The following is a 72,089-nucleotide window of genomic DNA, read 5'->3' as shown; positions in this document are numbered from 1 at the left end:
CTGGCGGGTTACGTCTTTAGATTTACTTAAACGCTTAGTTACTAAAAGAAATGCACCTGGGAAGGGTATATTAGTTTCGGTGCAGCCGAAGTTAACGTTTTTTCTTGTTTTTTTTTCGGATAAGCCAATCGTGGAGGATTTACGAGTATATTTTTTCGAGGCGGTGGTGTTGAGAACGCTATAGCAATATTTTGTTTTTAACTTAACTTTTATATTTATACTGTCGAAATGTATTTTAATATTTAAATAAGTTAAAGCTCTATTTATATGTTGGTCGTCCGGTGGTCCGGTCGGTATCCTAAAAAATAGGGCATCACATGTGATGACTCCTTATTATAGTAAAGAAACTATGACCTAAACTATAAGTGAATAAAATTTGGCTGCATTCCTTTGACGATTTCGTCGCATAATGAGTGTTGAATTCTTATATTTGACAAGTTCCATGACACTTATGTAGCCATTAGTCACATAACATTTGAAATCACCTCCTATGAAGCTCTTCTCACATCCTCACAGAACGCATTCCAGCGGCTTTGTCAGCCTCTTTGCTTTTGGCGGCTGCAATCATGCCACATTTAGTCCAATTCATCGCAAAGATATATACATATGTACATATGTACGTATATTCCTGTATTTATCGTGAATGGATTGCAATAAATTTTGGTATCTTATTAACTTCTACTGAAGGTTATGTAAATCACTCAGTTCTATTAATATATTTAAACGATTTCTTAAATGAGAATTCAGTTTGTGGGTGAGACAGTAGTATTCTTATGCCCATCTACAATACCGGAAATCTTGTAGTACATGATATCTTAATATCACCGGATTTCAACTCATCTGGTCCTTGTGATCATTTATATACAAATATGTAATATCCCTATATCTTAATATATTGATTAGTTTTAGGTAATACAAATAACAAAACAAAAGTATTGTCCTCTGTAGCAACATGTATAAAAACTAAAAAAAACATGATTTTAAAGCAGTTCAAACTAAAATGTGAAATATAATTATTATATACTGGACCTAGAGCACCTCTATCTATGTATGTATGTATATCAGCATTTTGCACAGCTGAACAGCGGGCGTGTCGAAGTCAACTGGAAAAAACTGCCGGGAAATATCGAACTGTCTTTGGTGATAGAGGAGTCACACTATGTGATTGTGCCGAACTTTGGAAGATATCTTGCCACCAGGCGGCAAATTGAAAATATTTATGTTGTTTTTATGAGTTTATTAAATGCATGAATACGATCTGCCACATATGACTGTACCCATTTATTGCGCTGTTTGCACTTGCTGCAATATGCTTTTATGCGCTCCGTGTTTGCCTTGTAATTTTTGCTTTGTTTCTGTTCCACTGTTTTTAAAATGCGCATTTCTCACAACGTTGACGGCCATTTTTTATGAGTTTATTAAATATATGTGACGGCATTTCTCAATTTTTGCCTTTACGTATATGTGACCTTAATGAAATTCACTAGTCGGGTATAGTTTCAGCATCATCAACGTGCTGTTAAAGCCGATACGTTTGTAATAATATCCTGATTAGAAAACGATGCAAAAACAGCTAAAGTTATTATATTAACGCGAGTGGTCGAATAGTTTTAGAGAAATTTCAAAATTAAAAAACAAAGCTATTTCAAAGATTTTTCGCTCCCTGACCCATTTTGTAATAGAGTGAGAAACAAATGCTCAACTCGCGAAGAAGTTCCTCGAATGTAGTAAACAACGTTTACAGATCTTTAGAAAAAGGTTCTTTAAATAATTTATTTATTTTATTTATTTATTTACAACAGTTCACACAGCAAGGCTTTCAGTCATCGTTTTAATACTAAGTTTTGTTGCTTAAATTCGTAGTACTAGTAAATAATTATGATATTTTAACTATGATATCTTAAACTACGCTAAATTAGGTTAAGGATGTTATTATTTTTAAGGAAATTGTAAATATACATAATGTTGTCATGACTGGGTGTAGATAGTGCCTCCATTGTGGAATTGTTACCAGAGTACTCAGTCTGCCTTGTGTTCGGACATTGCGAAATTAGGTGTTTAACTGTATTTGGGCCATTGCATAACGGGCAGCAAGATGGGTCGCTCCTTGTTAGAAGATGAGAGTGGCTAAATATAGTGTGGCCAAGCCTTAGGCGTATGTACGGCTTCAGGATGTTGCTTGCCGTGTTTGCAGGGTAAGTTGGAGTGATTCTCCTTGGGTTTATTCCAATGTAGTGATGGTTTTGCGATACCCAGTCCGAGAATTCCAGATTTTTTCTTCTTATCTTAATATGCCTGTACAAATCGCCCTTGCTTAAAAAGTCGAGCATTAGGGTAGGGGATCTGCTAACTTCTTTTGCGACAGTATCAGCTCTTTCGTTTCCTGAGATTCCCACATGGCCTGGGATCCACATAAGCTTGATTTTATTTCCAGCCGCAATGAGGGAGCTTCTGATTAATGAAATTATCTTGTGGGAATTTGCAGGTGATTGAATTGCTGCAATGCATGATTTACTGTCACTGCAAATCAAATATTTTCCTTTATTTTTTTTAGCATGCTCAACAGCAAGTTCAATAGCTAAGGCTTCGGCGGTGAATATTGTACACATCGGATCAAGGAGCCATTGGCATATTACGTCTCCATCTTTATCGACAACGGCCAACGAGGTGTGGTCTGATGTCTTAGATCCATCCGTAAAGATAAAACGCCAATTCGATGTACTATAGTGATCGCGAATGTATGCAAACTTTGCTTGGTAGACTGCGTTAGGTGTACTTTGTTTAGGCAAGTTTAGTAAGGCATTCTCAAAAGATACTGGACTAATGGACCAAGGAGGAAATATCTCAGAGCTCTTTTTGCTTCCGTAAAAAGATGTGAAATTGTCACTGACGTATTCAAGAGATCTGGATACTGTCGATGGTATTCTTAGTGGTCTTTTACGTGAATTTGTTCTCGTGAAGGTATTTGCTAATGCCATGTTTGTTCCGTCAAGTTTTTTCGCAAGAATGCGATATGTTGCATCGGCCACTCTACTAGAGATGCTCGGCAAGCCAGATTCAGCAAGTAAAAATTTCGTTGGTGAAGTAGGGAATGCTCTAAGGCTCCGACGGATTGCTGCATGATAAGGCACAGAGACTTTACGCATTTGGGATGTTGCGCAGTGTCCGTAGATAGGTAAGGCGTAGTCGATTTTGGATAGCATTAGTGCTCTGACAACATTGATGAGAATGGCAGGGTGTATACACTAGTCGGCATAATTATTTTGACGAACAACAAATGGTTTAAGTTTTTATGTAACTCAATGATTTTTTTTCTGTATTACATAGTGCTAATACAAACTTAAAAATAATGAATTCAACATTTTGTCATATGAACTTTAAAAAATATAAGCTAAAGTAATTTTCATGTTGTGGCATAAGTATTTTGACAAGTACCTTTTTATGTGAATAACAAAGTTTAAACTTAAAAAAACTAAAGGCAAAAAAATGAATTTAGTAAAATATATAATTTTCTTTAGTTTCAATAACTTTTTTCCAGGCGTCCCGGTACTGAATCGATTAAATTTTGGATGATCTCTGGAGATATCTGTCCCAAAGGGAATTGACCTCAGAAATTGTCTCCTCTCTGGTTTTATTCAACGATACTGTTCTTTTACGTTTCATAAGAGACCAGACGTTTTCAATTATATTTAAATCTGGACTTTGAGGTGGCCAGTCCAAAGTGGTAACACCAACATCCTTCAAAAATGTTGTAATCATCTAGGCTTTGTGGCATGGGGCGTTATCCTGTTGCAGAATGAAGGATTGACCAATAAGCCTGTCTCCAGAAGTAAATGCATTATCTTCTAGAACCCGTAAATATTGCCCTTACGCTACACATCCCCAGAACATCACAGAGCCTCCACCATGGTTTACTTTTTGGCAAACGGGCCGCCTTTTCTGCCTTTGTTCCATTGGTAATCTTACAAAAAAATTTATTTTTTGATGAATTATACTCAAAGGAGCTTTCATCTGTCCATAGAACGCTCCTCCAGAACTCCTTTGGCTTATGGACATATTCCTTTGCGAAAGCCAGTCTTTTGAGCTTGTTTGCTTTTGTTATATATGGTACTTCCTTGACTTTTAAGTCTTAAAATCACATTTTTTTAATCGTCGACGGACTGTGCGCTCGCTAATTGGTGTTTTAGCTGTCAAATTAAATTGATCTGCTGCGGATTGGAGCTTTAGAAAAACATTTTTTTTTAAATTCCCCTACAAGGACTCGGTCTTCACTGAGATCTGTTTTGCGCTTAGCACCTTCTTAAATTACTCATGTTATTATGCTTTTTAAACTTTTTAATTTGGTAGTGCACAGTTTGACGCGACACTTTAAACTCATTGGCAATTTCTTTGACTGCTATTCCAGCGTTAAACTTTGCTACCATTGAGGATCTGGTAACCAAACTTAGCTCAGCCGTTTTACCCATGTTATTTAACCCATTTACAACCATTGTACTCGCTTGTGTACAGAAAATCAGTCAAGTTTAGGCATGTGGCGTAACTCAATGCTAAGTATTTGCACACAAATTTTTGATCATAGCGTAGTTTTTATTCCCTAGAAACAAAAAAATACATTCGCTTCACGCGAATTCATAACGTAGCACTTTTGTGGCGTCAACTTCTGTGCGGTTTTTTCATATTGTGTGATTTTGTGTCTTTAGTCATTATTTTGCTGTTAATGAGCTATTATCTGTGAATTGTTAGTTTTAAAATTGTGTGTTGTGTGAGATAAGACTAAAGAGATCAATTTTACAAAAAAAACCCACTTGAAAAACCTATTCTTATTTGAGGTATGTGCCTTTTAAAAGTTGTGTACCCGCTTGGGTACAATGGCAAAATGTGTAGGTGAAATAAAAAATTGTATCTTTTGGTTAGGATGGCTATTTCCACTTCGTGTTTTTATGGAAAGAGATATAAACAACTTCCACAGGCTTTAGCTGACATTGCGGATGATGATGAGGCAGATGTCGTCGATATCGTTAAGATTCTTCCTGATGTCGATGTCAATACTGACGAAGAGGAAGGTGATGAAGATAACATAAATGAAATAAACTTGCCTGGCGACGTTGCTGGATGCGTTGAAGTATAACAGCATAAACTTTGACAGCGAAGATGAAATACCGCTTGCCCAGCTACAAAGAATGGGTGCTGAAATACGTTCTGTAAGCCCTATTTGGAACAACGAAGCATGCAACTTGACAATGGATTCGACTACTATATATGTATATAGAAAATAAGATGAAAATGAAAATGGATTTGGATGGTAGAAGTCCCGTTGAGGTATTTGAGACACTGTTTGATAAAGCTGTAGGAGCAACGAGAGAAAATAGAACTAAAAAATGTCCTTTGAATCCAAAAAAATATTTCCAAAAACAAGCAAGAGGATATTTCAAGATCAAATACGAATAAAATATTGTCTGCCATAAACGAATCAGGTGGATTTGCGAGCTATGTGGTAATGCTTTGTGCGTGAAACGCGACTGTTTTAAAATAGCCCACTCATAAATATTTTATACACTTTTGACCATTGTACTCGTGTGGGTACAGCAAAATTTTCGTATATGTAAGAAAAAAAAAAAAAATTTTTTTGTTCATCTCTGCGATGGTATAAATCAATAAAAAACTGAAAATTTTAAATAAACTTATTTTTCGACTCCTTGGTTGTAAATGGGTTAATAATTTTTAATAACTTTCTATTTTAGTAACAACGTTTAATATTGCTCAAAGTTAAACACAGAAGTTCTTTAATTCTCGCGTGCTTAAAATGTGAAAATTTTTCCATAAAGATACTGTCAAAATATATACCACGCAAAACACATGTCTGCAGCATTCTTATCAGCAGAAAGAGAATGCAAAAGGTAAACGAAATAAAATTTGGCATGCACATAGCTAAAAATAGATTCTTTTCTTTGCGCCTCATTTTCGCACCGTTATTTGACGATTTCAAGCAATGCTAAGTTCAATAGTCAAAAAGAGTTTCGTCAAAATAATTGTGCCGACTAGTGTATAGCTATGTTTACAAGTGAGATACTTAATAATATTTAGTCTATGTACAAGAGAATTTTTTCTCTTAACGGTTGTACGTATCACCCAAAACTAGATCGAAATAGAGTTTATGTTTACAGGTGTGACAATATAAAGAGAACAAGTAAGGAAGAACTACATTCGAATGCAACGAACATTTTATACTATTTCAACTTGCAGGAATCAAAGCCGGGGAAATGAAAGGGAGAAACTTCAACCAGAGGATCGAAATCCAAGCAATTTTATACATCCATATACTATAAATATATAACTCACACACTGAGCAACATATTCGGCATAAGGTTGGTTAAAACAAGAAAAAACGTTAACTTCGGCTGCACCGATGCTAATATACCCTTCACAGATTACATTGGTGCCTTAGAAAATAATTTATACAAAATTTCGTAAACATGTCTTGTTAAATGCAAAAGTTTTCCATACCAGCATTTGATTCCGATCATTCAGTTTGTATGGCAGCTATATGTTATAGTAAGCCGATCTGAACAATTTCTTCAGATATTATATTATTTTTACAAACAATAACTCATACCAAATTTCGTGAAGATACGTTGTCAAATGTGAAAGTTTTCCATACAAGGACTTGATTCCGATCGTTCAGTTTGTATGGTAGCTATATGCTATAGTTAACCGATCTGACCAATTTCTTCGATGATTACATTGTTGCCTTAAAAAATAATCTATACCAAATTTGGTGAAGATACATTGTCAAATGTGAAAGTTTTCCGTACAAGAACTTGATTCCGATCGTTCAGTTTATATGGCAGCTATATGTTATAGTGGTCCGATATCGGCCGTTCCGACAAATGAGCAGCTTCTTGAAGAGAAAATGACGTAGGCAAAATTTCAAAAGGATATCTTAAAAACTGAGGGACTAGTTCGTATATATACAGACAGACGGACGGACAGACAGACGGACATGGCTAAATCGACTCAGCTCAACATACTGATCATTTATAGATATACTTTTTACAAACTTCGTGACAAACTTAATATACCCTGTTCAGGGTATAAAAACAAAAATCATTATATCTAGTATACACTCTGTCAATTAAGTACCGGGAATTCTTCATTTTCCTCTCTCATTACCCGCTTATATGGAAGACAGGTAATTTTTTACCTAGGTAGGTACAACTGTTTTTAATTTTGCCAAAAATTAGCGCGATCTGTCAACCAGTGTGTTTACAGCAGCTGTTTATGTCAGTCGACATACTATGCAATATAAGATCACCCCGATTCAACCAATTTTTTCTACACAGAGTGACTATTGTCAGGAAAGTATTCTCTGTGATTTTCAATTACATATCTTATACAGTGACCAATATTTTCGATGAAAGATACTGGGGACCACATATTCGGCTAGAATAGTTTTGGTTGGATTTGGGCAATTTTTGGTCATAAGGTGGTATACTTTAAAGGAATTATTATTGCAAAGTTTTATCCCAATAGTGAAAGAATCAAATGGAATTTAAAATTGTGCTATATGAGAAGTAGGTGTACTTGTAGTTCGACTTAGCCCATTTTGTCTCTGCCGAACTTACTTACTGATTTTTTCCGTTGTTTGTAGTTTTTCACAGTAAAGTTATATGGAGAGTGAGCGGAGATAACTTCTGTAGTGTCGGTAGGATATTTATGCTGGCTTAGAAGATACGTACTTTAAGCTTATTAGAGCTCGGGGCCACGCCGACTTTTTCAAAAGTTGTCTGCCCATAGGTGTTGCTATTCCGATCCCCTGTGGCAAATTACAGTTATACATACATATATCTAAATTTAGTGCTCTTTATAGGTTTTCGGTTAATGGTGTTTTGTGACGACGCCTGTCTACGAACTCGTAAATTTTTTGTACTAAGGGGTCCGTATACCTTGTTTCATTAATATATCTCAATTTTTACTCAAGTTACAGCTTGAACGGACGGACGGACAGACAAATAGTCACCCGGATTTCAGCTTTTCTCATCATTCTGATCATTTGTATATACATATGTACATATATAACCCTATATCTATCTCGCTTAGATGTATGGTCCATCGAATAATGAGAAAATATCAGCGCAACTTAAAAGCGCTAAATGAAGATAGCAAAGCTTCACGTTGAAACCGGTAAGCAGGTAAGTTTCCAGAAAAGAAATCGCTCTCTGAATGAAGTGATGGTAATTCTGCCGAAAAACCGCAAACAAACGCAGAAAAGTACAACAGCAACAATGCACTTCAGGGATGTGGCCAGGGACATCCTGTAGTGACTGTCATTGTTTGGAACTTCTCCTCACCCCAGCATCCGACTATCCTAAATATCGAGAAGCTGGAAAATTGTCAAAATGGAGTTTCTACCAAAACCGGAAGAACACACGATAGCACAATAGCTTTCAGACCTATACGCTTCACCTCCTTAATGCTTAGGATTCCGGAAAGTCTAATGAATATACGACGATTTATTTCATAAGCATTATCAATTGTCGATCCAGAGTTCACATATGAAATACAGATCATCGATCTAGATGGAGGATTATCGTGAGAGCCTTTTTGGCTATTTCACAGGATAATTTTAAAAATATAAACTATAGAAAAAGCAAAACCAAAAACCGATTTTTTAAAGGTTTCATACTGGTATAGCCCCTTAATGTAAGTGAAAAGTCACTACATTACATAAAGTATACAATGCCGGCCTTTAAAAGGGCCGGTAAAAGGGGCCTACAACAATATAGAAATAAAAACGATTATTTATTCTCCGGCATAGGCGACATGCTTTGCAGATGGACATGATCTATGCTTATGAACAGAATGGTTCCTGCAACAAATGACTTCGTGACATGAACAAGCTGGGTAAGCAGAGGCACTCCTCATTGAGGTGTTCTTTACCGCTCTTCTGGGTGGTGGCGCTGGATTTAAAACAATTTCAACTCAATGGAGGAGAAACATACGCAGACGACATAGTGTTGATGGTATCAGGGATATATCCTTCCACAATCAGTGAGGTTATAGAAAGAGCTCTACGAACTGATGATTTTCACTGGTAAAACAAAACACTGCAATTCAATTGAACCGAATTGGAAAACGAATAAAGAAGCGTATAAGGCCTACTACACTTGCAAAAGAATACTTAGCAGGAAGGAAATACATATAGTCATGTAAATGTATACAACCATCTCTACACCAATTTTAACTTATGGAGCACTGGGTTGTTGGCCGGCAATATAGAAACAATATAAATGCAGGAAAATAAATGGAATACAAAGTAGTAGTAGTAGCGGGGGTATCAAGTCATGACCGAATTTCTTAAAAACTTTGGAAAATATACATCTTATGTGAAGTACATTTAACGTTTAATAGATTTTGAAAAATCTTCAGTATGACTGTTGCAGTAAGTTGAAAAGTGTAGCGTTTTTTCCAAAAATTAATAGACCTATTTCATTTATCATTTCATTAAAAGATCGTACACATTGAATGAAACTGTTTAAAGTTTACTGGAAACTCCAAGAATTAGCCCGATTAGGATCACGAAAAAATTATTTCCCAATTTCATTAATATATCTCAAGTATTGACCGATATGGACGTTATTAAGTGAGAGGTCCATGTATTCAGTATCTGGGATCTCAAAACTTTTTACTCGAACGATATTTCTGAGATAACATACCTTGAACGCACTAATTTTGCAAAGATTTATTCCGATATCTTGATTGGTCCATGATATATGTATCACATTTAGTGGATACTGGTCGTAGTTCCTGAGAAATAAATTTTTTTTAAACATTGTTTAATTTCTATAATGAGCCCTATGAGGAACTTCTGTACCATATCGGATGTAGAATTTAAGTAAATTATCACACCTTTAATAGTTTTCAACATAACCTTTTTGTGAGTTGTTAGCGTCATTATCATCAGATTTCGCCCAATTTTACAGCGTACGAATACTATAAAACATGTTATTAGCAGTTAGGATCAAAATAAATGTGATGTGAAAATTACATCCTAAAGTGTCACTCAACGCTTTGTTGGCAATAGTGAAATTGAATTGAACCGATCATATTTTATGGGCAAACCCCAAAACCCGGTCAATAGGCCAACTGCTGCAGTGAAAATGAAAAAGGAAGCAAGGGTAACGCGTTAGCCAAAACATGGTGGATGTCAGAGAGGAAGCCAACAAAAGCAATTTCTGTCAAAAAACACGCTCGATATTCTAAAATAAAATAAATGCATTATCTCGAATTACAAATGTCAAAGCCTTTCAAAGCCATATTAAATTGCGTGCGCCACGCATGTTAACCCCATGCAGCGCCACAGACAGTCCGCATAAGCACTCTACACATGGACAGCGTTGTTGCAGCTAGAGTTGTCATTTTGGTGGTCCCATTTGTTTTTGCTATGTTTGAAGGCGACTGTTGTTGCTGTTTGTTATGGGATCATTGCTTTTGGTGCGTGTGCGTGTCACATTCATTAAACATCGCGAATGTAATGAAAAGAAAGTGTCATGCACATAAACAAAAGTTATGAAAAAGGATAGTAAAAGCGCCGAAAGAAAAGCTAAACAAACTACAAGCACCAACCAAACGCATAAAATGTATTTCATGTGACATGCAGACGCGTGCAGTAAATTTACTGCATTAGTCGCATTTGTCTGTTCGCTATCAAGAAAGAAGCCGTTCGCCTATCAATGCATTGTCAGTCGTGGCGCAATGACAGACATGCAATATTAAATGGGAAGCAATTTTCGTTCCTCACACTATATGAATGGGATATAAGATTGCGTATTACTTACGAGTATTAAACAATTCGTACAGGCTCTTAATCATGAGTCCGAAGCTTTCAAATATTTAAAGATTTTTTTTCAAAGTTTTCAGAGGCGAAATTAAAAGCTGGAATCTTTGCAGGAATCTCTCAAATAAAAAAATATATATTGTGGTGTTTTCCCGAAGTTAGTAACGTGGAGAAAAATGCTAGGAACAATTTAGCTGATAATTATGACGAGCTGATCACTGACACCATTATCAAGTGAAGAATGCTTTTAAATAAATACATGTCACATTCTCATTTAGATAAATTTAAAGATAATAAGAGAGCTTATTCGAGAGGTCAAGGAGAACAGTCACTTCTTTGTGTAAGCAAGTAAAGAAGTAAAAATTTGCAAACCTATCAAATCTGAAAAGGTGCAACCAAATTTGGTTTATGGACACCTCTAAGAAAGGCTCTCCAAGTATAAGCTCTTAATTGTAACGGGATGGTCATCCGCCTAACGGTTTGCTATATTTTCTTATTATCAGACAGAACAATTTGTACCTTGCTTCCAACAACTTGAACAAAATATTTCGTTTTGTGGATTTGGCATCCACTTAAATGATATTAGCTTAAAGTTTAAAAAAATATATATATTTATATTTGGAGTTTTATAAGGCCATAGGAAAAAATTACACTAGTTTACAGTATTGAACTTTTTGTCTGTTGCCGCGAATTCTGCGATTGATATTGTTCGCTTATTACTTGTTTTTGTCAAATCTACCCTCAAAAATTTTTGAGCAGCTCGAGTTACTTTGTTTCTGATTTTTATCATTTAAGCATACACTAGATAGAAAAAGTCTCCGCTCATGGTGCAGAAAATATACTTTCGCGAAATAATACCAGCCGAAATCATACCCAAAACAAACATTTGACTAACATGACTTGTCGACAGGTATATTAATCGAAAACAGGCGTATTTTACTGTGTTAAGATTAGTTTCTCAAGTTTTTGCGTCATGAGTAGTTCAAGAAGACGTTGTTTAAATACACCAGATAATTGCTACATATGCGGAGAATATGTGTTTAAAAATTGTAGAAAAATTATATCAGAGTTGGTAAAAAATACTTATTTTGAGTATTTTGGGGTGCTCTTGGATAAAAATAAGAATTCTTGGGCTCCAAATTGTGTTTGTAAATCTTGTGTGGAATATTTAAGATTATGGAAAAGTGTTAAAAGAAGTGCCTTTAAATTTGGAATCATCTCGTAGACTGTTATTTTTGTAGTGTGAACATAAACGGTTTAAACAATAAAAATCGAGCTAAATGGCAGTACCCAAGTACTAGTTGTGTTCAACGTCCAGTGCAGTGTTCACCTAACTTTTCAGAGCCTAAAAATATATCTGGATAATTAGAGCAAGACATTGAAAGACCAGGCACATCAGAAAATGATGCTGATTTTGAAGGTATGTCTAATGAGCCAAAACGCTTTTCTTGAAATGAGTTGAATGATCTTGTAAGAGATTTAAATCTTTCTAAACAAGCTTTCAGAATTGTTAGCATCAAGACTGAAAGAAAAAACTTGCTATCCTTGGATACTAAAATAAGTTTTTATCGTGAAAGAGATGCAGAATTACGGCGTTATTTTTCCGCCGAATTTTTTTCCTTTTGTTCAGATATCAAAAACTTGTTGATAGAAATGGGCTTGAAGCGATACGAACCAAACGACTGGCGTTTATTCATTGACAGCTCAAAACGTAGCCTTAAATGTATTCTATTACAAAATGGAAATAAATACGCTGGGGTACCTATTGCTCACAGTAAAAATTTAAAGGAGGAATATTGTAACATTTCGCTGGTCTTGAACAAAATAAAATACAATGACCATGAGTGGCAAATTTGTGTCGATTTAAAAATGGTCAACATTCTTCTAGGTCAACAAAGTGGTTATACCAAGTTTCCCTGTTTTATATGTCTTTGGGACAGTAGAGCTAAACAAGAGCATTGGGTGAGAAAAAACTGGCCCTTGAGAGAGAAAATGGAGCCTGGAAAGCACAATATAGTCAACAACAACTTACGAAAGATACTCAATTTAGAAATTCTATGACTGAGTCAGAACTAAAGGCTTGGACAGCATTCGTATCTGTGATGCAAAATTTTCTGTAGAACTTCTGCTACAATTAAAAAATATGGGATGCAATATGAGTATAAAACTCCACTTCCTCCATAGCCACCTAGAGAGGTTTCCGGAAAATTTAGGAGATATGAGCGAAGAGCACGGAGAGCGTATGCATCAAGACTTACGCGAGCGCTATCAGGGTTTCTGGGATGCAAATATGATGTCTGACTATTGTTGGTCTCTGATACGTCAGTTTCCAAAGTCTACACATCGGAGAAGAGCTTTAAAACGAAGTTTTTTAGAACTTAATGATTAAATATGTTTCTTAATAAAATTTTTTTTAATAAATACATACATGTTTTTTTCTGTGTAATACCTACATAGCTGAAACTCTGAAACTAGAGCTGATAAAAATATTTAAATTATATTTTTGGAAATAGCATATTTATATGTAGTCAGCAACAGCTAAAATTTCTTCGGCAACAATTGTACTGTAAACTAGTGTTATTATACATAAATCGGTAGACTCCCAATTTTGTATACAATTTGAAGATGATGTGAGAAGAAAGAAAATATTGTAGAGTTTCTTGCATTGTTGGAGGACAGCGACGACATCAAGTGTTAATTAATTAACAGCCATTTAAGAATTGCTTCTACAAGTTAAGCCTTCTCAAAAGAACGAAAGGAAATGGTAAGTTACTTATTATCTCTTTATCGAATAGTACTAGCAGTTCGCAAAGTGGCACCATTTCATACCAGACCACTCTGCTTTCTAGAACGTAAAATAATGAGAAGGACGAGGACGGCTAACAGAGCTGAAAACGCGATATCTGTTTCCACTCTCCTTAAAAAATAACCCACATAATTCCGTTCTTCTGTATTCTACTAACGTGCTAAAATCACTTTGTGATGAAGATACCCTCCACATGAAAAAATAATTCCTTAGAAGAACTTGATTCGGATCGTTCAGTTTGTATGACTGCTATATGCTATGAACAATTTTTTCTGAGTTAACACTATTTTCTTAAATAATAACCAAATTTCATGAAGATGTCTCGCCAAATAAAGAAGTTTTCCATATATGTACTTGATTGTTCAGTTTCCATGGCAACTATATGTGGTCGACAAATGAGCAGTTTCTTGATGAGAAATGGTGTAAAATTGCAAATCGATATCTCAAAAACTGAGTACTAGATCATATGTACACAGACAGACAGATGCACGGACATGGCTAAATCGACTCATTTCATCATGCTGGTGATTTATGCTTACATTTTATAGGAGCCAACGTTGCCTTCTGGCTGTTCCAAACATCGTGAAAAACATGATATACCCTGTTCAGGGTATAAAGATAGTGGTGCAATTAGTAAGCTTTATTATTTTTATTCTGCTCAATATAAGTTTATATAACTTCTTTCCTCGCTATCATCGTGGCCGTCGTCATATTTATACGTTACATCGAATACATGGTTTCATCAATGGCTTCGATCATTTTGAGCGTGTCATTACTTTCGATGATATCACTGTCACCTTGTCGCGTGCTTTGAAGTTAATGATGACGATGACGTGTGATATGTGTGTGCTACAGAAGTTGAACCCTGTGTTTTGTTTGTCTGCTGTTTTGTAACACCAACAGGTGGTCTATACTGCCGACGCTATGGATCACCAATGTCATGGTGTGACTCATCGCTGGTGGTATTGTCTTCATTCCCACCATGAGTACCTTTAGATTACTGAACCACCATTCTGAAATGTAATTTTTCGTAGAGCAGCCAAGCTGTTAATCGGTTCATTGTCGTTGTGATGACACTTTCCAGTACCGGGTTGCCATTCCCATGCTTCTTTCTTTATTGTCATTACCCAGACCAGAGAAATCGAGCGATATGATATAGGCGCGATCACCTGAGGCTTGTTCGCATAGCGTGAATGAAGTGGTGCTGGAAAGAAAGAAAAATTTAAAATATGTACAAAAGCGTCTAGTTGTTGCATATATGTTTTGGTATGTCTCTATTTTTATTCTTACTTTAAAAGTACTGATAAATTATTTATTTCCATTTTAAACGATTGTTCGTTTTAGTCAGATATCTAGTTACTTATTATACACTAATTGTTTGGAACTTACAGTGCTTCTACATTAACTAAAACCTACCTCATGGATCGGATATGGATATTATTCGAAACTCTTATCTTTGTTTATACATAAAGTTAGCCCATGATCTCGTGGTTTTGTTTGGCAGAACTGAAAGTCGCAGAAATCAATTGTATAAGAAGTGGGTTATTTGTGAAATAAGATTTTTCAGTAAATTTTACGTATGTTGCTAATCTTTATTCAAAGCTGTTTAATAAACATGCCGGTGTCGCCTTTTCAATTTTTACTATCATCGCTGTTGTTGGCGCCGTCGAATCGTTGCCAAATTGTAAATTTGTCAGATTATGATAATAGTGATGATATTCCTCGCTTGTGGCATTAAATGTTACTAAAAGTGTTGAATGCCTCCATGTCATCCATATTGTTATCGTCAGCGTTTACGAGTATGCCACTATGGAAGCGTTCGCAATCAATGTTAAATATTAGCTGAAGCATTGGTCTACGACTAGAAAAGGGAACATACACACGTACATAAGTATATTAAATACTCTTTAACAACAACATAAACTAAATAGAATTAACTTCCGTCTGGTAGAGATCCTTCACTTAGGTCCAGACAGCTTGACAGTAACATCTTGTCGAACAATACCATACATTTAATGACTTGCAGCATGGCATAAAGAACTGCACATGACCTCCTGAGTTGTTTGCGTGAAGTGCAGTGCGACTTGGTGCAGTGGTTTTCTTCTACTTTTACAAAGACCTTCAATTTATTATTATAAGGCATGGTGTTTCTCTACTACTCGAAATTTCTATGTGCATATATATATATTTGGAAATTTACAAGTTTTTGCTATGGAAAAACATTAAAAAACGCAAAATCTTAAGTCAGTCTTTTTATATTGAACATGTGATGTTTTTAGTGAAAGAATTTATCTTTACTTATTGCAACTTTAACAAGTTTGTAATTTATGTTCAAAGGGAAATGTACTAAATCTACATTGTACAGAAAGAGAAGAATCAAGTTTAATAAATAGTATATACATAATATTTAAATTACTTTGGAATAATATTTGTGGACAAAATTTTAATGAAAATTGAATGAAAACAGGGATATACACGGCCTCTCGCAAAAGAAATAGAACTTTTTAAATATAACTGTTTCTGGTGGCGCCACCTATTGGTGGGTATATGAAATTAAAAGTTTGATCTCTTGTTGACATTTCGTAAAAATTTTAAGACAATTGGATAACTATAATCGATGTTATCGATCAAAAAGTGACAGCAGCGTCATCGATCGTAAAATGCATTTTGAACAAGGAGCAAATATTAAATTTAGTTTTAAACTTGGGAAACATTTCAAATGATGAAAAAAGTTTATGGTGATCAGTGCCTATCCCGTAGTAATGTGCATGAGTGGTTTAAGCGATTCCAAGAAGGTCGTGAGGACCTCTGTGCCGATCAGAAGTCAGGCCGGCCAAAATCAGTGATTACCCAAAACAATATTGAAAAAGTGGGTATCCGAGGGTACTATTGTACATCGAGAGTTTGTCGCACCTAGCTTAACGATTAATGCTGTGTTTTACCTTGGTGTTATGAAGCGTCTTTTGTCACGCATTCGTCGTGCTCGCATTCGTCGTGCGCCGTGTCATCGGTCGACGCTTGTCACTGAATTTTTGACAAAAAACTCCATATTAACCATTAATCACTCACCCTACTCACCTGATCTGGCACCCTGTGATTTTTACCTCTTTGGAAAACTTCATTTGCCCATGAAAGGACACTGGTTTCAGGACATTTCAGCTATCCAAAAGGCGACGACCGATATTCTCAAGAGCATTCCGAAAAATGACCTTAAACACAAGCACAAGAAAACTACTTTGAATAAAAACATATAACTTTTGAAAAATATTAATTTTTTGTTGTTTTTTTAACAGTCTTTTCTTTTATTACAGGAGCAAAGGAGATCTCTTCACTCAGCCTTGCACAAAATTTGATCAATTATTTGCCAGAAGTTAAAATGCATTTTTCCATCAAGAATCACTGCAAGGATTGTATTCGCCAAGCACCCGTATACAAAAATTTCAATTACAGATGGCAACCGGCTACTGATCGAGGCAACTTATTTATTTATTTTCTATTATAATGATTTTGCGATTAAGACAAATGGTGGAAATAGCTGTACTGTTTTTACTAAGATGTGAATTATTCAGGCGAATTTAAAAGTCTCTAGCTCTACTAGAATTAAATCCCCATGATTTTTAGTTAGCCCTAACTTTCAAAAGACGCGTGTAGAAGCAAAAGTATTGTGAAGAAAATAGTCAAAAAAATTTTGAAAGGGAAAATATACAGTTAAAGCAACAACTTGGCTGGACACTACCCAAAAAAATCAAACATCAAGAATTGGTAAGCTAATTTAGACGTAGTAAAATGTGCACCGAGGACGGTGAACGGCAAAAGTTGTTCGATAATTTTGATTCACTACTTTAAAAAAGGAGAGACCATCGACAGCCACTATTACATAGCGTAATTGGACCGTGAAGGCCGAAATCGCGGTAAAACGGTCAAATTTAAAAAAACAGTGCTGTTTCACCAAGACAATGCACCGTGTCCACCGTGTTCTCCAGATTTGGCAACGACAGTTCGCAAAAGAACGCTCGCTGGGAAGAAATTTTCTGTGAAGAGGTGATCACCAAAACCTTTTTTTGAGACCTATTTTGATGCGAAGGCCAAATCGTGCCACCAAATGATATCGAAAAGTTAGGGTCGCCAAAATCAGAGTATCATCCTTGTTCGGGAATTATGTTGACTAAAACAAAAATGAATTTTGCCAAAAAAAGTGGTTTTCTGTGGTGGGCCAGGAACTTTTCAGTAAACCTGTTATACAAGGTATGTCGCAAAAGAAACAGGACTGTTAAAAAAATTATTATTACAGGAGCGCATTATTGCTGGAGCGTCCACCAACTGAGTTGACATTTTACTCGCATTTCATTACCACTCCAACCCTGGGCAATGCAACAATGTTGAGTCTCTCATACTTAAGTTCACTACCTACATCAATGCTGTAAAACCATATTTGGGCAACATGCGCGGCTGTAATCGTGCCCTGAAAAAAATAAGAAGCGTCTGCAAGTCAATGCAGTAAACCAGTACGGAAGACGCGGGTATATTACAATGCGCAGTTGATGCGATTTTTTTGTGGTGATATCACGCTATCGTTATTGTACACACTCTGATCCAGATGCCACTCAAACGGGAATTCATTCAAGATTGAATCTTATTTAGACTCCTACGTACGTATGCGTGAAGTGGGCTGCTGTTGCGACATTTTGCAACGTTACAAGTGTACAGACTTCTTCAGTTACTTTCAGTTGTTTTACCAATAAATCATTGAAATCAATTTCCTATGAGTTCTTCTTTTTTATTATTTTATGTTTTCTTGACGGCCCTTTCCCTTTTTATTTTTTCTGCCTTTTTCCTGTCTACATGTTTTGCAGCGAAAATTGTCAATTGCTAGCAATGTAAATACAATTGACAACGAACAGTTGCAGAATCCACACACATGCACATGTGTGTCCACATAAACCAAGGCTACGCAACAACTACCTATGCTCGTAAGCTCCAACACCAACAATTGTGAGTACATGCTTCTGGTTATTGCAGCATCCTTTGTTGTAATCCAGCGTGTCTTTCGTTTTGCCTTCGCCTTGATCTGTTGTTTTGTTTTTGTATACAGAGATCGTAGATTCCATCGTCGCTGCCGTCGCATCTAAAGCAGATGATACATGAATCTTATCACGTACCCGACAACAACATATGCGTGCATTTTTTAATTACAATATTGGCCTCAGTGCTCTGTCCCAACCGGCGGCAGTGGTGGATAAGTGACTCTGTTTCATGCGAGTAAATCAATAACAATGCATTCATGACTTCACTTACTATTTAAATAAACAAAGGTATGGAGTGTGTATGTCTCGAATATATAGCAATATACACAAATATATGCACTTTTTTTAATTTTTTTGTTTCTTACTTTTCATTAGGGGAAAATTGTTGCCATACTCTCAGGCTGTCAAAGCTTAATTGCAACAAATGTCGTCGCAATCGCGACCATGGATGCTGCCACAAAGCTTAGTTAGTTTAATGAGCTAACAATGCAAGGGAAAATACTAAAATACAATCCAAAAGGCAGTGCGTATCCCCTAAAACTAATCGAGATACACATGTATATATTGGGTTATATACACGTGTATAAATGATCAGGATGACGAGAAAAATTGAAATCCTCATGACTGTCTTGTCTAATTTGAATAAAAATTGAGATATCTTGATGGAGCTTGGTATGTGGGTTATCTTAATCGGACCACTGCCACGCCCACAAAACGCCATTAACCTAAAACATATAAAGTCTCATAACTAAGCACTGATTTAAGATATAAAACTTTATTTTGGCACAGGGGATCGCTATCTGAAAAAGTGGGCGTGGTCCCGTTCTCTAACAAGTTTAATGTACATATCTTCTAAACGACTAAAGCTACAATAACCCAATATGCTCAGCGCAAATATTATTAGAACTCCTACTGGAGGTGTGAAAATGGATGAAATCGACATATCACCCCACTCACTCCCCAAATAACGGTACTTTTAAAATAAATCAGTAACAAAATACATTAAATTTTACAGCCGAGATGGTATGAGAGAGCCATATGGAAGCCGGTGTGAAAATTAGGCAATGGGCGTGGCACTGTTCATTTTTGGGTTCCATATCACGGGACCCGATAAACCGATTTCGACAAAATATAGACCGTCATAGTGTAAAAGAAACGCAAATCAGACTACATCGATGTCTATTTCCAATATAACATAATTTTAAATTCCATTTGTTTATTTCACTTTCCAGTACTTAAATCAAGAAGTAATTAATATAGCCGGATAAAATTTTCCTCTAATAATTCCTTTAAAGTACTCCACCTTACGACCAAAAATTGTCCAAATCCAACCAAAACTGTTCAAGCCCCTAGGTACCGAATTATTTCCTGATGATAATAATTCTGTGTATAAAAAATAAGTTAAGCCGGGTCAATACTTCCCTGAGCCCTCATATACCTAAAATAAAGATTTAAGACAATAATAATGTAAATCTTTATACCTAAAATAAATACAATTGGGCCAAACTTGATCTAGCCCCTATATAATTATTATCGAACATTCGAACATCCGGCTGACCTTGCTCCATTTGTTTGGTACCTTAATGAGACCCAAGGATCATTTTTTTAGTATGTGACATGATAGCAGTTAATAGATAAAATAGGGTCGATACTTCCTCAACTTCTATTACTACGTATAATGAGATTCGCTATTCTACTAAATCTTATGTCGATCAGTGTTGGAGTTATATAGAGTAAATGTATATATGAAATTGCTTGGATTCCGATCTTCTGATTAACGTGTTACGTCATAAGGTATTTCCCTGACTTTGATTCTTGCAAGATGCAGGATTATATGTAGAATGGTGGGTTGCACCCGAACTTAGTCCTTTCTTACTTGTTATTTATAGATATCAATTCGCTGAAGGCTATCGGTTTTAGAGTTTTCCAAAAATAATATACATATTATACAAATATTGTAGGTATATAATTGCCAATAGTGACAAAATAAAATTTCAACCTAAATCTCTACAATATGAAATTAGACTAAGGAAACCTGGACTAGAGACGAGTATAGTAAAATGACTGGAGGACCAGTGGATTTCTAGAGAAAAATCATATAGAGTAAAGTTAGCCGGATGTTCGAAAATCCTTATATTAGTTATTTAGGGGCTAGGCCAAGTTTTCGCTCAAATTTATTTATTTTAGGCACGTAGATCTACTGCTACATATGAATAAAACACGCTCTCTATTAATTGGAATAACTCAAATATTGGCCGATATATGCGGTAAAAAGCGACCTGGAAGTTCGAAAATCTAAGCTAATGGAAGTATTGGTCCGATTGAACTCATTTATGACATACCGACATACCATTATAAGAGAAAGATTATCCCTTAATTTCAGTTATTTAAGTACAATATCACACATTGACCGACATTTTCGATCAAAACTCAACTAATAGTACCGGAGTCTAAATATTCGGTATCTAGTATATTCGGTATCAGTTTTTATTGAATAAGTTTTTAAGGATTAAGCAATTTTTGGTCTTAAGGCAATACACATGAAAGGCATTATTCGTGCAACGTTTTATCCCGTTATATTAATTGCTTCTTGATTTGTATACTGGAAACTGAACGAATCAAGAGGAATTTAAAATTATGCTATATGGAAAGTAGGCGTGGTTGTTGTCCGATTTCGCCAATTTTCACAATGTGATATAAGAATTTAAAAAGGAGTGCCATCTGCTAAATCTTGTCGAAATCGGTTGGACGGGTCTTGAGATATGAGATTTTACCAAAAAGTGGGCGGTTCCACGCCTATTGTGCAATTTTGACACTGGCTCCCATATAACTTTCTAATACAATGTCTCTGGCGTATTTAGTTATTGATTTATCGGGCTTTTAGTAGTTTTTAACAATGAGAGTTAGCGGGGTTATCATCTATTTTCATCTATTTTCACACTGTTGGTAGAAGTTCTTATAAGATTTGTACCCAGACGGGGGATACACCCACTTTTTCAAAAAATTGTGCTCAGAGATGCCCCTTGCTACTGCGATCCTCTGTACCAAATTAAAGCTTTATATCTTAATATAGTGCCTAGTTATGACACTTTATAGGTTTTCGATTAATGGCGATTTGTGGGGTAGGCACTGATCCGATTACGTCCATCTACGAACTCGATTTTTTTTTCTACTAAGGAACTCACGTACCAAGTTTCATCAAAATATCTCAATTTTTACTCAAGTTACAGCTTGCACGGACGGACGGACGGACAGGCAGACAGTCAACTTTTCTCGTCATTCTGATCATTTATATATATACTCGAATAATCCTATATCTATCTTGATTAGTTTTAGGTGATACGTACAACCGTTCGGTGAACAAAAATATAATACTCTGTAGCAACTGGTTGCAAGAGTATAAAAAAGGTGGTCCACATACAAAATCAATAAAATATTTAAGAGTAAACCACAAAAATGCAAAACCCCAACCAAATACGTAGTCTTGTAGTTATGGACTTTGGTGTATAAAATGCTGTTGGTGGGTTGTCTTCTTTGATTGACCCAAATTGGAGACGGATAAGTGTTGCATACTATGAACGTTGTTCGATTTCATTTTACCAAAAAAGAGATAATAAATAAACTTCTTTTCAATCAGGAGTCATCATTTCTCTATTAGAAACAACGGAATTTCACCACCAGTCACCATTTAAACGGGAAGATGCAGAAAATCAGAGCATTTACAGCAATTACAAAAGGATGAGCGAGGTATACAAATCAGCAGTTTTGTTTGCACGACAGGTTCGTGGAGAGTACGGTGTCCACGAACATATCGCGATGACCTGTCGAAAAGTCCATTACCGGAAAAGAAACAGCGCGGTGATCACGCATATGCAATGATTCTACACGTAATTATCATATCAACACATTAAACTGCCGGAAAGCCTACCGTTTAACACAACGCCTTTGCCCTTAAATGTTTATAGAAGTGGCGCAGACGGCCGCAACAGATAAAGGTGCGCGTACCAACGAGTATGGACCCTCAGCCCGTTTTGAAGAAGCTTGGCGCTACTCAAGGCATGCGCATAAATAAAAGTAAACTAAAGGGAGGCCAGAAACGAGAGCGGTGTGCGCAGCCACCACAAAGCAATGACAGAAAAACAAAGCAAATGGTAAGAAGAGTTTCATTCGTTTCGTCTTTTGGAACATTGAATAGCAATTCATCATTTAACCGGCGGCAACAATAAAAGTCACAGTACATGGTCATATGGACAGCAAATGTTCCACGCTGTAAAACTGCCGTCTGGATGTTTAACAGCTGTTTCACTAGCTTTCGCGGCGTATTGAAAAGTGCATGACGAGCACAGAGAAATATAGCCACCCGAATATCAGAACACATTCTTTATGGAGCTGAAGTGGCTGAAGTTTCTTCCAATGTGTTCGCTTCTGTTAATGCCGCCCATTGAAACATGAATTCAAACGCAGACAAGACGCATCCTTCTGTGTGTTAGTAGGTTATGTGCATTTGCAATTTCTTAAAGCTTAATTTTGAAATACATTATGTCAAATAAGTACCCGGAAATTCTTATTTTAAAATTTTCCCGCTGAAAATATTTCAAAAATGTTTTTCCCCAGGTTGGCACAACTGTCAGCCACTAGTCAACCTTTTGTGAGCGTTGCGATTTTTACTATGAATAAAAATATTGAACAAAGAGTGAAATTTTGTGTTTCAAACGAAATTTTTTGTGCCAAAACGTTGGAAATATTTAAAAAAACAATTGGCGATTCAACCATGTCGAAAACTCAAGTTTACGATTGGTATGAATCGTTCAAAGAGGGGCGAGAAGAAGTAAACGATTTGCCACGCTCAGGACGGCCTTCGACCTCTTCAACTGAAGAAAACGTCGACAAAATAAAGGAAATGGTGCTCGAAAATCGTTTGCGAGAGATAGCCCAAATAATGGACTTGTCTCATGAGACCGCTCGTCATATTTTGGTCGATGTTTTGGGTATGCGGAAAGTCGCAACGCGATTGGTGTCAAAAGATCTGAATTTTCTTCAAAAAGTGAATCGCAATAAGGTGGCTGAAGACATGCTTGAACGCGTAAATTCCGATCCAACGTTCATCGAATGCATCATAACTGGTGACGAGACATGGGTTTGGATCGGACTGGCGCGACAAAAATGAGCCGAAACTAAAAAAACAAATCGCAACGCACACAAAAGGTTGACTAGTGGCTGACAGTTGTGCCAACCTGAGGAAAACAAAATTTTGAAATATTCTCAGCGGAAAAATTTAAAATGAGAATTTCCGGGTACTTATTTGACAGAATGTACGTTTGGTCCGCCGGGCATTCACGTGCCATCAACTGACTTACTTAAGTTTTTATGTTAAAATCAGTTGTTGACATACTTGAGGGAAATTACTGACCCAATTTTTAATCGATTCAATTTTGTTCTGCGAAGAAATCCACATACCTCTTCAACAATGTATGCGTGGGTTTTTAATTATTGTCACTCATGCAACTGGTGTGCTCGCATTGTGCACCAAACTCTTAAATAAAAGCGGTTAACAGCAAAACTCGTCGGCTGGACATTCAATCCATATACCCTTATGAACGATTAGGCATCTGAGTTGACTCTGACGCAGATTGTCTGTAGCACTTTGACTTGATTTATATGTCTGGTTTTACAAATTAACTGCGGATATACCTTACGCAGACTGCTCAGAAATTTGTCGTAGTATTTCATCATTCTCAAGGTAAATATGAAATATGACGAGCCTTATTTACTGATAAAGGAACTCGTCTTTTCACAGCAGCTATGTCAATATTAGTATTCAGCGTGGGAACAATTTACCAAAATTAATATCCAAGATGAGACACAACAGAAGCTCTGAGAGAGAAGCATATCACATCTCAACCCACAATCAATCAACCAACGTGTAATCACATAATTTACGACTCACGCGAGCATACCGAAAAATTTATAAAACAATTCTTGAAACGTGAATGCAATAGCATTGACAGACGACAGAGTTAATCCGGATTAACTGGAGTAATTCAGAAGTTAGTTAAGATAATTCCGTTCTAACTCCCATTTAATCCCCAAAATTTTAGAGAGATAGCTGCATTTTCATTGACAACATAGTTAAAAATGGCCAATTTTAATCTATTGTGAATGAAAAACAAGAAAAAACGTTAACTTCAGTTGCACCGAAGCTAAATACCCTTCACAGGTGCATTTCTGTTAGTAACTATGTGTTCAGTTTGTATGGAAGCTATATGCTATAGTCAACCGATCTGATCAATTTCTTCGGAGATTACATTGTTGCTTTAGGAAATAATATATACCAAATTTCGTGAATATATCTTGTCAAATGTGAAAGTTGTCCATACAAGAACTTGATTCCGATCGTTCAGTTTGTATGGCAGCTATATGCTATAGTCAACCGATCTGATCAATTTCTTCGGAGATTACATTGTTGCTTTAGGAAATAATATATACCAAATTTCGTGAATATATCTTGTCAAATGTGAAAGTTGTCCATACAAGAACTTGATTCCGATCGTTCAGTTTGTATGGCAGCTATATGCTATAGTCAACCGATCTGATCAATTTCTTCGGAGATTACATTGTTGCTTTAGGAAATAATATATACCAAATTTCGTGAATATATCTTGTCAAATGTGAAAGTTGTCCATACAAGAACTTGATTCCGATCGTTCAGTTTGTATGGCAGCTATATGCTATAGTCAACCGATCTGATCAATTTCTTCGAGATTTCATAATACGTCATTTACATATTTTTCAATTACATTGTTGCTTTAGGAAATAATATATACCAAATTTCGTGAATATATCTTGTCAAATGTGAAAGTTTTCCATACAAGCATTTGATTCCGATCGTTCAGTTTGTATGGCAGCTATATGTTATAGTAGGAAGTGGTCCGATGAGATCAATGGTTCGTTCCGACACGCCAATGAGCATTTCTGAATATATTTTTCTTCATACAAGTTTTTTGTTCCGAAGAGCTTTGTAAATGGCGTTTGATCTGATCAATTTCTTCAAAATTTCAAAACGATATCTTAAACAAAATCTTATTTGAGCTCGACAATACTGATAGTTCATTTATATATATGTACATAAACTTTATAGGGTCTCCGACAAAATATGATGCGATCCTTTGTGCCAAATTTCACTTTAATATCTTTATTTATGGCTTAGTTATGATCTTTATAGGTTTTCGGTTTCAAGCATTTGTTCCGACAATCTTCGAACTTAACCTTCTTATGGAGCCAAATAATACGTGTACCAGGTTTCATCATGATATCTCAATACTGATCATGTTCAGGGTATTTAACAACTTGATCACTGTTGGTATATATAACCCTACATCTGACAGCTGCTTTTCAAAATTTTCAATAATAAAACAAGAAATTTTATGTTCCGATGTTATGTTATGATGCTGTTTTAAAAATAACGTGTTGATATGTTTTTGTTATAAAAATGGTTTTGTAAAAATTTGTCGGTTAACAACCGCAATGTTTATCTTCTATCCATTTTCATTGAAAAAATGACAATCAGCTGTTTACGAGAGTTTCAAACCCGCCGTCTGTCACCTACAAATCTGGAACTGAGGGAGTGCGCAGTTTATCCGGATTAACGCTACCGTCAAGGCTATAAACAGCGGAACGGAATGCATACTATTTGGCCATTATTACTAGAAAGACTAAATTCCACTTAGTTTTTCTAATTTCTGCAATTGTTTCGACCTACAAAGGAGGTGAAGAGACAAAAGAGGAATGGGGAATAGATATAAGGGAACGCACAAAGCGCTGCTCTACGAACTGTTCTTAAGTGTTCTTTTGAAGCGATCTCAATTTAAGTGCAACGGCAACTCGTACAAGAACAAAATGCATAGTTTCCAGCTACTTATGGTAAAGACTTAAGCGATAATGGGAAACGCACAGCTGCGTAATCGCGACCCTCCCGATCGTTGATCGTGCATGGAAATGATTGGCCTTGTTTGCCGGCGTAAGGCGGCTTTCGAGTTTATCATCCATTGAATGGCATTTAACCATGTTTACCCATTTCACTAATTTAAGCCTTATTCCTATTTTGTGATATAAGTACAAGTACATATATTACAGCCAAGGAGAGCACATACATAAGTATGTTTATTAATGGATAAATTTGAGTCACTTGATAGTGATGCGTCTTTGGAGTTTGGTAGAGAGAGTAAATTTGTTTGTTAATAAATTATGGGTGCACGGCTGTTCTGTTGACAAGGCCTCGGTCTTATGCTACGGCGATTGCACTTTTGATTTCTCTGCATTCCTTCTACCTTCTACCTTCTGTCATTGTTTATTGTTTCATTTAAATTTAGTTTGCTATCGATGGCCTTTACCGTTAGTTCCCTCCTAAATTTCTGTAGTACAAATTCGCCTCTGCTTTATGACACTTGCTCTTTTGACACATATGACTATAGTTTTTATACCATTTGGCTTTGTAATATAATAGTTTTGTTCACAAAACAAATCTAGATAGATATTAAGTTTATTATGTATATATAGTAACGGATCAGGGAGTCGACACGAGGAAAAATTCGAAAGCCTGCCAGTTCGTCTGTATGGGCAAACTGTAACTTGAGTAAAAATTGAGATATCGTAATCAAACTTGCTATTCAAAAAAAGGAGGACCAGTGCATAAATTTGTGTAATCGGTCTACTGTCATTGTCAAAACGCCAATAATAGAACATTTATGTTCTGCGAAGAGTCAAACAATTGATTTATTGAGAGAACACTTCGGTGAGAAGATAATTTCAGGATTTGGGTCGGTCGACTGGCCACCAATATCATATGATATTACACCGCTAGACTTTTTCCTGTGGGGATATGTAAATCGGCTGCACCGAAGCTAATATACCCTTCACAGGTGTATTTCTTTTAGTAACTATGTGTTCAGTATGGAAGCTATATGCTATAGTAATCCGATGTGAACAATATTTTCGGAGATTATATTATTACCTTAAGCAGTAATCTATGTCAAATTTCGTGAAGATACCACGTCAAATAAGAAAGTTTTCCATACAAGAACTTGATTCCGATCGTTCAGTTTGTATGGCAGCTATATGCTATAGTTAACCGATCGGAGATTACATTGTTGCCTTAGGAAATAATCTATATCAAATTTCGTGAATATATCTTGTCAAATGCAAAAGTTTTCCATACCAGCACTAGATTCCGATCGTTCAGTTTGTATGGCAGCTATATGCTATAGTAAGCCGATCTGAACAATTTCTTCGCATATTACATTATTGTCTTAGAAAATAACCTGTGCCAACTTTTGTGAAGATACATTGTCAAATGTTAAAGTTTTCCATACAAGAACTTAATTCCGATTGTTCAGTTTGAATGGCAGCTATATGTTATAGTGGTCCGATATCGGCAGTTCCGACAAATGAGCAGCCTCTTAAAGAGAAAATAACGTTTGCAAGATTTCAAAGTGATATCTTAAAACCTGAGGGACTAGTTCGTATATATACAGACAGACAGACGGACATGGCTAAATCGACTCAGCTCAACATACTGATCATTTACATATATATATACTTTATAGGGTCTCCGACGCTTCCTTCTGGGTGTTACAAACTTCGTGACAAACTTAATATACCCTGTTCAGGGTATAAAAATTCGGAAGAATGTTCTTTCGAATGATAATAAACAGTCCCCATTAAATTTGAAGTTTCTGTGTTTTTTTCTTTAAAAAAAGTAGGGAACCTCGAAGTGGAGCACCCTTTATATAGCCGGCTTTGATCCTTGCAAATTGCAAGAGTATAAAGTGTGGGGAACTTAGCGTTTTCATACTTGTTAATTATATTTATAACCTGAATAGAGTATATTAAGATTGCGATATGTTTGGAAAACTAAGAAGGAAACGTTCAAAATCCTATAAAATATATATTATCATATGTATACTATACTCGTACCATATAAGTGATCAGCGTGCCGATTTGAGTCGATTTATACACATCTGTCTGTCTAGAAACTGCTAATTTTCCCGAAGTTGTCGATGTCGGACCAATATAGAATACCTCTGGCATACAAACTGAACAATCGAAGTCAAATTGTTGTATGGAAAACTTTTTATTGGAGAAATTTTTCTTTCGAAATTTTACGCGATTTTTTCAGAGCGGGCAACTATAGTATAACAAGTAGCTGCTATTACATATTTGGATTATAGTTTTTCACATATCCGATGTTTGTAACACCTTAAACTACCGATATACATAGATAAGGAGTTATATGAACGAATTAAGTTCTGAGTGTCTGTCATTCCGTCCGTGCACCCAATACCTTTAGTAGAAATTGAGGTATTTATAGTGAGGAAACTTGGTACACGTATTTCTTGGCACCCATGGGGGGTTGGTATCGTTGATGGGCGGAATCGGGCCATTGCCACGACCACAAAATGCTGTTAACGAAAACTTGTGAGGGACTTTCATTAAACATATTTTTCGTCGTACCAAATAAAAACTTTGTGTCTTATTAGGAGGCTTATACATTAATGACTATAGTCCGATTCCGCTATCTATAATTCCAAATTCTCTTGGATGTCAGCGATGGGCCAAGTTTCACCACAATATGATTACGTTGTAAGTTTTTTATTCCTCATACTTTCTACTTCAAATCAAAGCTCAGTTTAACAGAAGTGTATATGGAATAAACTCGAAAAATCAAGTACTGTTTTTTTTCAATGAATAAAAAATAAATATTTAAAACATTTCCTAATATATTTAAATATCTAATAGTATCTACGTAACTGGGAATAAAAAATCCTAATGTGCTTATGAACCGTGAACCTATTGCACATATAACCCTTTGTCCCCTCGACAACCAGTTGTCAGGCTACCGGGCTAAACACCTTGACTGCAACACATGTGGCACTCCAATATTCAGTAGTGCGAGAATAACGGAAATGTGAAAAGTCAAATTTTAGCGAATAACCCAAAAGACCAAAAAATAAACATTCAGCTAAACCATCAGCACGAGGTAATGAGGTTTTGTGAATGCAACTTCAATAATGATATCGAACAAAAACCTTAATTCCGCTAAAAGACTATGAACATACATACATAATTATAATCTAGTAATCTTGCATAGTTCAGGTAGGAGAAAATCATTTATATTTGACACAGTGAGTTGAAGTAGATAGTGTGAGTTGAAGTAGATTGTAGCGGAGGTGGCTGCTCCTATTCTTGCACCTATGTGTGGATCACGACACTAAAATACACAAAACGTAATAGGTTTTCGGGTCTGCACATTGAGTAAATAAAGTTGCATTCAAAAAATATGCTCCGTCAACAAACAACAAGTAATAAGCAGCAGTAGCAAGCGGTTGTTGCAATATCGTGGAGAACATGGTAACTGGTCTGCGCTATGCCCAGCTTATTGCGGGGCACCGTTTAATATGCAACATTCTTTATTGATATTACTTCTGACACAAATCTGTAGAAGGCCGACGGTGGCTCGCAACAAAGGTCGAGCACGATGGAACCATTATTACGACCGCGTCACTAGCTAGTCCACCAGGCATCTTCGCTCGTCACTGCAGCGCGATTTCCTTTTTCTTTTCTGTTTGCAGTTCTTTTTATTTTGCTTATTGTTTCAGTGCATTTTTTCTCGCGAAATTAACATAAATTTTTAATTCGCATCACAATGATGTCGCTCAAGTTCACTGCGACAACGCGACTTTAACTGCTTGGCGCAATATGTCAGGCTCTAGTGCTGCCGTGGTATGTGGATCTTTGTAAACAAAGGTAGCCTCAGATTGGAAGGCTTCTGCTTAACCACAGTTGCTATTGGCCGCTGCGTACGTGTACCTCGATATGTGTGCGCAAACACGTGTTTACAACAAGTTAACAGCAGATACCCACCTGCATTCGAAGTCGATCAGTTCGGAAAAAAAATTTATCTTAAATAAAATTTAAATCAGAAACTGGCAGGAACAAGTCAGTTGTGATTTCGCTCTCTGAGCATTTAACCACTTAGGTTAGCCGCATTGAACCACAAGCGATCATTACATGATGGAACCTCATTTTGGTAGTATGTTGGAGGTAACTGATGCTTACTGAGTTAAATACTCATCAAGTATGTTTAGTTGTAAAACTTTTAATAAGAATTAAATGCATTTATTTTGCCTGTTTAAATTCAATGGTAAGGTCTAGCGATTCAGTGCTCTTCTTCTAATTGAAATCATGCTTCGCCAGTGGCTAGGCTCAATCTACTCAATGAGAGGTTTCCTCAATTCTATTTTGTAACTGTTATTTATTTGCTCTCTTAATCCAGACACAAGATGCCCACATAAAAGAAAACACTCCTGCATTCAATTCCCATCGTTGGCTTGATCAGTTCACTTACAGCCTTTTCCCACACAAATCTGGTCCACTAGCAGCTCCTGGCACAACGATCGATTTATTATAATGTCAATGCAGAAGAAATCGAGAGGAAATAAATTAGAACGTCGGACTGAGATGGCTGCAGATAGTCGCCGCTGCTGTAATGGCTTACTAACTCAGCAAATGTCATGGTAACAATTCGTAGGCTGGAGCAGAAGTAACAATAACACAAAAACTAAAAACTACGACAATATCAACCACTTGCAAGAGGTAAGCACAGCGCCAGCCACGTGATAACCATAGAAATGGGTTGTGGTGCATCGTTGTAGGTTCTCTGACATTTTACTTAATTAAAAACTTGTCTACGGGTTCCGCCTATATGTAGCAAACTGCTGCTTCTGCTCCCGATCGTAGCTCCATTTTTCAAACTCTTTTTAAGATAGAAGTTGAGAGTCGTTTAAGTCTTTTTCGCGCAATCCCGATTTTACATTAGAGGGTAATAAATTCCAAAATGCCACACAATAGCGGCGACAAAAAAAACAAAGAAAAACGAGCAAAAACACGAAGTTCGTAGAAAGAAAGTGAACCCATAACTTCAATAAAAAGCAGCATTTGCTCCTCAACGTTTGCAAATGCGTATGTGCCAAATGCGTTGGCATCAATAGTTTGTTTTTGGCTTTATCGTGGGCCACATTTATTTACCTTCATCACTCTTTCTGTGCTATGTATTAACCTTTTCTGGACGACGCTGTTCTGTTGAATTCAGCGCATCATTTGTCGTATGTCAGGTCGTGACAAATTTATGAGGTGCACGCGATTGCGGGTTTTTGGTGACATTGCGCACTATGTGTTTGATGTGTCGCTACTTTTAATGTCAATCGGTCGACAAGCGTGCCACCAACTACGCATATGAGTGAAAAGGAATGGCCTATATGTACATGTCTTCTTCTTAATTGGCGTAGACACCGCTTACGCGATTATAGCCGAGTTAACAACAGCGCGCCAGTCGTTTCTTCTTTTCGCTACGTGGCGCCAATTGGATATTCTAAGCGTAGCCAGGTCCTTCTCCACCTGGTCCTTCCAACGGAGTGGAGGTCTTCCTCTTCCTCTGCTTCCCCCGGCGAGTACGGCGTCGAATACTTTCAGAGCTGGAGTGTTTTCGTCCATCCGGACAACATGACCTAGCTAGCGTAGCCGCTGTCTTTTAATTCGCTGAACTATGTCAATGTCGTCGTATATCTCGTACAGCTCATCATTCCATCGAATGCGATATTCGTCGTGGCCAACGCGCAAAGGACCACAAATCTTTCGCAAAAATTTTCTCTCAGTTGTTGTCATCGTCCAAGCCTCTGCACCATATAGCAGGACGGGAATTATGAGTGACTTATAGAGTTTGGTTTTTGTTCGTCGAGAGAGGACTTTACTTCTCAATTGCCTATATCAATTATGATATCAATATCATCGGCATACGCCAGCAGCTGTAGACTCTTATAAAAGACTGTACTTGTTCGATTAAGTTCTGCAGCTCGAATTAATTTCTCCAGCAGCAGATTGAAGAAGTCGCACGATAGGGAGTTGCCTTGTCTGAGACCTCGTTTGGTATCGAACGGCTCGGAGAGATCCTTCCCGATCCTGACGGAGCTTGTGGTGTTGATCAACGTCAGTTTACACTGCCATATTAGTTTTGCGGGGATATCAAATTCATACATCGCGGCATACAGGCAGCTCCTTTTCGTGCTGTCGAAAGCAGCTTTGAAATCGACGAAGAAGTGGTGCTTGTCGATTCTCCTTTCAATGGCTTTTTTCCAAAAATTGGGGCATGGTGAATATCTGGTCGGTTGTTGATTTTCCATGTCTAAAGCCACACGATAAGGTCCAATCAGTTTGTTGACGGTGGGCTTTAATCTTTCACACAATACGCTCGATAGAACCTTATACGCGTTGTTTAGGAGGCTTATCCCACGGTGGTTGTATAAGTAATTTATTTTCGAATTCTGTGACACTTAATATTTATGAATGTGGAAAAAGTGATTAAATCTTGTTTGTAATATCGCCGGTTTTAAAAAACAATCATTAAAATTGGGTTGAGGAAATTCGTATCACTTTATACAGGGTCCGGCACTCGAAGTGTAACCAATTAAACAAGCCATAAATGCGGTTTGGAAAATTTTTATTTATTTATGTTAAAGTACAAAATGTGTGAAAATAATCATAAATTCAGGACCAATTCACTTTTGCTCGATATGACCACCTTTTGCCTTAACTGTGGCCTTGAGATGGTCAAAAAACGAATCGCAAGCTGCCCGAATGTGACTTGCTGGTATTTTGGCCCACTCACGGACAATGGCTTTCTTCAGCATCTCGAGACTGGTGTATTTTTTACTTCGGACCTTGCTCTCCAAAATGGCCCTTGTGTGGTCGTAATGAAGTTCGGAACGTTGTTTTTCAGCCATTCTTGGTTCACTCGCTCTTTGTGAGACGGTGTTGTCTTGTTGAAACGTCCATGGTTTGCGACCGAAATGCTTGTTTGCCCACGGCTTCCAAGCAGCCTCCAGAACACTTTCCCGATAATATGTCGCATTTACTTTGACGCCAGTCTCGATGAAAACAATTGGAGAGCGCCATTATTTGTGGCGAGTGTTGCCTCCTAGTGACCAACCGATGACTTATTTTCTCGTATGAACGGTCGGTCAAGTAAACCCTATCGTTTTGAGAATTTACGAATTGCTCAATTGAAAACAATTTTTCGTCAGAAAATCATGTCTTACTTGTTGCTGCTTCGGTGTGAGATCATGGGACTTTTGAAACTTGTAAGGCTTGACCTTGAGCTCATTTTTCAATATGCGTCGGATGCTTCGGTCAGATATTTTCAGTTCTTTAGCCATTTGATTGGCACTTCATCGTGGATTTCGCTCAAGTCGCTTCTTCACTTTCCGAACCATCTCACGTGACGTTGCAGTCTTTTGATGACCACCTCCGTGGCGTTTTTCGATGCTACCAGTCTCATTGTAACGAGTGATGGTGCGATAAACTTTATTCACATTAAGGTGTATGAGCTCACGAACAATTGCTAAATAAAATATTCCATCGCTGAACACTTTTTTTTCGTTCACTTTTGGCAAAACGCTTTTGTACACTTGTGAACAATACTCCGAACTGTCATTCAGCAAATTTATAAACAGCTGATTCCATTGCGACAGCTGCGCGAACGGACTGAAGTTGGTTACACTTCGAGTGTATAATAGAAGTTTTTAGCTAACAAATAGACTAAGAGGTGAAACTCTGTGCTGGAAATTACTAAAGTTGTAGTAAACAAGGTGTTTCTATGGCCGATTCGGGTCTGAAATATACTATAGCTATTAATCAAATTTTATTTTGACAAAGTCGGCTTTAGTCAAAGATAATTATAAGCAAAATAGTTTAAAGTTTAAAAACATTCGAAAATTAAACTTTTCATCTAGTAGAAAAATTAATTTTTATCTATAGTGGCTACGTTCATAAAACGTTAAATTATTAAAATTCTCTAATAAACTCTCAGTTTACTAACAATGTAATGGCTATATTCTTGTTTATATTTTATTGCTTATAGAGTTAATTTATGAGCGACATATTTTGCCAAGGAAAACTCCCTTTGGAATGGCCAAAAGTCTTTTAAACCAATATGCCTCTAAGACAGTTGAATGGTAATTGGGCATGTAGTAATGAGGAAAAGGCAAATTGCTTTGCAAATTACCTAGAAAAGGTATTTCAACCTAATTGCCCAAAGAACAACTTTAAGTTGCCAACTTTGCACAAGACCGCTAAAGAGTCGCTTGTGACTATTAGGACTTCCACTTCTGAAGTTACTAGAATCATTAAAAGGCTAAATCCGAAAAAAGGCACTAGGACACGATAATATTACTCCAAAAATGCTAATTGAGTTACCAAATATTGCTCTCCCTGCTCTTTAATGCAATTCTTGGTTTTATGTACTATCCAACTTCGGGGAAAAAGTCGCATCATATTAGATAAACCTGGGAAAAACTTAACTCAGCCGTCTTACTACAGACCAAAAATTCTCTTACCATTTATTTGTAAAATATTTGAAAAAGTGCTGCTATCAAAGATGATTCCTTTCCTCCGCGAAAATAATATAATACCAACGCACAATTCGGTTTTCGTGCTAAACATGGCACTGTAGAGCAAGTAAATACTTGTAAAATTACCAACGAAATCAGAAAAGCATTCGAGCACAGAGAGTACTGTTCAGCTATTTTTCTAGATATAGCTCAGGCGTTCAATAAGGCTTGGCATGAGGGCCTTCTATGGAAAATCAAAAACATTTTACCTTACGAATTACATAGAACGTTGGAGTTATATTTAAGAAATAGGAAATTTATAGTTAAAGTAGCAGACTTCATATCAGAAGAACGAGCAATAAGGGTAACGTGCTAGGCCCAACTCTGTACATAATATATACAGCTGATATTTTAACAACTATTAACATAATGACATCTACTTTCGCGGATGACACAGCTCTAGTAAGCCGTAACAAAAGCCTCATCAGAGCATTAAAGCAGCACTTAACTTTTGTCGAAGAATAGCTAGCCAACTGGCATATAAATATTAATGAGCAAAAATGTAAGCATGTTACATTCTCGCTAAGACCAGAAACGTGTCGGACAGTTAAAATAAACAACGTTCTAGTACCCCAAGCGAATGAAGTAACTTACTTGGGATTCACCTGGATTGAATGCTCACGTGGCGAAGACATATAGCGATTAATTAACTTGCATGGAGTTAAGAGCAGCAAATTTAAATTGACTTAAAAAATTAAACTTGGCCTAAACAACAAAGTCCTATTGTGCAATGCAATCATAAAACCGATTCGGATGTATGACATAGAATCGCGAAAAAGTTAACCAAAATGTCCCAATGGTGTTTTATCCTTCCGAAATATTAGCTTTTCCAAAGGGGTTTCGAATTGGATAAAACACGGAAATAAACATAATTTTGGTGTATAATGCGTTCAATTTATTTGCATGACTCTTTTTTCTTCTTTACTGGCGTAGACACCACTTATGCGATTATGGCCGAGTTAACAACAGCACGCTAGTCGTTTCTTCTTTTCGCAATGTGGCGTAAATTGGATACTCCAAGCATAGCCAGGTCCTTCTCCACCTGGTCCTTCCAACGGAGTGGAGGTCTTCCTCTTCCTCATTGTACATACATGTGCACATATTAATTTCTATGGGCGAGTTTAAGGAAGCGGTCAAGACTTGTTTGTTTCTTTTCTTTTGTGTAATAGCTCCTGCCAATTTTGATGTGATATCTGATTTACATCAACTACTTCTGAAAAACTCACTTTCTGTTGTTGCATGTCTTCCTCGATAACTGGTTCTTCAACTTCATTGTCAGACACTTCGAAATCTTCATCATCTTCCGTGTTTTGATCCTCGTTCCAATTGTTGATGTCTTCACTGCTGATGTCAACACCACCCACCGTGGACAATATGGATTGTACCTCCCGAAATGTATCATCGTGAGAACTATTTTATCTAATCAATGTGAGCAAAGTAATTTCGTCTTCGCTGTCGTATTGATCATTGTCCCACTGTTTTATATTTTTCCAAGCTTTTATAAGCACAGCTCTTGATAATTCATCCCATGCTAATTTAAGCAGTAAGATGGCATCCCGCATTGATTGTCCTTTCAAATTATTCTCAACCGGAACGTACAGTTGCCAATCAGCAAGAATGCCATTGTTGGTAAATTATATTCTGCAGAAAATTTGCAAACCTAAACAATATTTTGGCACACTTAAAAAATTAAAATGTTAAAAAAATAAATTCGCCTGCTTCATAAACGAATGATGGAACCAGCGGAACAATATCATCTGAATTCATTCAAGACTTTTGCGAGTTAGCATAGTCCAATGGATTTTTAAGCCCCTTGAAGCAGCGAGGATTTGCGGATTTACCAATTATCAATTAGTTCAACTTATGCGAACCATCTGCGTTCGCACACAACATAAATGTGATTCTATCCTTAGCTATTTTCCGGCCAGGTACCGTCTTTTCGTTTGACGCGACAAATGTTTTATCGGGCTGAAAACGATAAAATAATCCAGATTCATCAAGCGTTATATAGCTGCATGTCCGAAATTTCCATTTTATTAATTTTTGCTCGGAAATTATGAACGAAAAGTGTTATTTCCGACTTGTCGCTTGAAAGGATTTCCCCACAATTTTTTAAGTGGCGAATACCGTATCGTTTTTTGAAATTTGCTATACATCCATCACTTGCACGAAATTGTTTTCCAGGGTGCAATTTGGCAAATTCGAGCTTGGCTCTTGCTTTAAATTTGAACCACTCATTGCACAATTACCCCATCATTGGTTTAAGAAGCACTTATACAACTTTGCCTCAAGGATGGGATATTCCGATTTATGTAAGGTTTTCTTGGTTGCCACTTCATGTGTGTTTGCCACTGCTTCCAAAACTTCATGACGTTTTTTTTTTATTTTCGAGATGGCCACTTTACTAGTAATCCAACAATACCTTCATCGATTTTTCTTCAAATGCAATGATTTTTTCTACTTTGTTGAAATTTTTTATCGCACTATTTATAGGCAACTCACAAGTTAAACGCTCATGACAAACTACGTACAGCGGTTGACGGCTAATTAGAAACGATTTTGATGTAAATGATGCTATTTTCCTATAAATCACGTATTTATACTGTATTTTATAATAAAACTTTTGTTTAAAATTCCTTTTTGTTTTGAAGATTTTGAGTGCGACAACTTATTAGAAACGAAAATATTTTATCAACAAAAAATTATGTTATAAAAACTTTCTTATTTTCAGTTAGTATTTTGTTGGTTATCTCTTTTACTATACTTTTATATTGCTTCACATCGATTCCGAATTTTCTTTATAAGACCCTTCGCCATTCCGTTCTAATTTCATCACAAAGAACATTCTATTGGGATATTTTTGGCTCGTTTAACATCACCTAGAGATGTTCTATAGGGCTTAAGTCTGGACTGGTCGATTCTCGCTCCAAAACATTAATAGAATTTTCATTAAAAACTTTTTCGTCAACTTAGACGTATGTATGCTTTGAATCTTCCTCATAACAGAATAAATAATAGGCGTTCAAATATCTCCCTTACGCCTTTTTGTCTTCTGAATTTCGCAGCTATGTATAAAGCGCTACAAATCTCGTGTCTGGCAATACTATACATCTTCGAAAGGTCTTGACATAACCTACAAAACTACGCTATGCATGATTAGTTTGGATATTGCGTTCAACAGTTATAGTGGTGTAAATAGGGAGTTCACTAACGCCGAAATTCGCGTTATTTTAAAGTTTTCCTTCGTTAAAGGCAAATCCGCTAGAGAAACGTTCCGTGAGGTTAATGGTGTTTTGGGGGATGGTACTTTATCACTTTGAACTGCGAAGGAATGGTTTCGACGATTCAGAAAAGTGAAAACGACACCATGGAAAAACCAGACGGCGAAAGACCTCTGACGACGAATACCGATTAAATCATGGAAAAAATCGAGTTAGACCGACATGCGCCATCTCGTGACATCGCCCAGAAGATGGGAGTTAGTCACCAAACCATTTTAAATCATCTGCAGAAGGCTGGATACACAAAAAAGCTTGATGTTTGGGTGCAGCATGATTTGACGCAAAAAAACCTTCTGGACCGAATCAACGCCTGCGATATGCTGCTGAAACGGAACGAACTCGACCAATTTTTTAAGCGGATGGTGACTGGCGACGTAAAATGGATAACATACGGTGAATCGTCCCAAACTGTGGCCAAGCCGGGATTGACGGCCATGAGGCTGTGTGTTTGGTGGGATTAGAAGGGAATCATCCAATATGAGCTGCTCCCATATGGCCAGACGCTTAATTCTAACATCTACTGCGAACAACTGGACCGCTTGAAGCAGGCGATCGACCAGAAGCGTCCAGAATTGGTCAACAGGAAGGGTGTAGTGTTCCACCAGGACAACGCCAGGAAGCTCATTTGGGAGATTTTATCGCATCCACCATATAGCCCGGACATAGCGCCAAGTGAATACCACCTATCCATGACGAACGCCCTTGTTGGTGTAAAGTTGAACTCAAAAGAGGCTTGTGAAAAGTGGCTGTCCCAGTTCTTCGCATATAAGGAGGGGGGCTTCTACGAGGGAGGTATTATGAAGATGCCGTCTAGATGGAAACAAATTATCGAAAGAAACGGCGCATATTTGAACTAAATCCGATCACTGTAACACTTTTTATAAAGCATTGAATAAAGAGCAAAAATATTTGACAACCTAATAATATATTTTAATATATTTTAAACCACAACTTTGAAACACACACTTACTCTAAATCAGTAATATTATTAATAAAAATAAAAAAAGAACTTTAACTTCACAACTATAAAACAGAGTGAACTTATTAGTAAATAGAGCACCATGAACAATGCAAGACTTTTAGGAATAAGCCACATACAAAAAAGGGAGCGTTTCTAATTAGCTGTCAAAATCTGTATGTACCTCACGACACTGACAATAATTTTTTACGTAGAAATTCGGGGAATACACAGCAATTGTTTTTTTGCCAAAAAACCCGTGTTTGAAGAAATAGATAAGCTCAAAAAGGTTAACCGAAAGTTAACTTTTTTGAACCGTAAGTGGACGCTCAAAATTGATCAACTTAGTCGAAGATTTAATTTTCCCGCGAGTTAACTTTTGCGCGATTTTACTGTACAAAAGTTCCAGTCTAAAATGCTTAAAACAGTCACGGTTTCATAAAGATCCTGATATTCCTATGGTAATGAAGGAAATAGAGGATAGGAGAATGAGATATATTTCTAAACTTCGCGATCTTCCCAGCCCACTGGCTATTGCTTTGGTAAATTCCTGCAATCAAACACGTACTTATATAAAAAAGTGATCTACCAACTTCCTAGAGAGCAACGTTCTACCAAAAAAGTTAAATAAATAGATTTAAGATTTGAATTATTATTGCTAGGCTTTTCCAAGCAGATCCAATATATAAAGAAATATTGAAAAAAAATATTGGTGGATATAAGTATATATGCGGTACAAAGTCATCCGGAAGTTATATGGGGGCTAAGAGAAGTATTGGTCGGATACAAATCATTTTTGACACAAAGACACACTATTATAAGAAAAGAATTATCCCTTAATTTCAGTTATATATATATATCACACATTAACCGGCATTTTCGATCAAGAGTCAACTATATGTAGGTACCGGAGTCTAAATATTCGGTACCTAGTGGCTTGAACTGTTTTTATTGGATTGAAGCAATTTTTGGACATAAGATGGCACACACTAAAGATATTATTCATGAAAATTTTTATCCCGTTATATTAATTGCTTCTTGAATAATGTACTGGAAACCGAACGATTTAAGTGGAATTTAAAATTGTTCTATAAGTTAAAGTGTGCGGTGCCACGCCTATTTTCCAATTTTCACGCCCACTCCCATAAAACTTTCTAATACCATCTCGATTTTTTGTACCAAATTAAAGTTTTACAGCTTAATTTCGTGCCTAGTTATGGCCTTTTATCCCTTTCAGACTTAGGGATATTTTTCTTAATAATTGCGCATTAGGAATACAATTTTTTTTGTAAATATATGCCAAAATTAACCTGAAAAACGCTTCCAAAGTGTTCTTTTTTAAAAACAGAACATCGCACATTTGTGGTATCTAGGTTATAAGCTGTAAAAATTTTCAAATGCTTCATTATTTTATAAAAATCATTTAACTTTAATCGTTTGAATAAAAGAAAAGAAAGTTAGGTTACTAAGAAATAGAAAGCAATTGTATATACTTTAGTCAGTTACGTGTATGGTACTTTTCAAAACAGTCCATATTTTTTGCCAGACATTTTTGGCGTCTTGATCGACTTATTGCGGCAAACCCTCGGCGGATCATATGAAATAGAAGGCCAGTGGTCAGAGCGATCATAACGTATGTCATCAGGTGCATCATGAGGTCGATATTTGGTTCCGTAAAAGTCTTCCGGCAATTTAAAGGGTTCAACCTGATCAGGAGCTTCGAGGTAAGCTGCTAGTACAGTTCCAAGCTCTATTTTGAAAGTTCAAAATTACTTGACTTTCGACTTTGGTAGTCCGGAAATCTTGCAGTCTCCTCTGTATTCCATCCATGAGTTATAGATTGCCAGATCAAGAAAGTGAAAAAACACCTTGACAGTCCTTTTCTTTGTCTTCATTTTTATTCTGTAATATTCAAGCATTTGATCACACAAATCAACCCCTCCCATAAGCATGTTATAGTTCTCAATTACTGAAGGTATTTCAACGAGCAACCGGCGTTTCAGATTTCTATTCCACTTCTCAACTTCACCAACGGGGTCCTTTCCACATTTACTTGAAGCAACTATAACCGCTTTTGTATCCTTCCATTTCACAAGAGCTACGTTATAGGCATATATCACCTCGATTCATATCTTTATCCAGAGGGAATTTAACACATTTAGGTATCCTGTTTGCCATTATTGTATGTACCTGTTGCAGGATAATCCATTTGATAAAGCGATTCTACGAGTGGTATTGTAGTAAAAAACCTGTCGAAATATATTTGGCTGCCTTTCGGTAAGTTTCACCACATTCTCATAGTGGTATTCCGAAAAATAATTCTTTAAGTATTCTAAAGGTGTCTTCACCCTTATTTGATTTTGGCAACCATAACTTATAGGAAGCTGTGTGTTCGGAAAGGGTGCATTTTTCCAAATTTCTCTCCTGGGTGGTGGTTTAGGTATAGCGTTCGATGACGGTTGTATGACTGCTGGGCCCGCGAAGTTTGATTGTTGAGCTTCTGGATCCCCTTCATCGTCATCTGTACTTTCATCGCTTTCTTCTCCACCAGCGTTTACGTTAAACGGAGTCCAAGTTTCATCTGCATTGTCATCATCATCACTGAAGTCTACATCAGATTGATCTAAAATGTCTAGGACTTCTTTGACGACATCGCTGTTGGCCAAATTGAAAAATCTTCCTAGAAATTGGGAAGATAACACATTTGTGAGCATGCAACGAAACTGTATTCTGTGCCTGAATAACACAATTGTGATATCTGTGTTTTACTGCCCTCGAATTAATAATAACTATCAGCAAATTAATTTAAATGAGCACAATCGCTTGAGAAATCTTATTGTAACTTCAATCACTATCATAATTTCAGTTTTATATGTTTAAAAAGAATAAAATCACTCACCACGTGGACGCATGTCTAAGCTTGCTAAATTACTCTTTGAAACCAAAGCCTGTGATCCGCTTTTTATCATTCAAATGTTTTTTTTTGCAGTTCTATTGAAAAACAGTGCTCACAATCACTGCTTGCAGGTTAACACATGAAAAATAAATTTTTAGGTAGCTTACTGTTGTTAAAACCAGATCTCACAACTGTTATATGTAGCTAGGTCTGAAAGGTTTTCGGTTAATGGCGATTTGTGGGCGTGGCAGTGATCCGATTACGCCCATTAACGAGCGGACGAACATACGGGCAGATGGAAAGTCAACCGGATTTCAATTTTTATATACAGCTATGGACAGAGAAATAGCGCATCTTTAGTATGCATTATATTAATTGTTATCCCATAAAAAATTAAGAGATAGTCGTACATATTCTTATGCCATTCTTGTGCTGTTATTCTCTGTTTTTACAACTCCACTAAAAAATTCCGTTATCCTTGTGTTTATTTGTTTTTGCTTTATTTTACTCAATCTGCATACTACTTATTCCGTTGGACACCAAAATAGCGCAGTTTTGTTTTCACCGTCAACTAAGACAGTTACTGTTTAGTGCTTTCAATAAATTCTTTTTAATTGCATTTAAAAATATAATGTCTTTCGTTAAAATCGGTATTGTGGAAGAAAATAGGTAGAGGACCTCACTGCTCACTTGAAAAAAAAAATATTTGGGACCTTTATCGAAGAGGAAAAAAAACAAACCAAAATTGCAGAAATTCTAGCTTCTTCTAGAAAGATGGTGTATAACGACATCAAATGTATTAGTGCAGACCCAAATATGCTAATTAGGAAGAAAATGCGAAAGATGCCCCCACGAAAAACAACAGCCCATGCGGACAAAGTAATTGTCAAAAAGAGTAAGCTTGATCCTTTCAAGTCCTCTCGAACAATCGCGGCGGAAATAAATGAAGAATTTGGCTTGAATGTATCAAGCAGGCTTATAAGAAGACGACTTAATGAAAATGATTTATATGGGCGCGTCAGCAGAAAAAAACCACTACTGTCGCAGAAAAATATTAAAGCACGATTGTCATTTGTAAACGCCCATACATGCAAAGGCGTAGATTTCTGGAAAAGAATCTTGTTTTCTGATGAGACAAAAATTAATTTGATTGGACCTTCCTCGGTACACTACAAAGACGGTAAAACACGGTGGAGGTAACTTGAAAGTTTTTACTCGAATTTACTGTTTCCTTACTTCTTTCATATGTATATTTTTGGTTACCAAAAATATTCCTCAATAGCTACCACAGCGCAAAGCTGCCTGCTGGGCAGGTGGATTAAAAGGATATCGAAAAATATTTAGATTGCTTATCTACGCAAACACATGCATTGATAAGGCAAGAGTAAACTTCCAACTTTATGCCGTTTCTTTTGATTATTATGTTATTTTTTCAAATTAGCCCCACGAAGGTACTTATGCACGACCTATACAACGGTATATACGCAACCATAATGTTAGCTAAGGGCAATACTTTGAGCGCATCGATTGTGTGCATGTTCAGTTACTAATGCGGCAAATGAAATAAAGTGGAGCTCGACGAGAATTTACAATTTATGTACATATGTATATATGTATGTACATATTAGGGTGATTCAAAAAAAATATTTCTTTTTTCGTTTGGTACTCGGAAAAATAGGTTCCTAGACACCTCTAAGAAAGCCTCTCAAAGCATGAGTTCTTAATTGTAACGGGAAGGTCCTCCTACATACAGTTTTCTATTTTTTCTTATTATCAGATAGAAAAATTTATATCTCGCTTCCAACTATTTAAAAAAATATCTTGTTCCTTAGATTTTGTAGGAAATTTAATGCTCCACAAAAAAGGTCTGTTATGATTTTTCGATTAAGTTAAGCGTTTACGAGATATTCATCGTCAAACATCAATGCATACCTATTAAGGTGGATCAAAAAACAATTTTTTTTTTCGTTTGGTACTATGAAAAATAGGTTCCTATACACATCTAAGTTATAAAATTCATAAAAAATAAAAATATTTCCCAAAAATAATTAAACTTTAACTGTTAATATCTTTTAAGCGGTTGGGTATACGAAAAAATCGTATGAAAGCTTTTTTGTAGAGCATTCAATTTCCTACAAAACCTAAGAAACAAGATATTTTTTCAAGTGGTTGGAAGCGAGATATAAATTTTTCTATCAGATAATAAGAAAAAATAGAAAACTGTATGTAGGAGGACCTTCACGTTACAGTTAAGAACTCATGCTTGGAGAGGCTTTCTTAGAGGTGTTTAGGAACCTATTTTTCCGAGTACCAAACCAAAAAAAAATTTTTTTTGAATCTTAATAGTACATAACAGGTATGTCACAAAAGAAACAGGACTGTTAAAAAAAACAACAAAAAATTAATATTTTTCAAAAGTTATATTTTTTTATTTAAAGTAGTTTCCTTGTGCTTCGATACAGCGTTTAGCCCGGTCAATTAGCATTTCAAATGAGTGTTTAGGGTCATTTTTCAGAATGATCTTGAGAATATCGGTCGTCGCCTTTTGGATAGCTGAAATGTCCTGAAACCAGTGTCCTTTCATGGGCAAATAAAGTTTTCCAAATAGGTAAAAATCACAGGGTGCCAGATCAGGTGAGTAGGGTGAGTGATTAATGGTTAATATGGAGTGCACGGCACGGCGCATTATCGTGCAACAGGCTGCCTCACGGTATTGTGGTCGCGCACGACGAATGCGTGACAAAAGACGCTTCATAACACCAAGGTAAAACACAGCATTAATCGTTTGGCCAGGTGGGACGAACTCTCGGTGTAAATAACCTCGGAATCGTAAAAACAAATCAGCATTGTCTTTATTTTTGACTTCTGAAGACGACCGACTTCTGATCGTCACAGAAACCAAACCACTCATGCACATTACTACGGGATAGGCACTGATCACCACAAACTTTTTTCATCATTTCAATTGTTTCAGTAAACGTTGCCCCAAGTTTAAAACAAAATTTAATATTTGCTCTTTGCATTTTACGACCGATGACCAAAAGCTGTTGTCACTTTTTGATCGATAACATCGATTGTAGAGATCCAATTGTCTTAAAATTTTTACGAAATATCAACAAGTGATCAAACTTTTTTTTCTAATACCCACCAATAGGTGGCGCCACCAGAAACAGTTATATTTAAAAAGTTCTGTTTCTTTTGCGACAGACCTTGTATGTATATACAGTTGTCTGCTCTTATTTAGTCAACTTATTTTCACATGAATGCCTATGTGATATGGAAAAAATGGTTGTTGTTGCAAAGAAACAAAAATGAAAAAAAAAATGCAAACAGCTGGAGTAATAATTTCAGTGCGCAGATTTCGATATTGCGGCAAGTTTCTCAAAATTAAGTAAACGAAAGAGCGCTGGGAAGAAACAGTCGCGCGTACACTTGCATATAACTGTAAAAGTGGAACTGAAATATATTTGTATGTACACATGGTATACTAAACAAATATATACAAACCTCTTTTACTCGATTTATTTTCTAGCGAGTGACAAAAGACTGGCCAAATCAGGTAGAAGTTCCCGGAAATCATTCAGCAAAATTTTCAGATGTACTGGATACGGTTCTTTACAATTGTTATAGAATTTACTTTTTATACTTTTGCAAACTGTTGCAATAGAGTACCTATTATAGTTTCGTTCACCTAATGGTTTTATGTAAACTAAGCGAAATACATAAAGGGCATAAATAAATTATTAGGATGACGAGAAAAGTCGAAATCCGGGCGGCTGTGTCTGTCCGTCCGTCCGTGCAAGCTGTAACTTGAGTAAAAATTCAGATATCCAATTGATTTTTCACGTTCCAGTACACAAATAAAGAAGTAATTATAATAACGGAATACAATTTCGGACGAATAATTTCGCTTAAGTATGCCAGCTTATCACCAAAAATTGGCCAAAACCCTGTGTTTATAGTTAACTTTTGAAATATCGGTCTTTGCGGGAATTATGCAATTGAAATTCAGAGGGAACCCTTTCCTGACAATAGGGCTGAATGGGTTGAATCGGGTCAATACTTTTCTGAGCTCTCATATGGTATATGGTATCCAATATAATGATTTTCGAACTTCCAGATGACTTTATACTGGATATATCGACAAATATTTGAGTTATCTCAATTAAAAGTACAGAACGTGTTTTACTCATAACAGTACATATTTGTGCCTGAAATAAATAAAATGGGCGAAAACTTGAAATAGCCCCTTTATAACTATGGCTGACTTTGCCAATTTCCTTAATGAAACCCTGGAAACAATTTTTTAATATGTGGCAGATAATATTATTAATAGGGCAATTCAGAATCTGGGGCAAATGGTCTTGCATTTTAGCAATTGCAAATTAGCGAGCATATTTTTGCTTTTACACTAACGAAATGTACAGCGATGCACCTGTTACACCCTTGCAAAGAAGCAACACTAAAACGCCATTGTATTATTTACAACACTGGTTTGCAAATTATCAGCTGTTATCAAAAATAAAAACAAACAAATAAAAGAAATGGAGCAAATCGGTTTAAGCAAAAAAAGAATAAAACGTGAAATACCCAACAAAAAGTGGAGCGAAAAAGAAATCCAGAGTATACTGGATTTCTTGCAATAAGCTCCAGAAGTAGAGGTAAGTGAAATTTTTGCTGTGAGCACTTATTCAACAATCTATTTAACAATAATTTTAATTTTAATAGGCACCAACGGCTAAATTTTTTATAAAAAATTAATTGAGAGAACGAAAATAGACGCCACGTGGGATCTAATATGGTGGAAAGTGCGGCACCTGAAGGCTTCATACAAAAGAGCAAACGATTGGTGAATGTCAACAGGAGCAGGCCTTCTTGAGTCTGATGCCGGGGCGTTGAGTGTTGAAGGTAAGCGTAATGAATGCGACAAAATTTTGTCTAATGTTTATATTTCAGGCAAAGTGTTACCTTTTGAAGTGGTTGATAGTGGCAGTACGTCCATAATGAACGTAAACGCGCCCAGCGAAATACTGGTAATCACTTTCTCTGATATCGGCGAAGAAATTGTATCTCCAATTGACATTTAGGCAATTCACAAGCTTTGTTGTATGTCTTATGTCATATTTTAATATTCTTAAAAAATACGACACTTGTAAGCACCCTTAACTATTGTATGTCATATTTTGTCATATTTCTACACTTAATCAGCTGATAGTGAAAAAATGAAAAGAAGACAGAAATGCCACGAGAAAGTCAGAAAAATAAAATTATAGCTTCTTTATGTGAAAATCATGCATTGGCTCTATTAGGAGTTGAATCAAGTGAGTATTTGCATACATTTCTTCATTTAATACAAATATTTATACTTTGCCAGGTGACGATGAAGACGAAGCTATTAAAAGTTTTTTGATCAGCATGAGCTGTTTGCTGAGCAACAGAAGAAGCGTTCATTTCGGCTTACCAAAATGTTTCAGTTGGCAGCGAAATGTGCTAAGGAATCTTGACGAAAGCAGATTCAATCAGATGCTTCGTGTTCGCCCGGAGGAATGCGAACGTATCTTAGAATTAATTAAAAATGACGCTGTTTTTAAGACAAGTTCAAGTCCTTCACAACTTCCAATCGAATTGCAACTCAAAATAGTGCTGTATCGGTTGAGATCTTCCGGCGATGGACAATCTGTTCGCAAAGTGGCTTCCTTATTTGGTATGGGTGATCAGGGCACTATTAAAAATGTAACGCAACGAATTTTTAAACCCAAATTGCGATTAAAAAATGAGTTTTTATACTGGCCCAATGAAAGAGAAGGACTGGGAATTGTGTCCGCAACTGCGAAAGAAATGACAGGGTGTGTGGGTTACATCGATGGTTCCGAAATAAAATTAGCTGAAGCACCAGTTATGCAGCATGAAATTTACTATTCGCGTAAACGTCAATATTCTGTAAAACTACAAGCGATTTGTGACTATAAATTGCGCATAAGACAGGTGACGATTGGTTACCCAGGCAGTGTACATGACGCGAAAATATTTTCAAATTGTTCACTAGCAAAGCATCCGGAACGATTCTTGTCGACATCACAGTGGGTCGCGGGAGATAGTGCCTATCCACTGAAACCATATTTAATAACGCCCTTCCGGCAAAACAGTGTTGAACATAGAAAAGAAGAAAGGGATTTATTCAATGCGTATTTTTCCAAATACCGTGTACGAATTGAGAATTGTTTTGGTCTTTTGAAAGAGAAATTTGGTAGTTTAAAGGAGCTTAAATTTAGAATGCTTTCAACGTCAAATAAGAAGGAATGCAATGACTGGATTATGGTGTGTTGTATTCTTCACAACATGTTAATCAGTTTCGATATAGATAATGAAAACAGCAATGAAATTTTGATGCCTTAATTCCCTTTATCGTCAGAAAATAATATGAGAAATTGCTTGCTTCGTTATATACAAAATCAAAATATTTAATACTTATGCATTTGTTCTTTAATCATACAAGTTAATAAATATGCATGATTTTTATACTCTCGCAACAATGCTGCTAACGAGAGTATTATAGTTTTGTTCACATAACGGGTGTTTGTAAGTCCTAAAACTAAAAGAGTCAGATATAGGGTTATATATACCAAAGTGATCAGGGCGACGAGTAGAGTCGAAATCCGGATGTCTGTCTGTCCGTCCGTCCGTCTGTCCGTCCGTCCGTGCAAGCTGTAACTTGAGTAAAAATTGAGATATCATGATGAAACTTGGCTCCATAAGAAGGTTAAGTGCGAAGATGGGCAAAATCGGCCCACTGCCACGCCCACAAAATGGCGGAAACCGAAAACCTATAAAGTGTCATAACTAAGCCATAAATAAAGATATTAAAATGAAATTTGGCACAAAGGATCGCATTAGAGGGGCATATTTGGACGCTATTGTTTTGGAAAAGTGGGCGTGGCCCTGCCCCCTACTAAGTTTTTTGTACATATCTCGGAAACTACTATAGCTATGTCAACCAAAGTCTACAGAGTCGTTTTCTTCAGGTATTTCCATATACAGTTCAAAAAATGGAAGAAATCGGATAATAACCACGCCCACCTCCCATACAAAGGTTATGTTGAAAATCACTAAAAATGCGTTAACCGACTAACAAAAAACGTCAGAAACACAAAATTTTACGGAAGAAATGGCAGAAGGAAGCTGCACCCAGGCTTCTTTTAAAAATTGAAAATGGGCGTGGCGCCGCCCACTTATGGACCAAGAACCATATCTCAGGAGCTACTAGACCGATTTCAATGAAATTCGGTATATAATATTTTCTTAACACCCTGATGACATGTACGAAATATAGGTGAAATTGGTTCACAACCACGCCTTCTTCCAATATAAAGCTATTTTGAATTCCATCTGATGCCTTCTCTGTATAATATATACATTAGGAACCAAGGACGAAAGCGGAATAAAACTTTACATACATAAATACGGTATTTGAAAAATATGTAAATGACGGATAATGAAATCTCGATTATCACTTTACCATGCGAGAGTATAAAATGTTCGGTGACACCCGAACTTAGCCCTTCCTTACTTGTTTTTAATTCTATTTGTTTTTCTTATAACTCTAATTCCTTTTCTTTGATTGACATTTCGCTTTCCCTTGCTGCAACATCCATCTTAAGCTTTTGCTTCCTTATTTCTGACAAGGCAGTTTTGGAATATATTCCTTTCTGCCTTCGAGTGCACACATTGTCGTTCAACGCAGGACTTTGTAATTCTTCAGCTCGCTTAAACCACACATTCTGCTCCCGATGGACTTGTAGAATCGCTTTCTAAATGCGTCACCAAACTGTCTTCCACTACTGCAGAACAATTTAATCTGCTGCCGAAAATATCGTCCAACTTAAATTAAAAAAAAAGAGATTTCCTTAAAAGAATTTACTTTTTATTGTGTCGCCCTCCATACTTCCTGCACCTGTCGACCCTTCCCACTCTTTTGCTTTGTTATAATTAGTGCGCATGTTGCGTACTTTTGCGAGCACTATTTTCCATCCTACCATCAGCTGCGTGTCTTCGATGAAACGACCATAAAAGCTTTGAGCCGTTGGTTTCTTTAAAAAAAAAAATTATTTGACTTTGTTTTGGTTTTTTAAATTAAAATGACAAACCTCGAAACTTCTATTTTCCATTAGGAACTCCACAAGTGCAATGTAAGTGAAGTAATTGTTCCTGAAAAAGCATAAGATTTCGCGAAAAAAATTAAAAAAACATGTCCCAAAATCATCTGCTGCAAATCTTGTTGCTTTTCAAGTCGAGCGTAGGGAAATGTTTAAAATGAAAATGGACTGGGGAAAAAGAAAAACATGAAAAAGATCACGCTTTGAATGAGAAGATTGCAAGAAGAAATTAAAAGAGGTAAAGCGATTCAAGAACCGTGAATTGGAATTAAAAGTTTTGGAATTGGAAAAGGATGAAAGATTGAAAAAACTTCAAATCGAAAAGGAGGAACGCTTGCAAAAGTTCGAAATTGAGATGAAATATAAATATTCCTCTCAACAGTAATTTGTCTGTACTTTATTTATCTTTATTTATTTATCTTAATTTATTTCTCTGTACTTTATTTATCTTTTTACTTTAAAATATTTAATTCCAATTACTGTTGAGATGGATACTTAGTTAATACGGTTATTGATGTTTTACTATCTTCTATTATTCAAAGCGTTATTTTTTTCATGTTTGTCTTTTTTAAATACTTAAATTAAAATAACCAATAGTTTTATGTATAAATATATGTAATTAAAAATTTACAAGTGAATTAAAATACATTTAAGAAAACATTAATGCGTATATGGCTTATTTTTTAATTTCTCCAACATTGTTGGGAATATGGACATCAGGTTTAATAGAATCTTTCGTAGTAGTTGATGGATCTGAACCATCGTCGAACGAAGTGAAAACATTATTAATTGAAATGTTGTGAAGAAAACAGCAGACAAGAAATCAAACGCAGCATAATTTATGGTTTCTTTTGTTAGACAGACGCATTCTTAGCTACTTAATGTTTCCAAATCTTTCATTCAAAAGCTCAAAACAATGCTCTACTCTAACCCGGTATTTACTGTGCCGTAAATTAAACGCAATTTGGGCGTTTCTATCCAACTGAAACCAGAAATACATTGCTGTGAAGAAAAATACTGCTAATTTTCCTGAAAGAGTGAGCTATTTCGATATATACGAGCATCATTGTGCTTTTATTGAAAATATTATATATGTGATTTCTGAAGAAGTATGTCGTATGAGCTTCATTTGGCGATTCTGCTAACTTAATGCCGGTTCCATCAATACATCCAATACAAAACGGTAACTCATCAAAGGTATCCGATACTATTTTCGATCGGACAATCTCTTTGGGCCAATATATATATGTACTTAGATTGGTGACGCAAGAACACTCTAAAGATTCTTTTTGATTATTATCGATATAGTTTCGCCATCTCCCACTCCAAAAATTGTCGCTATTTTTCTATATGCTGCACTTTCTCCCGACGAACCTAATCGAAACAGTGTGATTGCTAATTGCAATTCGACAGAAGATTGCTCACATGAGTGCGCTTTGTTGAATTCCTCATCGTTTTTATTAAATCAACCAGCATATTATATTGGTCTCTATCTACTCTTAACATTTGGCGGAATCGGTCTTCGTCCAGTGTTGTCAAAATATTATTGCGCCAAATGTCTGACTTAGGTATAGTGCTATAAACTCCTCACCGACATTCCATAACAACAGATATAGATACTATATTGTCAGACAATTCATCTAACACTGCATCCAGTGCGTCATCATCACTTTCGATTTTTAGAAGAAAATTGTTGTTAAATGAAATATTTCTTAAATTCAATATCCATAATTTCTTCAGCAGCTTCATCAATTAAAGCGTCAGTTAATTTTTCTCTAAACATTTTTTTGAGCAGGTTTTCCAATTTGTGCGAAAATTTTGTTTACCATCAATATTTTTCTTCACCGATCAGCTGTGAATTAATGGTATTTGCAAGGGTTGCACAGAAATCACAAAAGAGACGTTCACTGTTGATGGTAAATATTTGCAATTGCATAATTTTGCAGACTCAGATGCACAAGATTCTGAATTGGCCTAATAGATAATTTCGGCTCAGTACTACCCCTACTCCCAAATACTAGGTATAATGATTTTCGTTTTTCTATAAACCTTATGTTGAAAATGTCGGTCAGTTTATAAGTTATATAGAGTATATCTTATATATAACAAGTAAGGAAGGGTTAAATAAATAATAAATAGTTCGAGCTGCAGAACTAAATAGAGAAGGTACCATCTTCTATAAGAGTGTACAGCTGCTGGCGTACGCCGATGATTATTGATATCATTGTCCTCATCAAACACGCCGTTTGTTCTGCTTTCTCCAGACTGGATAAGGAAACGGAGCAAATGGGTCTGGCAGTGAACGAGGGCAAGACGAAATATCTCCAGTCATCAAACAAACAGTCGTCGCACTCGCGACTTGGCTCTCACGTCACTGTTGACAGTCATACCTTTGAAGTTGTAGATAATTTCGTCTATTTAGGAACCAGTATTAACACCACCAACAATGTCAGCCTGGATATCCAACGCAGGATTGCTCTTGCCAACAGGTGCTACTTCGGAATGAGTAGGCAATTGAAAAGTAAAGTCCTCTCTCGACGAACAAAAGCTAAACTCTATAAGTCGCTCATAATTCCCGTCCTGCTATATGGTGCGGAGTCTTGGGCGATGACGGCAACCGATGAGTCGACGTTACGAGTTTTCGAGAGAAAAATTCTGCGAAAGATTTTTGGTCCTTTGCGCATTGGCCACGGCGAATATCGCATTCGATGGAACGATGAGCTGTACGAGATATATGACGACATTGACATAGTTCAGCGAATTAAAAGACAACGGCTACGCTGGCTAGGTCATGTTGTCCGGATGGATGAAAACACTCCAGCTCTGAAAGTATTCGACGCAATACCCGCCGGGGGAAGCAGAGGAAGAGGAAGACCTCCACTCCGTTGGAAGGACCAAGTGGAGAAGGACCTGGCTTCGCTTGGAATATCCAATTGGCGCCACGTAGCGAAAATAAGAAACGACTGTTAACTCGGCTATAATCGCGTAAGCGGTATCTACGCCAATTAAGAAGAAGAAGAAGGAAGGGCTAAGTTTGGTTGCAATCGGCGAGAAAATTCTGAAAGGTATTCTCTCTTTATTTACATTTGTGGATGTCAAATTACAGATTTGGAACTTCATATGGATTTGTGATAAACGCACGGACAATGAGATAATTTACGTAAATTTCAATATGAAATGGTTGATACCTACAACGCAGCCTCGCTACCAGGCAAAAACCAATTGATCAGGATAATAATTAAAACTTCGCATCCATGTACATATGTAAGTATTATAACAATCATATGTGTACTGAAATATTATATTTGGATGCAATTAGTGCAAATTTAATGTGCAATTGAAGTAATATTTTACCATATTTTTTTTGCTTTTTCGATAGCTTCTATATTCAAAAATATCCTGCGAGGTCGTATTTTAAATAGTTTTTGACTGGCAGCGTTCTAAATAGCGACCGCTCAGAGGTGCAAAACATATACAAAGTGAAACTTTAAACGCGTTTTTCTCGAAACGACATTTTTCAAAATTGCTGACATTATAACTCAACGAGAAATTGACCGATCAACTTCAAATTAAAACTGGATATAGTTGAATACATTTGCTATACAATAGACAACGATCTTTTTGATTGGTTGAAAATTGTCAATTTGGCATTAAAAAAACGACCTTTTTTTTCGTAAAAAAACAATTTTTTTTTCAAAATTACGCCATTTTCTTAATTTTTGATATTTTTCAAACATCGTAGTTCATTGTATAGAAAATATATTTAAGTTTAATAAACATTTTAAATTTTTTTGTTTCAGCTACTCATGCGACCGGAATCATGCCAGCAGTTGAGGCACCTTTTTTTTCGGCACTTCCGCAGACTGCACATAGCTCCGTTATTTTTCAATATTTTTGTAAAAAAAAAAGAAATTTTAATATATGTATAAAAATATATTTTATTACATCCATAGAACCTCAATCTAGTACTTTCTTTGAAAAAAATTCACGAACCTAGCCTAATTTTTCATGCGTCACACTGTTATAGCCCCTTGACCCTCTAACAGGCAAGAGCGTCCTGAGGCGGCCTTTAATAAATTGTCACAAATTCCTAAAAAATTTTTTTGTTGTCTACAACTATTATAAGAACCGTTAGATAATACATCTATATTCATACGGAAGAATTTTTTTTTTTGATTAAGTAAGTTAATTTATTTTAAGTTAATATACACAGTTTCTAATAAAAAATGAAAAGTAGTTTGAGTTTTAAGAACACAAACACGAAGACCGCCTCAGGGCGTCCTTGCCTGTTTACGCGAAATTTTTCTTAGGTATTTCTTTGGTTGCTAATATGTATTTTTATATTTTTATTTTTTTTAAGAAATGGAGCACAGAAATGGCAGGAAATTGAATTTAAGTAAACTTAGTGTTGAAGAGTTGCTCCAGTTAATGGAATCATGAAATAGACGAGGATGATAGCGATTTTAACAGTGAGGATGAATTGGACGACCGCGATGAATCTCTCCGGAAGATGAACATGCTATTTCAGCGTGTATTCGGGAAATGAATGAAACCACAGATTCATTTATACAATTCACCGATAGGTCCTTGAATATAAGTTCAATTGTTGATATACCTGTAGGATCATCAAAGCTTACTAAAATACCTGAATAATCTTCCTCTACCGTAGCAAGATCATTGACAGCAATATATTTCAAAGCAAAAAAAGAACCCGATCTCCATTACCAACCGTGGAAACTACTGGTCCCTTAATCATTCCCTCTTCTGGTATTTTTACAGGTTTAGGCTTCCACGGCAACTCTAGCTTACCGCCGCGTATCATAAAGATTGACACATCGGTGGAAATGTTCTGTTATTTCTTTTACAAAAGAACTAGTTCTATTGATTGCGGGAGAAAGAAATGGAGCAGCTTATTCTTAAAACGTCAAAAGCCAGTTTAAGATTGACGCTGAAGGAATTTTTAAATACATTGACGTACTCATTTATATGTCCGTTTACCGTTATCCGCATTTGGAGAGCTATTGGTGTAAAAATGCTTTCACTCCAATTCAAGAATCAATGACTGTAAAACAGGTTTTGGCGATAAAAAGATCTTTGTCTTTTAGAGATGAAAGCGAGAGGATTGAAAAGGGTAAACCGGGATATGATCCATTGTTTCGAATCCGAAAATTGTCAAATGAACTCAACAAACGGTTCGATTCTGTTCCAAAACCAGCTCGTCTTTGCGTCGATGGGCAAAAGTGTAGCACAAAATTAAAACATCATCTTCGGCAGTATATGCCAAATAAGCCACACAAGTGGGGTATAAAATTGTTCGTCTTGTGTAACTCCACTGGATTTGCGTATCGCTTCTAAGTCTATACGGCGCTGGCGATAACATCATTTTACCTGGTCAGACGGATCTTGGAAGTACTGCAAATGTAGTTGTACGACTATCACAAACAATACCTGATTTTGCTCATCACATTCTCTACTTCGACAATTTCTATACATGGCTACCTTCGTTGGTATATTTACGCGCAAGGGTCATCTACAGCTTGGGCACGATACGAGCGATTCGAATACCAAAATGCAAGCTTCCCTTGGATAAGGTTGTAAAGAACGAAGAAAGAGGATACTCAATAGAGTACGTGGTTTTCAAGTTTTCGCGCAATCTTATCTATTTTAAACGCAAAGAAACACTGTTATGAATAAAACATGTTCTGCAATTTTCATTGAGTTGGCCCAAATATTGGCGGATATATACAGCATAAAATCACCTATAAGTTCTAAAATCTTTATATTTTTAATATAATTGTAATTTACTAAGTTTGTTTTTTTCGGAAAAAAAACAAAATAATAGATTAACTAAATTAATCTTTGTATCATTAATTTTAAATACATACCATGTTGTCCAGAATCAATAAAAAAATATTTTCCAGAATTTACTTCGCGCAACACAAAAAACCACTTGCAATTTCGAGAACAATAGAGAGTTTCGCGAATAAGCACGTGCGTTCGGTTCAAAATCCATTTTGAGTAACATCGTTGAAGTTTGTAATTTTCATTTTTTCCGGTTTTTGAAGGAAAATTCTCCTATGTGCGACGTCTTCATTTAGAAAATTGCAACAACAAATCTATCTGCACAAGATGTCAAGCTGTTAAAGTTACCCGAGTTCCGTGAAGAAATTGCTGCTGGTCTTGTCGCTTACAAACTTAATCGTCCTGCTGGTCGACCAAGTTTCACACCATAAACACCCGTAGGAAAGAAACTTAATGTAGGGAAAAGAGCAGAACATCCAGTCGTGGATGTCCGCTTTGATCAGGATGATCACTTTCCCATTTGGCTTCCTAAAGATGGTGGAAAAAGAAAATGCAAACTGTGCCTAAGTTCAGAAACGTAGTGTTTTTGTTCCAAATGTAAACTAAATTTATGCTGCTCAACTACGAAACTACGGCAAGGCTGCTCTGTGGCGGGCTTTAGATTATTCTCACCTGCGAGCACAAAAAAATTAAAACAAATCATATGATGATATTTTTGAGATTTATGGAACCTAATTACCCTAGAAAAAAATTCCCAATCTTTTCTCTCCACGATTTTAGTTTTGCCTGTTAGAGGGTTAATATACTAAACTAATTTGGCTATGCCAAAAAACTTTAATGCTTCATATAATTGTTTTTGATTTATAATAATCATGCGTGGCTTCGTGAACGAGCTGCCTGTATTTTAGCTGCAAAACATTGAACGACAGTGTTACTGATCCCGATGAAGCAGTCAAATATTCTGTAGAATCTTTTGAAATCGCCGGATTAACATACGAATGCCACCACATAACTTGCGATTAAATATTGGCTCACCTGTCATTTTGCTTCTAAAAATATTGCTCATCAACTCGCATTAAGATAAAATGGGGAATGGTCGTTCCAGTATCCCTTTTTGAAGAGGTTTTGCGCAAAGGGGAAGGGGCCCCCCCTCATTTGAAAGGTAATTAATGGAGCTTTTGAATAATAGCACCCTTCCCCTCCTAGGACCACGGGGGGCTCTAGGGCAGCCTCCTGAAAATGGTGTAAAATCGTAGTTTTTCCATACAATTTTCACTAATTATTATAAAATTTATGTATTTTTACGCATAGAGTGACTCTATGTTTATTATTTTTTATTATTTCAATGAATTGAAGTGGAAATCCACTTTACTTAAATAATAAAAACACTGAAAATTAAAAATTGTATATGTATCGGTAATAATGCATAAAAGTAGTTGAAGTACCACGATAACCCAACCAACCATTTATACAAGACCCCCTTAATAATAAAATTGGGTTTTCATTTGTATGGAGTTTTTTATTTCGTGTTATACACATAATTAATAACACCCAGTAACGAAATAAATGGGTCTGTCTTTTTTGTTTGTATTTCCCGCCTCCATAAAAATTCTACTATTACATCAGCAAAGTTTGCCGGATTATTATAATTATCCTTATAAAAAAATCTCTTCACTACACGCCAATGAGATTCGATTCTTTGGGTGTGTGTGCCATCCTCGGCGATGAATGGATTGCCAGGGTCACTATGGTTAACCTTTTCATGGATGTAACTATACTCAGGGAGGCATTCATATGCGCGCCAAAAATCGGTCCTTCGTGTACATACTTACGAATAAGAGGGATGAGGGCCTCAGCGGAACGTACATTGTCAGGGCATACCTCCAGTCTGAGGTCCTCACTGCCATCTTCTATCATTCCCAGCACCCAATACCCTTCTACGCGTCTTCCTGAAAAAAAAGAAAAGTATTTGAATAAACATAATGGCATTATATATAAATTATTATTATTACCTTTGTTGTATTTGCGTTTCCCGAATTTACTTTCGTCAATCTGCACTACCTTACCTGGACCACCAATCTTCCCTTTGACTTCTTGGTGGTCTACCTGAAACATAACTACCGCTTCCCTGCAGTAGCTATACCAGTCGGAGATAGTGCCAGAAAACAATTTTTTTCCAACGCTCGCATAATCCTCCCTATAAATACCTTCCCGCGTAAAGCGGGAGGAAAAGCAATACATGAGGTAAAACACGTGGGGAAAGCTTGATTTGGCGCCTTCAAACCACGTGCCCGCTGCCCTTGATATATGGGACGTTGTCTTACAATTGCCCCTAGAGCATTTAAAGTACCCTACTGGGTGGCGTTTGCGCAATGCCATTTGGGTTTTGTGAACGGCACAAAGCCGGATTTTTGGCAACAGACCGTATACCTCGGCAAATAATACACACAATTCATGTGAGCCCAAGTATTTATCCATTTGCACTATATTCCACTGCTGTATCATGGTAGCATCACGACACATTACTGCTGCAGCGCTCGTGGATGGAATATCATCATCTTTAAAAAAAATTAGATATTATTTTATATAATACTGTTTTCAAAGAAAATTTCAAAGCTCCCTGAAAAGCGCCGCAGGCGAAAATTTGGAATAAAAAATTGCGCGATTTTTTATTCCAAATTTTCGTTATATGGACGTAATATATTGCCCTCTTTTCGGAGAGCTAAATAACTTATTATATTTACCTGATTGGTTATTTGACATCATTTAGGCTGTTCACGATAAGGTGGTTATCGGGTTATGTGGTTATGTGATTAAGTAAACAACAACAAAATGCGGTATGACAAAATAACCAACTTTGACCAACACAGACCCTTGTTTACAGATTATGTGGTTGTTTGCTTATTTCCAGTGTTAGAAAGTCGTTGGAATTTTACTAAATGGCAGCACAAAAACTAAATAAAATTAAGCGAATGGAATTTCCATTTAGATTTTCTTATTGGAAAACCTGCTATTAACAACTGTTTTTTGTTTACAATCAGCAAATTAAAACCGAAATAACAAGCATCGAGAAGCATCACAAAGCATCAAAAATCATCAGTAATTATCAAAAATTATTATTTATATAAAGAATTTTTTGAACCCTTAAAATTCGGATTACTTAATAAGCATATACCTTCAATAAAGTCCATTTCCTGAATAGCGGAACTTATTTTAAATTCGATTATTTTGCTTTTTAAACTTCGTTTAGGCATTTTATAAGTAGGAATTTCATTGAACTAGAATTGTAAACAATGAACAGCTGTTTGTGTAAAAATAAGCAAATAACCATACATAGGATGTTCACGGAGCACAGAGCTTATTTTTAATTTAATAATCACATAACCCGATAACCACCTTACCGTGAACAGCCTGATTATAAAGTTTGAAAGCAGTTATTTTATTAAATTATATTAAAAATTTCCAATTGCGAAAACACACCGGGTTTAATTAAGGCACGCGAATATAGTATAATAAAAATTTGAATTCCATTTAAATCAATATACCGTTAATACAGAAGTAACCCAATCAGCATTTTTTTCTATAATACTAACGTATTACTCCATTATTAAAATATATAGTATAACCTTAATTGAGTGTGGCCCTAAGGTTCCACCCCACCACCCCACCCCACCCCTTTTCACATTTGTTAATACTTTCAACCATCGATCCGAAACGAGTCCTATGTAAAGTAATCCAAATGTATATAAGACCTACCATTTTGATTCGTTGGGTTATTACTGTCTTCCTTTTGTGCTTATTTTCTTCGTCGTTTGAACAGTTCATATTCAGTAATTTTGCTTACATTTCAAGGAACAGTATAACACGTAATTGAAAGCTGTTTTATTTATTAAATTGTACATGAAATTGCAACTTAAAATTCGTAATTTATCATTAATTCAATTAAATATATTTCAATGAATGTGTGTGTGTGTTAAATTGGTTAAATTTTTTGCAATCAGTGCAACAAAAACTTCAAAAGAAGAGAGCCATTGCTTGAGCAAATGTGAAAATGTGCGTTTTTTGCTTACTTATATCTAAAAAACAAATTAACATTTAACACTAAATTTACATTTAACCCAAAGTTTAATTCATTGGCTATCCGTGCTATATAAATTAAAAAAAAAATCCGTGCACGCATTTAAGAGGAATAAGCAGTGAAAAGGAAATACTGGAACGACCCCAACCCGATAAAATAAAGAAACATTATTGATTATAAGGAATTGATTCAAATAAATTAAAATTTTTTCCCATTAAAGAATAAGGAAATTATTTTACTATTTGCAATTACATACTTTGTTTAGTACCCTAATAGCTTAAAATATCACGTACGTATATATAAAATTGCTTGTATGTATTCCGAGCCACTGGTTGATGTTTTACACCTTAAAGTACTTCCCTAGCGTTGATTCTTGCAAGTTGCAAGAGTATAAAAGGTTCGATTGCATCCGAACTTAGCCCTTCCTTACTTGTTAGTTGTTGAAATTAATTAATCGGTCCGGTTTTTTTATAAATAAATACATTCATAACGTATACAAAATGATTTTTTTTATGTTTATTCATTGGGTATATTATAGTTAAATAAATTATAGTAATGACACTTAAAAAAAATTATCTGTACGATGTCCACGATTGTGGCGGCAATTTTGATCTAAAATAAAAATTTAGAAAATATTATTAATTTGTAGGAAAGTCGCTATTTCAAGCTTTTTTGAGAAGAATTAGTCACTTGGGAATGCGTGAAAAATTCCCTGTACCGAAAAATATTAGATAAACGACCGATCGCGATTGCTCTTCCTACACAATTGAATTCTTTATTCTAGGAATTTTATGACTTGGCCTAAACCTTAACTCAACGGCTTAAACTAACGGGACGCGTAAATATGTATTTACAAAAAGCGGTAAGTAGAATTAATTTCGTTACATTATGGTAGAAAGTTATGGTGAGTATATAAAACAGTATTATTAGGGTGAGTACTTTACATAAAATAAACATTAACATTTTAATTCAAATATTTAATATAAAATTAATTCTTTTACATTAGTTTAGTACAGTGGTCGGCAGCCCATAGACCCGCGGGCCCGACTGCAATCGTATTTTTACACAGACACGATCGGCAATTCACATGTACGCAAGAGATTTGTATACACGAAGCAGGTAGTCTCTGCTTGACTTTTGTTAAAGCAACATTATGCGCGCTTGTTTAATTCAAATACACTGCAATAATATGTTTGACAATTCTTGGGAATTGATGTTTTTTTTCTTTCAAAATTATTTAAAAAAGCCGCAATGCTACATTTGTTCGACACAATTAGCAAAATGCAGCAAATATAACATAAGAAGGCACTACATGTCACACCATATTGATTATGAAAAGTACAAAAATGATGAAAGAGCGGAACTACTTGTCGAAATGAAAGCCAAAGTGTTCAATAAATTTTTAAATCAGCCAGATCATAATCAAAATTGTGAAGAATGCCAAATATTAAAAGCCCCTTATGTTGTTGCGCTTGCATTGGCAAAGAAATGTCGTCCATATGAAGACGGTCCTTTTGTAAAAAATCTTGTTGAAAATGTTTTAAATTGCTTTGGCCAAATTGGCAAAGATATGGCTTTGCTTGTTGAAACGATTCCATTATATAAAACGAAAATAAACATATATTTGAATTATTTCCAATTATTAATAATTTCAAAATTTCGAAAAGCAGTTCTGATATTTTTTTTTTTGTAATATCTAATACTTCTCAGTAATTTTTAAAGTGTTCTGTGAAATTTTCAAAAAAATATATATTATTTGCGCGCAAAATTTTTTGGGTGTACAATTTGACAGCGGCAATGAGTATTTTTGCCACATACACAAGCAAGAATATTTTTGTATGCGTGCACTCGGCACTTGCCGACCACTGGTTTAGTATTATATTTAAAAAATTAGTATTTATGTTTAAAGGACGTCGCTTGACGCAACATACGGTTTTAACAAAAAGTATCGAATTTGGCCCTGTTTTCGACATTTTTTCATAGAAAAAAATTGGAAGATTAAAAAAGCGTCCATAGTGCGATAAAGAATGACATTGTCTCCTTTCTACTGCTGTTTCCTTTCTACAAGAAACGCTGTAGCGACAGAAATAATTTTAATTTCGATTTCAAAATTTGAGAGAATGCTTATTACAGTGTATATGTACTATCCGATAATGGAACAAAAAAATCGATTGTACACTTAGACGATCCCTTATTATGCGAGCTAAGATAGGTTTTAACAATCCAATATAAATATGTTGGCTAAGTCTTCCATACACAATAAGCAAATAGCGTTAAGCTAATAGCTAATCATCTGTACATGAGGGCCAAAGTCAACCGGATGTTTGAAAATCGTGATATCAGTTACATGGTTTTTATTCATTTTAGGTACAAAGCCCAATTCAATCGATTCAATCCAATTTTGGCACACGGTCAAATTATTACCAGATAAAAATTCTGTCGGAGTTTCTGTAATATATATGTACATACTTATACATATATATCTCACAGATTTACCTGAATTTTCGATAAAAGTTGATGAATGAAAAAATCGGTTCTTGGTTTGTATACTAGGAAATGAAAAAATTAAATAAAATTTAAAAAATTTAAAAAATTATATGGAAGAAGGTGTTGCTAAAGTCCGATTTCGAACAGGAACATAGAACTGCTAAGAAAATAGGATAAATCAAATATGGTCGAGTAGGGTTGCTCAAGAGATTTGTTCTGAGCGAATTCGAATAATGTATCTTAAGTGGTTTCGTAGATATGCCCATTAAACATCTTAGGCGGCGAGTCCGCAACCACTTTTTCAAAAATTTTTAGCCCACAGGTGCTCCTTGTTACTGAGATCCCCTTTGCCTCATAACAGTGTTATGTCTTGATATAGTGCATAGTTATGCCACTGTATAGATTTTCGTTTAATGACGTTTTGTAAACGTGGCAGTATTGCGATTATGCCCATCTACGAACTCGTCCTCCATTTTGTGTCAAAGAATACGTGTGCCAAGTTTCATGACTATCCTATACCGTTACGGACAATAAAATATAATCATCCATGGTACTAATTTTCCGAGTGTTATTGAAAGCAGTAAAAATATTGGGAAAAAAACAATTCGTAAATATTACAAAAACAAAGGTAAAAATACATATATTTAAAAAATTCGAAGGAGAAAAAAGTAGAATCAAAATTTTTTATATTAAAAAAAAATTATTTTTTAAGGCAACTAATAGAAAAAATTGGTAGTACATTGTAATGTATTCTTTATCGTCTAATACAGATGCACTTCTTTTAGGCATAGACCTAATTAGGCTACCGAAAGTGTTCTATGGAACAGAATACCAGACCTTTGTACCTTCTCTCAGAATTCTGTCTTAATTTTCGGTTTAACGGATGCAATATTTTCCTTAACAATTTTCCTGTAAGTTTTCGATTGGATTCAGATCTGCTAATTGCTCTGGCCAAGCCATGACCCTAACACCATGATCTGAAAACCATTTTTGCACCCGAAGTATGTTTCGGATCGGTCTCTTGTTGGAATTGCCAAAATGTAAGGCGAATTCCATTCAGCATTTGGTTTTTCTAAAACTTTAACGTATATATGGTGGTCTATGTTTGCTTCTTTTTCTTCTTAATTGGCGTAGACACCGCTTACGCGATTTTAGCTGAGTTAACAACAGCGCGCCAGTCGTTTCTTCTTTTCGCTACGTGGCGCCAACTGGATATTCCAAGCGAAGCCAGGTCTTTCTCCACTTGGTCCTTCCAACGGAGTGGAGGTCTTCCTCTTCCTCTGCTTCTGGAGTGTTTTCATCATTCGAACAACATGACCTAGCCAGCGTAGCCGCTGTCTTTTAATTCGCTGAACTATGTCAATGTCGTCGTATATCTCATACAGCTCATCGTTCCATCGAATGCGATATTCGCCGTGGCCAACGCGCAAAGGACCATAAATCTTTCACAGAACTCTTCTCTCGAAAACTCGTAACGTCGACTCATCAGTTGTTGACATCGTCCAAGCCTCTGCACCATATAGCAGGACGGGAATTATGAGCGACTTATAGAGTTTGGCTTTTGTTCGTCGAGAGAGGACTTTACTTTTCAATTGCCTACTCAGTCCGAAGTAGCACCTGTTGGCAAGAGCAATCCTGCGTTGGATTTCCAGGCTGTTGTTGTTGGTGGTGTTAACACTGCTTCCTAAATAGACTAAATTATCTACAACTTCAAAGTTATGACTGTCAAGAGTGACGTGAGAGCCAAGTCGCGAGTGCGACGACTGTTTGTTTGATGACAGGAGATATTTCGTTTTGCCCTCGTGCACTGCCAGACCCATTTGTTTTGCTTCCTTGTCCAGTCTGGAGAAAGCAGAACTAACGGCGCGGGTGTTAAGGTCGATGATATCAATATCATCGGCATGCGCCAGCAGCTGTACACTCTTATAGAAGATGGTACCTTCTCTATTTAGTTCTGCGGCTCGAACTATTTTCTCCAAAAGCAGGTTGAAAAAGTCGCACGATAGGGAATCACCTTCTCTGAAACCTCGTTTGGTATCGAACGGCTCGGAGAGGTCCTTCCCGATTCCGACGGAGATTTTCGTGTTACTCAACGTCAGCTTACACAGCCGTATTAGTTTAGCGGGGATACCAAATTCAGACATCGCGGCATAAAGGCAGCTCCTTGTCGTGCTGTCGAAAGCAGCTTTGAAATAGACGAAGAGGTGGTGTGTGTCGATTCTCCTTTTACGGGTCTTTTCCAAGATTTGGCGCATGGAGAATATCTGGTCGGATGTGGATTTGCCGGGTCTAAAGCCACACTGATAAGGTCCAATCAGTTTGTTGACGGTCGGCTTTAATCTTTCACGCAATACGCTCGATAGAACCTTATATGCGATGTTAAGGAGGCTAATCCCACGGTAGTTGGCGCAGATTGTGGGGTCTCTTTTTTTATGGATTGGGCATAGCACACTTAAATTCCAATCGTTGGGCATGCTTTCGTCCGACCATATTTTACAAAGAAGCTGATGTATGCTCCCTTTCAGTTCTTCGACGCCTTGTTTGAATAGCTCGGCCGGCAATCCATCGGCCCCCGCCGCTTTGTTGTTCTTCAGGCGGGTAATTGCTATTCGAACTTCTTCATGGTCGGGCAATGGAACGTCGGCTCCATCGTCATCGATTGGGGAATCGGGTTCGCCTTCTCCTGGTGTTGTGCGTTCACTGCCATTCAGCAGGCTGGAGAAGTGTTTCCTCCATAATTGAAGTATGCTCTGGGCATCGGTGACTAGATCACCTTTGGGGGTTCTACAAGAGTATGCTCCGGTCTTGAAACCTTCCGTAAGTCGCCGCATTTTTTCGTAGAATTTTCAAGCATTACCCCTGTCGGTCAGCTTATCAAGCTCTTCGTACTCACGTATTTCGGCCTCTTTCTTTTTCTGTCTGCAAATGTGTCTCGCTTCCCTTTTCAACTCTCGGTATCTCTCCCATCCCGCACGTGTTGTGGTCGATCGTCACGTTGCGAGGTAGGCTGCCTGTTTTCTCTCCGCTGCGACACGGCACTCCTCGTCGTACCAGCTGTTCTTTTTTACTTTCCGGAAACCAATGGTTTAAAAAGCAGCTGCACGTAAGGAGTTTGAGATGCCGTCCCACAGTTCCCTTATACCGAGTTGTTGACGAGTGCTCTCAGAGAGCAGGAGTGCAAGCCGAGTGGAGAATCGTTCGGCTGTCTGTTGTGATTGCAGCTTCTCGACGTCGAACCTTCCTTGTGTTTGTTGACTTGCGTTTTTTGCTGCACAGAGACGGGTGCGAATTTTGGCGAATCCAGAGACAGCCAGGTAGCTTGATGAATCTTTTTATGCTGGAATCTAGTACTACAGATAACCATATTTCGGGCCCCGGCGAAGTCAATCAGTCTCAACCCATTTGGGGATGTTTCGTCGTGGAGGCTGAATTAACCAACCGTAGTGCCAAAGATACCTTCTTTGCCCACCCTGGCGTTAAAGTCGCCAAGCACGATTTTGACATCGTGGCGGGGGCAGCTCTCATAAGTGCGCTCCAAGCGCTCATAGAAGGCATCTTTGGTCACATCGTTCTTCTCTTCCGTCGGGGCGTGGGCGCAAATCAGCGAAATGTTGAAGAACCTCGCTTTGATGCGGATTTTGGCTAGACGCGCATTCACCGAAGTGAATGATAGTACTCGGCGACGGAGTCTCTCTCCCACCACGAATTCAACACCAAACTTGCGCTCCTTTATATGGCCACTGTAGTAAATGCCACAAGGACCTACTCGTGTCTGTCCTTGTCCCGTCCATCGCATCTCTCGGACGGCGGTGATGTCAGCCTTTGTTTTTACGAGGACATCAACCAGCTGGGCAGCGGCACCTTCCCAATTAAGGGACCGGACATTCCAGGTGCAAGCCCTCAATTCGTGGTTGTTATTTCGTTTGCCATGGTCGTCATCAAAAGGGGGTCTCCCGTCCGAGGCTGGTTATACTTATTCACTGGGGGTGTTTTTTACGTGGCGGGTCCCAAACCCAGCGCGCAACCCTATGTAGGGGATATTTCGCCTTCTCACTTTAGCTCGCCTTCAAACGGTTGTTCTTAGGCGACCCAGAGGACACTTGGTCAAAGACCGGAAGTAGTGAGCTGCTTGAGCCATGTGTAAATGAATCGTTTCTGGCCACTCCCAAGTGAATGGCGATCAGAGAACTTTCCTCACTTGCGTGAACTTCTACACATGACTCCATTCTCCTACTACAGAAAAAAACTTACAGAAAATTTCATATCGTTCCGGTGAATATTTTCGAGTTACACGCAAATTTCAAAGGCGTTTGAGAGCGTCTGGTAGTATTCCAAACTTTAAACGCGGTTTTCTCGAAAACGACTATGCCGATTAGTCTCAAATTTTAACACGAGCTTCTTTAATATAATTTTTAATAATTAGTCGAAGACTTTTTCTCACTGATAAATATTTTTTACAAACAATTTAAGACTGAAATTCTGGTCAAAAATCGATTGTTTTTGTATTTGCTTTTTCCTTCGATTAAATACTAGATTTAACATTACTTTAACGAAATCTGTTTGGTTTTTAATTTCAGAGGATCCAATTCAGAGATATAGTGGTCACCGAAAACCGTCTTTTTGGGAGGAGCTCCCAGAGATCAGCTGGTGTTCCTTTCCAAATAAATATTTTTACTAATATTAAATCTTAAAATACAGTTAGAAGGTACCATAACTGCACCCATGTTGCAATAATTGGACCGTCTTCGTCGTCTAACGTTATTCCACATGAATACATGAACCGAAAAGGTTACTACAGTATTAACGTAGAAGCAGTAGGTTAAAAAATTAATTTAATATAATTAATATACATGTGTATATATGAATTTTAGATTTATGACGACAAACTTATTTTTCGCCATTTAAATGCTCGTTTTCCTGGCTCATGCCATGACTCTGAAATTTGGAGAACATTGCCGGCCAGAATAAAAGTATTAAGGGAAGGTGTTTCTGGTTCATTTAAATGGTTTCTAGGTGACTCAGGATATCCACTGGAGCCATGGTTTTGAATCTTATATCAAACCCATCTGCACCAAATGAAGTTCTTTATAACAGAATCCATATAAAGGCCAGGAACATTGTTGAAAGAAGTTCTTCCATTTTGGCAACAAAAAAGTTTGTTAGCATTAGCGATCGCCATTCACCGTAATTGTCCAACAGCATCTTTGAAAAAATACGGTCCAATGATTCCACCAGCGTACAAACCAACAGTGCGTTTTTTCGGGATGCATGGGCAGTCACCAAGATCATGCGATTTAACGCCTTTAGACTATTTTTTGTGGGGCTAGTTTAAACGTATTGCCGCTGGCGCCATTCGAAAAAGTTGCCATTACATTTAAATGAAATTATGTTGTAAATGTCATGAACCAAAAGTAACGAATCGATAGTTGAAAGAACCTTTGGCGTTTTAACGAATTCGCCATGGCATTGTAAGTCAAATCTGTAACGAATTCGCCAGAAAATGGCGAACGACGTAAGTAAGTAAATTTTGATCTTTATTTGAGCAATTGTAATTATTTAATTATATTTAACAAAACGATACTTCTAGAACAAAACGTACAACAATGCAGCAATTCCAAAAATTGGTTGCATTAATGGAAAATAATCCGGACGTCGCCAGAGGAATGGGGAATTTTGGATCGACAAAGAAAAGCAGGGCAGAGCAATGGGACCTGTTCGCTGCCGAGCTCAATGCCATTGGTCCACCATTGCGAAACGGGCGCGAGTGGAATAAGGTAAAAATTTAATTAATTTGTTTGGTTGAAGTTACTTATGTGTAGCATTTAGGTTTGGTTAGATTATCAACTGAAACTGAAAAAAAATAGCGACAAACCGACGCGAAGCTGTTGCCACAGGAGGAGGACCTTATGCTCAGCAAAGTTTATCTCCATTAGAGCAAAGTGTGGATGAGCTTCTTCACTTTCAGGCGGCTGTAAATCCTACAGGTTTAGCATATGGCTCTAATGAAGTAGAAACTGCGGTAAATAGTAGTGAAATTCAGCCAGAAGAGCGCACGACCGAGGAAACACAACGGGGAAGAATTTAGTATACCATCCCACGATTTCGGGAATAAAATGGGTATGGTCGGATAGAGGAGATTCTCCAGATCACGAATATATATGTTTTCGAGTTATTCGCGTTTTAAGTTGAAAATTTGCAATATTTTAATTACATATTTTCGATATATAAAATTAATTTTGCACTTATATTTTTCACTTTTATATACACTAACACATCACTTATTCATTTGCACACATTTATTTTATATAATATAGTGCAAAAATAGCTTTTAATACGCATTTAAATTATTGTTGAATTTGATTATTTAAGAATAACAAATGAATTACAAACTGTCATATAATCAGTGTTACCTTATCAACATCATTTGTAAAATAACTAAATGAAATAAAGGGAACAGATTATACCCCAAATACGAAAATCAACAACCTATAAAAAACAATATCCCTGGTCGGTCCAACACCAGGGTGTATCAGAATTTTTTCGCGTAGAACTCCTTTTTGCGTGGGCGGCCTTTGGCCGCACTTCAAAAAAATAACCCTGGTCGGTCCAACACCAGGGTGTATCAGAATTTTTTCGCGTTGAACTCCTTTTTGCGTGAGCGGCCTTTGGCCGCGCTTCAAAAAAATAACCCTAGTCGGTCCAACACCGGGGTGTATCAAATTTTTTTCGCGTAGAACTCCTTTGTACGTGTAAAATAACTAAAAGAAATTATGTAAACAAATTATACCCCAAATAAGAGAAAGGAAAACATAAAATATAAAGAAATTATTTAAATTTGATAAAACAAACGTGTATTAAGGCTTGTATATAAATTTTATTGCCTCTAATAATTTGACGAAAGGATCTTCGTGTCTGTTGGCCACATTTTTCTGCCAAACATACTCAAAAATTAGGTCGGCGAAGTTTTCGGGATTGTTGTGGTTGTCCCTCGCAAAAAACATTTTAATCACACGCCACTGGGACTCTATACGCTGCGTATGCGTTCCATCTGCAGCCACAAATGGATTGTCCAAATCGCTGTGATTCACTTTTCGGTGCTCATACCCGTGATTCGCCAAGCCATCGTACGCCTTCCAGCAATCTGTGCTTATTGTAGTTCCTGGCGCAACATGCTTCTTAATCAGGGGTATGAGCACCTCCGCAGACCTAACATTATCTGGGCATACCTCCAGCCGCAGGTCGTCGCTCCCATCCTCAATCATCCCCAACACCCAGTGACCTTCCACACTCCTGCCTAATATGAGAAGAACATATAAGTAAGTACCTAATATTGTATATTTTTAACCTTACCTTTATTAAATTTCCTCTTCCCGAATTTGCTTTCATCAATTTGGACCTTTTTGCCAGGGCCACCTATTTTACCTACCGCCTCCTGATTTTCCACTTGATACAAAACTACCGCTTCGTGACAGTAATTATACCAGTCACATATGGTAGCGCTAGATAAAATAGATTCCCTGACAATACTGTTTTTCCTTACTACGTCATGCGACCAGTGCGATGCGTAGCAAAACATTAAGTAAAAAACTTGTGGCAATGGTATTCTAACATTTTCCAGCCAGGTGCCCGTGGATCGAGATATTCCGGAACGCATTCGGCAAGATCCGTTTCGGCACCTAAACGTACCGACGGTGCTATTTCCCGTCATGGAGAGCACCATCGGCAGTCTATGCACCCTGCAAGTCCTTCCTCTGGCAATGAGACCCTCCTCTTCGCAAAATAATATGCAGCTCTCCTTTGTTTGAAATGTGTTGAATATTTTTGAAATATTCCACATTCTCTTCACCTCTGACACGCTCAATTTGTTTGATTTGCGAACATTTATAGTCGCTTCTTGTTTCAGATCTACATATAATTGTAACAAAGTATTAGAAACAATGATTTAAATATTCTTTTCAATATTTAATTTATCATACCTGATGAATTATTTTCCATTTTTTTTCAAAAATATTTCCGTAATTTTAATAAAAATTAATATAATTATATGTCCACACAGCTTAATCTTCCAAACATGAAATAATTATAAAAATGCCAAATAAAAGCAACGGTACTTTGCTTTAAAAGTAGCAGTACTTATATCTGTTAGATCGCATTGATGTTAGAGTGGTTGTTATGCCCTCAACGACATTGCTACTTCTTTGCGCAGAACTCCTTTTTGCGTGGGCGGCCTTCGGCCGCGCTTCAAAAAAATAACCCTGGTCGGTCCAACACCGGGGTGAACCAAATTTTTTTCGCGTAGAACTCCTTTTTGCGTGGGCGGCCTTCGGCCGCGCTTCAAAAAAAAATAACCCTGGTCGGTCCAACACCGGGTATATACATTTTTTTTCTCCCGTAGAACTCATTTTTACATTGGCAGCCACTTAAATTTTTTATATTTTTTTTTAATGTTTATCAACGATTATGTTTCCTGTATTTAGGGTATAATATTACTTTATATATATTTTTTTTATTTTAGTTTGTAAGTATTTTACTATAGTAACACTGATTATATGACACATTTATTTTTACAAATGATGTCGATAAGGTAACACTGATTATATGACAGTTTGTAATTCATTTGTTATACGCACGACCTGCCAATAGACTGCAATTATACAACAGCCACATTTGCAGATGATACCGCGTTGCTTGCTGTTGGTAGAAGTGAACACGAGTCCACTACTAATCTCCAAAAAGCTGTAAATAAAGTCGTACAATGGGCAAATAAATGGCAGATAAAACTGAATGAAGCTAAGTCTGTACACATTGTTTTCACATACAACAAGATACAGCACTTACCAATTTTCATAGACGGTGTACGAATACCGCACTTTAATTCCGCCAAATACTTAGGAATGACGCTTGACACTAAGCTACGGTGGAAAGTTCACATGCGACTCAAAAATTACAATTGGTTAATCGGTAACAAATCAGTGTTATCCATCGAAAATAAGTTACTTATCTATAAGCAAATACTGCGACCGATATGGAGCTATGGTGCACAACTCTGGGGATGTACTAACGCAAACAATAAGAAAGTCATCCAACAATTTCAAAACAAAGTACTAAGACTAATTGTCAAAGCGTCTTGGTATTGTAGATGTGCTGATATAGAGCGTGATCTAGGCGTAAACTCGGTTAACGCAGAAATACTAAAAATTGCAACAGCACATAGTGCAAGATTGCTACAGCATTGTAACGAAGAAGTAGTTATGTTAACTTCTAGTGATGG

General features: G+C 36.6%; 3 protein-coding genes and 1 pseudogene across 3 annotated transcripts; 2 read left to right on the top strand and 2 right to left on the bottom strand.

Annotated features, from left to right (window-relative positions):
* The first annotated feature begins 23,435 nt into the window (after positions 1–23,435).
* Positions 23,436–23,831, top strand: LOC126751567 (protein GVQW3-like). The gene has a single exon (XM_050461934.1). The coding sequence runs from the start codon at positions 23,436–23,438 to the stop codon at positions 23,829–23,831; it is 396 nt and encodes a 131-aa protein (XP_050317891.1).
* A 12,434-nt stretch (positions 23,832–36,265) lies between these two features.
* LOC126751566 (uncharacterized) lies at positions 36,266–42,314 on the bottom strand (annotated as a pseudogene).
* Positions 42,315–47,531: 5,217 nt separating this feature from the next.
* LOC126762342 (uncharacterized) lies at positions 47,532–48,810 on the top strand. The gene is made up of 2 exons (XM_050479049.1): positions 47,532–47,619; positions 47,673–48,810. Exons 1-2 carry the CDS (start codon positions 47,538–47,540, stop codon positions 48,692–48,694), a joined length of 1,104 nt encoding a protein of 367 aa, XP_050335006.1. The 5' UTR covers positions 47,532–47,537; the 3' UTR covers positions 48,695–48,810.
* Positions 48,811–69,672: 20,862 nt separating this feature from the next.
* LOC126762349 (uncharacterized) lies at positions 69,673–70,802 on the bottom strand. The gene is made up of 2 exons (XM_050479062.1): positions 70,169–70,802; positions 69,673–70,112 (listed from the first exon to the last, which is right to left on the bottom strand). Exons 1-2 carry the CDS (start codon positions 70,653–70,655, stop codon positions 69,673–69,675), a joined length of 927 nt encoding a protein of 308 aa, XP_050335019.1. The 5' UTR covers positions 70,656–70,802.
* Positions 70,803–72,089: the final 1,287 nt, after the last annotated feature.

Source organism: Bactrocera neohumeralis, chromosome 2, assembly GCF_024586455.1.
Source record: "Bactrocera neohumeralis isolate Rockhampton chromosome 2, APGP_CSIRO_Bneo_wtdbg2-racon-allhic-juicebox.fasta_v2, whole genome shotgun sequence".
NCBI lineage: Eukaryota > Metazoa > Arthropoda > Insecta > Diptera > Tephritidae > Bactrocera > Bactrocera neohumeralis.
The sequence above is the reverse complement of the archived record's forward strand: the minus strand, read 5'-3'. Positions and strand labels throughout refer to the sequence as shown.

What these genes read in the sequence shown, in the direction of transcription:
- LOC126751567 (XM_050461934.1), top strand. Translation starts at nt 23,436, where the DNA reads ATGTCGAAAACTCAAGTTTACGATTGGTATGAATCGTTCAAAGAGGGG.
- LOC126762342 (XM_050479049.1), top strand. Translation starts at nt 47,538, where the DNA reads ATGCCACGAGAAAGTCAGAAAAATAAAATTATAGCTTCTTTATGTGAA. An exon ending in TCTATTAGGAGTTGAATCAA is followed by an intron (nt 47,620 to 47,672) that starts GTGAGTATTTGC and finishes ATACTTTGCCAG; the next exon opens with GTGACGATGAAGACGAAGCT.
- LOC126762349 (XM_050479062.1), bottom strand. Translation starts at nt 70,655, where the DNA reads ATGTGGAATATTTCAAAAATATTCAACACATTTCAAACAAAGGAGAGC. An exon ending in GAAGAGGAAATTTAATAAAG is followed by an intron (nt 70,113 to 70,168) that starts GTAAGGTTAAAA and finishes TTCTCATATTAG; the next exon opens with GCAGGAGTGTGGAAGGTCAC.